Source organism: Hemibagrus wyckioides, linkage group LG01 (genome assembly GCF_019097595.1).
Source record: "Hemibagrus wyckioides isolate EC202008001 linkage group LG01, SWU_Hwy_1.0, whole genome shotgun sequence".
Classification (NCBI taxonomy): Eukaryota; Metazoa; Chordata; class Actinopteri; order Siluriformes; family Bagridae; genus Hemibagrus; species Hemibagrus wyckioides.
Genome location: NC_080710.1, coordinates 17,117,648 through 17,189,736, shown reverse-complemented (window position 1 = coordinate 17,189,736; position 72,089 = coordinate 17,117,648). Strand labels below are relative to the sequence as shown.

Below are 72,089 nucleotides of genomic sequence, written 5' to 3'. Positions count from 1 at the left end.
TGATGATGATTTTGCATCATTAGGGCTCTGTACACAGCCTGTATCAAACAAGCAGAAGAGGAAATTTGTTATTAATTTCCAGGGATCAAGCGTAGGTACTTAGGTGATTGACGTATGTCTGTGAAGTTATTTATATTGTATCACACAGAGAGGTTGTGCTTCCTGTTGGGTAGTAGCAGGTGGTCTGCTCTTTCACAAGCACACAAAACAAATCAATCCCACTCACTACTTAAACCATTCTATCCCACAAACCTCAACATTTCACAGGGTTCAAACACACATCTGTTCTAAAGCTGAACCCCGAGTTTCCTTTAACTCTCCCCCTCTCCCTTTAATCTTGCTCCTTCAGGCTCTCACACCTAGTCTAAATAAACCTCGCCTAACAAAGCCTGGACTCCCTTCCTGCCCTTCCCATCCACTCCCACTGTAAGGCCAGATGTAGTCTGACTTGTATTCCATGACAAATAAACATGAGCTGTCCCTATAGGATTCTCTCTCAACACACAGAGATATGTAAGGGCCTCCCATGTTCTAGTAGCCTGTACACTATTGTGTGCTTGTGCTCATTTGAATAGAAGAACTGTAATGTAAATGGTGAAGACACAAGGCCTTCAAACAAGGCTGTATAAGGTGATAAGGCATTCAGATAGGATCAGATTTAAAATACTAACGCTTGCCTACAAAGCCAAAAACAGACCAGCACCCACTCACATAAAAGCACTTATCAGACCCTGCACTGCACCACGATCCCTCTGATCCTCCAGCTCTGCTCAACTGGTCCCACCATCTCTCAGGGAAAGCCTGCATCGAGACACTTCTCTATTCTGGCATCTAGCTGATGAAATGAACTTCCCCTCTAGATGTCTGAACAGCTGAGTCACTAGTAGCCTTCAAATGATGACTAAAGACCTACTTCTTCCTAAAAGACTAAAATTACAACTTAAATTAAAATGAATAAATAAATAATTGTTTGTGTGCGTTTTTGCTGTAAGAGATTTACACTGATAGTATTTTTAATCTCTGGCTTAGTGAACCAGTAATGATGTATTCATCGATAGAGACTTCTGTGGCTCTGGAGAAGGGCATTGGCCAAATGCAATAAATATAAATGTAAAAGATAAAGTTGGATTTTTGCCATCCAGATCATTTTATTGGCTGCTAGCAATTTGCTTGAAGTGGATTATACAGCATCAGCAGCAGCAAGACAAAATAGGCATAATAAGTAGAGGCTGGGGCTAATTTCTTTCTAGCCCAGACTGTAAGATCTTGCAGCCTATAGATGATAGTCATGGCAGACTGAAATGTCTCTATATTTGGTATCCGTAAGAACAAATTTATTTAAGTTTAATTTCACTTACACATCCATAACAAGCAAATGCAAATAAGAATTAATGTTTTGGAAATACATTTGTCAATCAAAGTACATATTATCTGATGGGACAAAAGTCAGAATGAAGAATTTTTATAATTTGGTTTAAAGTAATTGAATCCAATTCAATGAGCTGGCTTAAACTAAGTGTGTGTGTCTGTGTGTTTGTGTTTCTATGCTCCTATCTATCAATAAACCCTAAACTATAACGTGCAACCTACCTCAACCACTGCTATTGCATTTTGCACAATACATATTTTCAGGCCACTATATATATATTATATTATACAGTATCTCACAAAAGTGAGTACACCCCTCACATTTTTGTAAATACTTTATTATATCTTTTCATGTGACAACACTGAAGAAATGACACTCTGCTACAATGTAAAGTAGTGAGTGTACAGCCTGTATAACAGTGTAAATTTGTTGTCCCCTTTAAATAACTCATCACACAGCCATTAATGTCTAAACTGTTGGCAACAAAAGTGAGTACACCCCTAAGTGGAAATGTCCAAATTGGGCCCAATTAGCCATTAGCCATTCCCTCCCTGGTGTCATGTGACTCGTTAGTGTTACAAGGTCTCAGGTGTGAATGGGGAGCAGGTGTGTTAAATTTGGTGTTATCGCTTTCATACCCTCTCATACTGGTCACTGGAAGTTCAACATGGCACCTCATGGCAAAGAACTCTCTGAGGATCTGAAAAAAAGAATTGTTGCTCTACATAAAGATGGCCTAGGCTATAAGAAGATTGCCAAGTCCCTGAAACTGAGCTGCAGCACAGTGGGCAAGACCATACAGCGGTTTTACAGGACAGGTTCCACTCAGAACAGGCCTTGCCAGGGTCCACCAAAGAAGTTGAGTGAACGTGCTCAGCATCATATCCTGAGGGCGTCTTTGGGAAATAGACGTATGAGTGCTGCCAGCATTGCTGCAGAGGTTGAAGGGGTGGGGGGTCATCCTGTCAGTACTCAGACCATACGCTGCACACTGCATCAAATTGGTCTGCATGGCTATCATCCCAAAAGGAAGCCTCTACTAAAGATGATGCACAAGAAAGCCCGCATACAGTTTTCTGAAGACAAGCAGACTAAGGACATGGATTACTGGAACCATGTCCTGTAGTCCAGTGAGACCAAGATAAACTTATTTGATTCAGATGGTGTCAAGCGTGTGTGGTGGCAACCAGGTGAGGAGTACAAAGACAAGTGTGTCTTGTCTACAGTCAAGCATGGTGGTGGGAGTGTCATGGTCTGGGCCTGCATGAGTGCTGCCAGCACTGGGGAGCTACAGTTCATTGAGGGAACCATGAATGCCAACATGTACTGTGACACACTGAAGCAGAGCATGATCCCCTCCCTTCGGAGACTGGGCCGCAGGGCAGTATTCCAACATGATAACGACCCCAAACACACCTCCAAGACAACCACTGCCTTGCTAAAGAAGCTGAGGGTAAAGGTGATGGACTGGCCAAGCATGTCTCCAGACCTAAACCCTATTGAGCATCTGTGGGGCATCCTCAAACGGAAGGTGAGGGAGCGCAAGGTCTCTAACATCCACCAGCTCTGTGATGTCATCATGGAGGAGTGGAAGAGGACTCCAGTGGCAACCTGTGAAGCTCTGGTGAACTCCATGCCCAAGAGGGTTAAGGCAGTGCTACACAAAATATTGACACTTTGGGCCCAATTCGGACCTTTCCACTTAGGGGTGTACTCACTTTTGTTGCCAACAGTTTAGACATTAATGGCTGTGTGTTGAGTTATTTTCAGGGGACAGCAAATTTACACTGTTATACAGGCTGTACACTCACTACTTTACATTGTAGCAGAGTGTCATTTCTTCAGTGTTCTCACATGAAAAGATATAATAAAATATTTACAAAAATGTGAGGGGTGTACTCAGTTTTGTGAGATACTGTATATACATATATATTGTCTTTTTGTACTTACTGTTTTTGCACTGTGTTGTCTTTGCTCTGTTTGAACCTAGTTGCACACTTTGCACTTTATGTGGCTAGGACAAACTTCTGTCCTAGCTCTGTGTTGTTTTCGTGTTTAAACTACATGTTGTATGTTTATGTAGCACCAGGGTCTGGAGAAACGTGGTTTCATTTCACTATGTACTGCGTCAGCTATATGTGGTTGGAATGACAATAAAAAGCTTCTTGACTCTTGAATTACTGTTAAATAGTAAAATATTTATTAATCCTCCTGTTCAATATCATGAGCAGTTGTCACTGCCACAACAATTCACTGTATGTACACATTGAAAAAGACTACACATACTGTATGATGCATAAATGATTGGACAGAAACATACATATAGATTAGTATAATCACCATAGAACTGTGATAGTAGAGAGAACCGAGAATAAAGATGGGAGGTAAAAGGAGGTATGACAGGAGGCAGACTGAAAAGGTAATAGGAGACAGCAGTGGAAATGAAGCACTCAGAGAAGACAGAGAACACTTGCCAGGACCTATATTCAGTTTCAGCACAGGCCTGAAAAGGTTCTTGTGGTAATTGGCCTACATTAGGCAGCTGGCCAGGATGCAGCGGCAATCAAATGAATAAATGTACTAATGAAATATGCAGTCATGTGCCTCCTGATGCACAGAGAACTGAAGCTTTTTAAAGAAAGTTATCTAAAGTATGCACACAACAAATGTGTCATGACAGATATGACACACACACACACAAATTATATATATATATATATATATATGTATATATATACATATATATATATATATATATATATATATATATATATATATATATATATATATATATATACACATAGAGATATAAATTAGTTTCTGGACAGTACTCATGTTTCTAAAGGGATCACTATGCAATGAATTCCAATGTTCTGTCTTAAGCACAATGTATGTCAACAAATTAGCATTTGTTCGATCTAATGCTAACTGAACAAGGTTGGGAACAAGATTGTTTTGCTTTTTTTGTTCTCAATTTCTATATTTTATGAGTGTTAATTTATGTTTTTTTATAACCTTTTAAAATGATGCATGTTAAGGAGACAAACCACCTGTGATTTTGGACAGAACGAAAGGGGAGAGTGCATAAAATCTTTCTGCTAAAAGTATCTTCTTGCTTTTGTGTTCTGCAGTTCATTTCGTTTCTCACTTTGTACCTTGCACCAGTAATAATCTTCAAATATTACAGTACTACTGGCCAAATGTTTTCACAGTTTCATAATGTTTCCTTTTTCGCATAAATTCACTTCATGTCATTATGACTGATGAAGCACTAGCTAATCTGTCTTTTCTTTCCTACAAAGACCCAACTCATTAGGATCATTTGTTTTTAATCAAGAAAATGCTCCAAGTTATTTGTAATTTCCCACACTGGCATTCCTCCAGCAAATTAAGTACTGACACTTTAAGAAACCCTATGTTTCTGAACTCAAGATCTATCCCAGGATTCACCACTCATTCCACATTTCCTCTGTTTCAAACATGACTTCTGTATGGAAAGCCATCAAAGGGAATGAGACCCTCGATCCTTTTACTTAAGATTTTGGCCTGAGTCCACTTTCTCCCTGCTGTGGATCCACAAACTCACTATGTTTGGTCGAACCTTAAGGTAAGTATGCAGGAAACATACTGGTTGGAAGTTCCTATAAGTCTGTGGAGGAGTCGTTGTGGTGTGTTTGGGAATCGGGAAAGGAAAACGATCACAGTGAAATAGTTAACAACTAGGAAAAGCAGAGGAAATACCAGTCCTTGAGGTATGTTCATTTCTCTGTGTAAAACATCATATGCTATTGTTCTGTCTGAACTGTATTAAACTGAAACATATGCCAGAGGGGCCCTTTTAGGCTACTCTCTTTTCTCTGTACTCTTCTTCCTTTCAAGCAAACTTAGCAAGTCTACTACAACCTGCAAAAATTAACCAATCTCAACAAATCTAACACATATTTGGTAAATGAAAAAGCTCCATATTAGATTTTTCATATGAAAGGATCATTGCTTATACTGTACATCATCTGTGTACATATTTACAAAACATTACAGAATATTTGATGTCTTTCAGACAAAGCAGATACAATCATAGCTACATCATTCAAAACCTAAAATCTATCTACCCAGACTGGGCCTATTATACACTCATACACAGAAAGTACCTTCATTCCGTATAGATTTTGGCAGTTCCATACCAGAAGCAACAGATGGCACTTCTGGGAGTTTTGCAGGTCAGTGGAGAGCATCTCTGGGAAGAAGGACAGGAAAGGTGTCTCTGGCATCACAGAGCTCCTCTCTCAGCACTGACATCAGCAACTGGTGTAAGTGTTATAGAACAATATGCCGTCATCAGGGCTGAAGGCTCACCCCATGTTGGATTGCCAGATTTAAATGGAATTATTTCTTGATATACTCCAGTAGGTTTAGATGTCTGTTTCAATTGTACAATTCACTTAGATCTAGAGCTTCATATGGATAAAATCCATATTAACCTGTCTTACTAGATCAGTCCTGCTGAATGGGTGATAATAACTGAGATTATTTAATTGTCCTAGCATTAAATCAAATCCTGTGAGTCAATTCCTCTCAGGAATGCAAGGTTTGGAATGAGTCAATTTGTTTTAGCATGCAGTTTAAGAATTTAAGAAGGATCTGTATGAGACATTAGATCGTTTCATATAACTTAAACAGATAATGTACTAGAACTTGCACTGACAGATAGAGAAATCCAGCAATCTCCTGTGCTGGATGATGAGTGTAATGCTTCTGTGTTGTGGAGAACATTTTTGTAGCACGATTGATCACAGTGATAAATGCCACTATTATGAAGACACCCAAATGTGCTTTTTAATCACATTTGCAGTTCATGAATGCTCCTTTTGTCACCTCTAGCATAGCTTCTCTGGAGCCAAATGAAAATTATATCAAGTATATTTTGAATTGATTACAAGAACATGAGAATCCACCACTAATAAAAAGTACCATATGCCATTGGTTTGTATCTGGAATGTACAGTGATTGTTGAGAAACCCAAAAAGTCCCTTTTAGTAGCTATATTGGCTAGGGTATTGATTTTTCGATCATCCAAGGCCAGGCCCCTATCTACTTGAAACAGGTCACCATGCTGAACTTTCAAGAAAAATGATTTGAAATGGCTGTTACAATAGGACAAAATGGAATATATAATTTCCATTCACTGCAAACAATAACACACACACACACACATACACAAAACTTTTTTCAGAGTGCTCGGGCTGCTACACATACTTGTACCTTCATAATGAAGTGGCAAAGGCTGTTTCTATGGTAACACCATCATCACCCCAGAGAATATGCTGAATCGTAAATGGTTTCATACTTGTAACATTTATGTGCTCTATATGTCAAAAAAGTGGATTCTACATTCTATTTGACCTGTTCTACAGTATATGGTCTAACACTGTAATTGCTTTAATAGAATTGTAATGAGGACATCAGACCCTGGACCCTGTCATCATTAAGGTTTCAAAAACGTCTGTGTGTGGATCCGCATCCTTAAGAGGATTTAATGACTTTACCAACATTTAGCATTTGGCTCATGGTTCCTGAATCGGGCTGCAAAAATACAAAACAAACATTTTGTGCTCTCAAGTGGCACAATAGGAAAGCACTTGCCTCTCTTGTTGGGAAATCATTCAAGGCCAGGAATCAATGGAGCAACATTAATCATGTGTTCTGGGTGAGTGGAATAGTATACTCTGTCTCCTCTGTCAATCACAGCAACCCTAGCCAATGGAGGGGGTGTGTGAGCTCCTGTATACAGATGAAGGTTGATAGCATATTCCTCTGGGTGTGTTTCACTGCCTTGAAATGTATAAAAAGATGCTTCAGCTACCTTGGAGGAAGCAAAGTGTTTGCCCTGATCTGTTGTGTGATGGGTAGAGAGTTAGCTGATGGTGATGAATTGGGACCACATTGAGCAAATGAACACATACAAAAACACCTATCTATGTAATATGTAAGGAATAAAACATGAAAAGGTGTGGTGTTGGAGTGGTGTGAAGTGACCCAATCAGTGTGGTAAGGCATCACTGCAGTGTGTACATGTTTAAAATAGATAGATATGACTTTAGATATTGATCTTGATGTTGCTTTTTTGACTCATATCTTTCTGTATCCATGCTGTTGGCTGCTGGCTTATTATTGTAATTGAAATCAGTTGGTATGTTTTTTGTTCATTAACAGAAGAAATGTCTTAACAGAGTTTAAATAGCATATATGTTTATATTTCCAATAATTGGGCCTCTTGGAAGTAATTTAGTTCACAGCACTATGTTGTGTAACAAGAGCAGCAATGTCTCTCTCCCTCAAGCAGCTTCAGTATTGTATTACATTAAACAAACATTTGGTATTTCGCAGAATTTATTTGGCTCTTCCTCCTCCTCAGGACTTCCCATAATGCACCACCTTTTTGCTCTCTTGCATTATATTTTTTATGTTGTTGTGTATGCAACATATGATGTAAAAATCCAAAATCCATAACTTAATAAGCACACCTAATAATCTCTCTCTCTCTCTGTCTCTCTCGCTCTCTCTCTCTCTCCTGAGATTCCAGTGCTCCTGACCCCTTTTGCCCTCTCAACCTGCCAATCCATCCTGATGCCCAAGTCTCATCACTTGAAGGCCACTCGCTGCCGCTGACGATGACCCAACATGGACATCATGGAGATACATGGGATTGCTGTGGGTAATATCACTTAGAAACCACAGAGATGGCTTTGGACTGCATTTGTCATGAACATCTATGTACTCAAGGCTCCATCATTGAACCATTAATAACTTCAACAAGATAGACTTCATGTTAAAATTAGAATGCATTTCCTAGTTACACAATTGCAATTTTTAACCATACAGTACAATTACGGAAGGGAAATGATTCATAATCACGCAATCCAGTGTCACACAGATGACAGCTTTTGAGTCTGGTTCCTTTCAAGGTTTCTTCCTAATATCAGTGCGGGGAGTTTTTCCTTGCCACTATCACCCCTATACATATACATGAATTTGTATCTTTTATATTGTTTTCATATTGTTTTTGTTTAAGTAAATGTGTCAAATAATAAAATCCATAATTATTATTAATTATGTATCTAATTGTTGACTAATTTTTGCAGCCAGTATCTCTGGACCAATCACTAATTAATGGATCATTATTTTGGTATTAGGACCCAGACAGGTGTGAATGAAGCAGGAAAGACATAAGCAAAAACCTTTCTATGGGTCTCATGGGACATCACAGAGTATCTCCTTTGAGGCAGTGCTTCATTCCAGGTACAATGGAAGTGCTCATGGGTCAGTGGTGCATGTAGGTCAAGTCTAAGCCTGGAGTGGCTCTGACAGTTATAAATCGCAGGCTGTTCCTGGAATTGGGTCCCTCTACTGGCATACCAAAGCTGGGTGTTGATTTAACACATGAATGCCCTTAAGTGTGTATGCCTTGTGCCCGTTAGCACTGTATGTGTGTGGGCTGAACAAAAGAAGTTCTTTTTTCATGGAAGGGAGAATTCTGAAATAACCTTGAAGTAATCCTTGTAAGTTAATATAATACCCAGCAGAAGAGATGTAGCCTTGAAAACCTTCATTTAAGTGACCTACTTTTTATATGAAGCAGCAGTGATTGTGTTTGGTGAAGTTTTCATATAGAATGATTTTACAAATAAAAACATTTAGAGTGGTTTAGTGTGTGTGTGTGTGTGTGTGTATGTGTGTGTGTGTGTGTGTGTGTACTGCATTTACATCTGCGTGGGTCATGTGTAGGCATAGCACACAGTCTGTACACTCACATAGTGCTCTGGGGTGGCAGAGGCTTTACACTGCCACTGTGCTGTACCAGCTTTCAAAGCATTACTGCACTTATTTGAAATTACCCTTTACAAAATTGAGTCAGCATGCATCAACACTTATGTCCTTTAATAGCAAATAGGACCAAAATGGAGCAAGCACCATTCTCCTTTATTGGTAGAGAAAGATAGTAAAAGCAGCTGAGAGGAGGAAACACTCTGAGACGGCAACTGGTGCACTTTCATAACACTTCTCAGCAAGCTATGACCGACCTTTGTTCTTAACGGAGAACCTGCATCATAAAAATACAGTTTTGAACCTGCTTAAATGTATCTGTGTAAATCACATACAAGGCACAGGCAAAAGGGGACAGGAAGTGGTGAGCAGAATAACTGCAATGTGTAATACTTAGCATGCTAAGTGCTTCAGATTTATAAGTGAGTAGATTAAAATTGTCACAGGATCAGAATTGTTTTAAATACTGTAGACTAAACACACACACACACACACACACACGCACACACACACACACATGCACATTTGTCTTACTGTCACTGGGCCTCATTTATCATTTATTTAAGTTGTGTGTAAATGAACTAAAATTGAACTGAACATTTCCACCAGTTTAACTAAAGAATCAGAAAGGCTTGTTTTCTCCTCCTCACATGTATATGTTGCTCACAAAGCATGTTCCTGACACAGCTGATTTGCATATAGTGACACCCACAAAACTTCAAGTGCAAATGCTTTGAGTGCACAGACACCTAGGAGCACAAAATGAACAGTCAGGGCAAAGCCTGAAACACAGAAATAGAATTTACTGTAACTGAAAATGATGGATTGGTATCCGAAAAGCAGAAGTGGGTTATTTTGACTCACTTTTATGGCAACAAAAACAAGCAATAATATATAATATTGATAATAATGAATGGATGCTAAATCTCCATTCAGCTGAGGCATTTGTTTACAGCTAATGGCTCTGTGCAGACAGACCGGCTCATCCTCCTTTTATAAGGTGGCATTTCATTTGTCATAATTAATGATTTGATGTATTTGTCTTAATTTATCTGTCTGCTTTGGCTTGCTCTTTAGTCTTTTTGTGGTTGTTGTTGTTGTTGTTCTTTATTTAATTGCAATAATATAAATCGACTGGTAAATTAGCATGAGGATGTGATTTTGATAGAGACTCCAGAGCACTTCTATAATTCGCTCTGTATAAGGGATCTGCTGAATGCAGTAAACGAAATAAAAATGAGCAATTAAACTTGACAGTATGTTCGTGCAGTATATGATTTACAGTCTAACAGTTTGAGGTTAGTTAGTTAATATTCTTCTGCATAAAATGACACACAATCCAGAGCAATAGCAGTATTCTTGTATGCTATTATTTCATAAATACTGCAATTCTTTTTATTCATGAAAATGCTTGTATGTGTAAGTGCTTGTAATGATCTATGCATAAATCTATTCATATCCAGCTGGATCCATCAGGCACATTGTTGGAGCAATTGGTGCTCAGACAAACACACAAACACACACACACACACGCACACACTCACACACACGCACACACACACACACGCACACATACAAAGGTGACTCTGTTAAGACATTAAAGAGCAATTGTAGAGTAGTTTAATGTTGTGCAATGGTATTGATTTTAAAGTGGTCTGGCTTTTATACTGCACACTCTCCACAAGCCTGACAGTCATAATGAGGAAGTCAAGGCAGGTACATCTGGCTTTATTGAAGCAAGTTGTTAGCATTCTCAGAGAATAATCTGTACTACATTGCATGCTACATCGAAGGCTGCAACACTCCAGGCTATTTCCACTCTTTATTTCTCCAATTACTTTCTCACTATCATTTAACACAACAGTCTTTCTGTGCTTATACTATCACAGTGCACACCTGCCCTTTTTAAAGAACTATTTGTTTTTTTACCAAAAGATGTAAATATTACATACAATACTATGAAAATGAGAAGTATAAATGGTTTTACTTTAATTGTTGTCCAAGAAGACTTTGTAATTGAAAAAGATTCTAGGTAATATAGTTGATTCTAGGTAATCTAGATAATCTGTTAATGATTCTAGGTGATCCGAACTGAAAAGGAATATTGCTTCCTTCCTGCTTCATGGATTACCTCATCTAGATAACAGAGATATATGCCTTTCCAAAACTGCTGAAGTGATTATATCCAAACTGTATATAACGTTAAAAACAACATCCTGGATTTTTGAAAAATCTAATAAATATATGCATTATAACCATGGCACAGCATTATATCATTGCCCTCTCACAGTCCCTGTGTGATCCTGAGCTTGGGTTACTGTCTGTGTGGAGGTTCTTTCTAGTTACTAGCTTCCTAGTACTTTCAATTAGCCCTAAGTGTAAATGAGTGCACAAATGTTTGTGTGCATGGTTCCCTGCAGTGGCCTAGTCTCCCATCCAGGGTGTAATCACAGGATGGGCTTCAGATCCACTACAGTACTGGAGCCACAATAACTAAGGATGAATGAACTACACATTTATATTGGGGAAAATGAAATCTATCTGAGACTTACACACCAGAATTAATGTTATAGAACATTGGTTTTAAATGTTTAGAGATAATAGAGTTTGCTAAATGAATAAATGTTAATGTATTCATTTCAATTTTGTTGGTAAAGGAGCAGAGCTCAGGCCCTAGTCACACAGAGCATATACTACTACAGTGCAATTTCAAGTGAAGTAGATGGTGAATGACTCAAAACAGGCTGAAGTGAAATGATCTGTGTTTGTCATTAGTGTTTCTAAGTATAATAAGGAGAATTAATGTAAAATACATAAAGCAATCAATTATCCAATGATGTCTGTGCACATAGCTGCATATGGCAAAGTCTATAAACAATTTGAAATGATGCACACAGGATTCATATTCATTCTTATAGAACAGGTTTGAGCTTGCTTTGAGTTTAACCCTGTGTTAATTAATACATTAACTAACAAACATGTACTAATATAAACTTAAGGTGGTTGTTATTCATGCATAAATACGTAAGACTCATGTCATAGCTGAGATTAACTTTTCATTAGTTTGTGGTTAATACATGCCTTAACTCATTGTTAGTTCATAGTTAAGTGATTATTAATTCAGGTATTAGAGCATGATAATTTCTGAACTGTTATTATAAAGTGTCTGTGTATTCTAAGCTATCATGAACCAAAACTTTTAAGAGAAGTTCTTTTGTGCAAAGTTAGTAACATTGCTTAATCAAATTTGTGTGAAAAGGCTGGAGGCAGGATGGAACTTCTTGTTAGGAGGGGATAAGACTCAATCTGGAGAATCCTTGCCCCAACTGTGAGCTCTAAGCCACTATTAGCCATTAGGCAGGGGACAAGCAGAGACCTCCCTGCTAGGTAAACACACACTGAATCCCTCTGCAGGAGCTGGCAAGGATGAAGTACAAATGCCTGCAATTCGACAGAAGCAGTTTGAAATAAGCTTTTGGAGCTTAAGTGCCATTGCTATATTTCTGTTTCAGTATACAAGGGCACTTTACTGCCATGTAGTTTATTCAGAGAAGCTGCAAGTGCCGAGTTGATTGCGTGTAAGGCGGTGCAGATGCATGAGTTATATATTTCTTACGTTCTCATATCTTTAATACATCTGGCTGAGAACCGAGAGCACAATGACAGCAGACCTGAGTGCGCAGAATATTATTAGTGCCTGTAGTCATTAAAAGAGGCTCCTGAGTGGTGCAACAGAAAAGCAGGGAGTCGAATAGAATTATGTATAAAAGTTTACATATAATATAACTTGATACTTTATCAAACATTGAACAGTTCATTGAGTCTCAGATGTGCCATTCATACATGTAAGTGTCCGGGTCTGATGTGGCTAGTGTGTAGGCTGGATCTGGATGGAGAGACGCAGAGTGGGATGATGATCACTGGGGTGAGGTAAGAACTGACTGGAGTTGGACACATTCAGACTATCTGAAAAGTCAGTCCTTCTGGGAACAGAATGTGGTGGGTGTGAAGCGTCCCGTTTTTTGAAAGTGAGTCATGTAAAGGGGCATCTGACAAACTGAGCCAACTCTCAGTCATATTCATAAACATAAACACACACAGAGGGAACATGACAGTTATACTGGCAAAAAAAAATCTGTATCACTACAATACAGCATTAATGGGAGTATCTTAAAAGTGGGTCAAACAAATAAACAATAAGGAATATAGAGTGTTATCAGGATCAGAAGTGGGGAACAGTGGGCAGGATTTTTGAAGCAGTGTATCAGAAATAACTCAAGGTGTTTAATAATTTGATATTTTAAGAATTACTGGTGATGGTGATTATTGGTCACACAGAATTTTAGTAACTGTTATAAAGGTTGTTTACAATATTTGTTCCCTTTAGGGGAACCCTTAAAGATTCCACATGGAACCTACAGACACAGTTTATGTTTCAAAAAGATGAACCTTATGAAAGAGGTGCACTATTTCTAAGAGGGTTTCAAATATATCTTTAGGAATCAAAGAACTTATTATATTAACCATTAAAAATTATTATTATTATTAACCGGTATGTATCAAAAGCTTGCTCTTTCTTCACTTTGCACTAGTGTTTGGATTCAACAGAACTAATAATACATGTTTCTTTACACACCATTAAACCAAGTCAGAACCATAAAATGAAACTGACTCTGGATGCTTGTTTTTTAAACATAAGCACTCTCACTTACTGCAAATTTGACTAACTTTAATGGTGTGGAGAGAAACATTAGCAGTGTAATAAGGAGCAACAACTGTATTGTCTCTTTGTTTCGTTTTTCTTGTGATGTTTTAAAAGCTCTTATACTTTTTCCCTATACTTGTAAGAATTTTATTCTCTTAGGTGTGAGTCTTTACTCTTGTAATCTGGTTTAGGAGAATATTCCAGCTTTAATTGCATCTATATTTCACGCAAAAATTCCACATTTTTGGAAATAATTGGCAATAAATGTAAACCTAAATAATTATCATGAAATTTGTTTGCTGTGTACATTAGTCTCTATTTTAGCACTACATATATATATATAAAAACATTTATAAACATATATATATATATATATATATATATATATATATATATATATATATATATATATATATATATATAAACAACGTTTTCTGTTCTTTCTGTTATTTTTTTTACTGTACATTTGCAACTATTTCATTATTACAATAATAACTAATGACAGTTTTAATTAGTAACTCTTTTTCTGTTATTCATAATTGTAGTCAGAATCAGACAGTCACCTAAAAGGGTGAATTATCTGGTAAATTGCTGGAAAATAATAGTAATTATGTGGTGTGTGTTTTTTTTCCTTTGTAAGGTTAATTACAATAATAGTTTATCATTTATCTATGATTATTTTCCAAACAGCAAAATACTGTAAATTAATGTTGTTGTAGTTGCACCTCTACTGCCACTTGTTTAACTGACTATATGGTTCTTTATAGAAAGAAAGACAAACAGAAGGAAGGAAGGAAGGAAGGAAGGAAGGAAGGAAGGAAGGAAGATAAAAATATTCACAGTACCTTGTATGAACAACACAACTTGACACCTCTAGCAGCTTGATAGCTAATAACCTTCCTAATGTCTAGTTGTGGGATTTTCTGCTGAAACCTCTATTTAGAACAAGGTGGATGGTCCCTTTTGCTTCTTGTAACACTTGTTGTATTATGAAATACAAAGGAAAGGTGACCTAAAATTGAGTCACCTTGACCTTATTATATACAATGACATCCAATGACTTTTAGTTTATTTACTAATTAGCAATGACTTAGTGTACAATCTGTATTATGTACTGTAGTCCCTTTTGTAGTCCATCTTCTTTGGTTGAATAAATAAAAAGCATATTACTCAGCAATTTCTATGAATTACTCAAGGCAAGGTTAAAGTAAAGTACAGACCATACTGATCTTTTCTATATATTAAACCATCTCATTTTGTACAAAAGGTTTAACTTTGCTCATGACATGCTCATACTTGTGTTTGTGGCACTGATGCTATAATCATCAGCAAATTGATTTAGCTTTCAACAGCCCATGAACCTGTGATTGGATAATGAAAAGGAAACTTACAACATAGTCTGTTTGTTCTCCACCCTGTCATCAAATCCTACTTAATCCTTCAACTTGGCCATGTTAATGTAAGAGTGGTTGTTGAAATTGCATATAACTCATATCCCCTACCACCACTACCTCCTACTTTGCCTGCTGTTCAAATGCATGGTCCAGTTCTGACATTTCTTCTGGATCTTTGTTTTGGCTGTCGCTCATATGTCCATGTAATATACCGACTGTAAATGTGATATACCTCTGCAATTAACTATCATGCAGTGACTGAGAAGTATCACTGACTTACCAAGCCTTATGTTTACATGATTGCGTTTCTGGATTTTGCCCAAGAATTATTGCATGCTGATTGCTTGCCTTAATTTCTGTTCCTGTTTATGAGTTGTACAATGCTATAAAACAGTTTGGCCATTTCTGGTCATATTGCTCAAAAGTAAACATCTGTTTTGATGGCATCAGAGGCTTTCCATAACAATCATTTATTTGAATTTTTTTGAGGTCACTTAAGAGCTAACTTGCCTGATCCTTAAGCATAAACAAGCATATCAGAAAGCTGTTCTTAACACTTCATTATACTTCAGTACATAGGTCAGAGACACACACACAATCATAGAGAAATAGACCCAAGTGAACTACTGAAATGTGCACAGGCTACAGTTGAGATGGCTAGATACAAGTGTATCATCTAATATAATGCGGTATTACGTGCAGGTATCAGTTATCATAATGTACTTTTCATCTCACTTGAATATCAGTGTAACAATCTTGGCAGTACACTGCTTAGAGAACACAGGCAACCCAGGCAAGACTGAATATGATTCATTTTACATTTTTATTTGTCACTGTGCCCTTGGCACCACAGTGATAATGTAAAAAATTCTTTCAAAACAAATAATTTAGCAGTTTTATTTCATCCTGATTATCACCTGGAAACCATTGTTTGTTTGTTGACATACATGCAGAGATAATAATTTAATAAATACGTTATATTAGGTTTGGGGTTAAAGCCCACCTGATGAAGACCCACACTAAACCCCCTCCTGATACAGTATTACAAACTACTAGCACTTAATCCGTCCACAGACGATTATCTTTCTACCTGTAATGATGTCATCGTGACTCATATAATCATGAGCATTGAGTAATACGATGGCTTAGTAATATAAGCCATATTAGTAATATGGCTTTGCACTTGTGGTGATCCTAATGACCATGATGATTCAAACTGACATAACCAGAAGAGGTCTAGAAAAGGCCACGTGAGTGAGGGAAAATTGCTCAAATTGACAAATTTACTTGCACTTTTCTGGTAGAAGGCTGACTTTTACTTTATTTTTTCTGTTAATTGCACTGCATCTGACAATCTGTTCAGAGGATGTTTGTCCATTTAAGGTGGCAGATATTTTAGATGGGTACTGCAGATTTTTTATCTGTAAATATAAAACACTCTCTGATGAATTATTGATCATGAATTGATTGTGTAAACATGTGTGTCAGCTGTTTCACTAAAACCTTCTTCAAGAATCACTTGCCCAGTCTCTTTATTCTGTCTAATTAGGCCTTATAAAAGATTTTAATCCTTAATTACTGTGTGTGTGTGTGTGTGTGTGTGTGTGTAAGATAGAATTCACACTAAAAACAAGCCATGTGAGATGTTAAAGATGTTAATTAAAACCTGTAGCCTTCTACAGCCAATGTCTTGTAATAAAAGATCAAAGTCAGCTAGTAGTGAAAAAAAGAAATTTTCCTATATGTATAATTTATTTTCAGTGGCTTAATACTGATGGTGCTCAAAATTTTGTTTATTTTTATAACAGTGTTCTGTGATCAGAACATGTCAAAATCCAGAAAACCGCATCTAAAAACTGCATAGTCTAATAATGGATGCGAAAAGTCTGTCTGTGTGTGTGATATTGGGCTTGATGGCCACAATCAGACAGTCTGTTGTATGTTCTAGGACGGCATGAGAGTGTGACTGTTGCTGTGTTTCCGCTTTACAGCAGGGGGGTTATGGATTTGACATGCAAAGTGATGGCACAAAGAGTGAGTCTGCTCAGTCTGTCATATCACAAGAGGATTTGACATTTCTCTCTTCCCCACCAATAGCGCTTCCTGTCAATAAATGACAGCTCCTCCTGGCCAGGGGGTCTCACCTCCTTACTCATACCCAGCATGGTGTAGTGCTCTCAGCACACCCTCAAACAGGCAGGGGGCTTTATCTGGATGAGGAACATGATCACATATCACTGTGAGCGTCTAGAACTTTGTGATCGCTGCTTTTTTATTGCTCTTCAAGCTTCTTCTTGCGTCGTCTTGCGTTGCATGTTGACACCAACTACCTGCTCCCGCTGACATACAGTATGCACAGGGACACATAAGTACACATTTAATCTACAGGTTACTATCAGTTTTCAGTTCATAAATCAGTTACCAGTTCATAAATAATATTTATAAATAATATTTATATAATAATAATGATAATAATAATAATAATAATAATAATAATAATAATAATAATAATAATAATAATAATTAGTATTATTATTATTATTATTATTATTATTATTATTATTATTATTATTATTATTATTATTATTATTATTATTATTATTATATTCATAAATAATATGTTAGGTTAATAACAGAATAAGCCACTTTGATCCTGTTCAAAAATGGAAGTGAAGCTCACAAGTCACATTTTCTTACATTATTATCCACTATTCCTATTTTCCACTGCATATGCCCTTAGAGCACAGATGGCTTGTTTCTTCCTCAGAGTGAATTCTAATTATTAAGCTTATTATTAATATATGTATATGTATTTAGAATAATTATGCATGGTTGCTTTTTTATTTCTCCAAGCCAGTGTTACTGTCAACTAGCCTTTCACATTAACCTGTTAACATTAACAACTGCTAGAATACTATTTTTATAGGTTAAGATATATTTTTTTAAATTCTCTAAAATATGAGGTAATAATAATATATTTTTTCCTATTAATGACTTTATCTTCCACAGGAGGATATGAAAGCAGAACCATTTCTACTGTACTATATTTTTAACATTTCAGTAGGTCATCTACAAGTCAGAGCGATTGTCAGTAACGGTTATTTCCTTTGACTACAAGTCCTAGATTAGTTCAGGCTAACTGGAGCAGTGAGGTAGTCCTGGTTTCCTGAAAAGTCATATGAACTTGGTTTGACCTGTGGGCCCTCAGCTTTCAACACTGGCAACATGGCTTCAGGCTCTATCAAAATTACATGCTGGTAGACTGGAGTCTGCCTATTGCATTCCTCTCTGTTCAAAGAAGTCCAACTGCTTTCTTGTCTACATTTGTATGGGTCATTTCATCTCGGTATTTGCATCAGTGATGATGGTGTTATGGTGTTAAACATGGTGGTTTTAAGAGAAAGAATAAGAGTAATGACACCATATTTTAACCTGCTTACTTACGGCTTTCTTCGAATTTTATAACTGGTCTTTTAGGAAACTAAATGTACTATTCAGAGCCATGCTTTCACTGAGGCTGTGTTTGAAGGGGGAACAGATGCACTTATAGTATTAGAAGAAATATTCTGAGAGGAAGGTTTGGGGGCACTGGAAAGAGCCTCAAGGCTTCAAGCCTCCAACAAGGATTACACTGCTAAGAAGGAAATTGTTCAAGGGGGGAAGAGAAGGAGGAGGAAACAAGAGAGGAAAAGCACCCATGGTGGCACAGATGGCTGCTGAAATGAGTGTGAGTGCTCTAGTTTAGGATGCCATTATCTTCACATGTCTGCAGCAAAATGCCAGGACTCAGACCAGAGCACCTGCCCTGCACATATCACCCCCCCCCCACACACACACACACCCAAAAGGTGGTCATGTACTGGAGGCTTCAGATCTGTACTGAAAAGAAATCAATTTCCAAGCATACATTGTTCACATTTAACATTAAAGCACATTTGTCCCAGTTGTATCAATGACTCATTTTTCACAGGCGCAAGATCAAAAAAGTGAATAGCACTGACAGTTGGTGGATATAGTTAGAACCATGTTTCCTGAAGGATTTTAACACACCATGAAGAGAAAGCCAGAGTGAAAACTTAACCATTTCTGTTCAGAAATGCTTGCAAAGCCAAGTTCATTTTTTTTATTTTTTTTGCTAAAATTATCAGTTTATTAATTAATATGTTCTTCTTTTTAAAAAATCTCCTTATGACTGATACAGCTAACGAGTTTGGCCCTAGGTCTGTTAGGGTGTTTGGTGAATTAACAAAGGTAATAGACACTGTCTGTGGGTCAAGATGGCTATCAATGATTCAAGTGACCCTCTGGGGGTAATAATGGTTATGATGTTATTGGGCTCATGTTGAGCGTGTTCATGTAGTGTGTACAGTACACCCTTTGGGCCCTTTGCAAATTGAAACCCCATCAACAGCATTAATGGTGTTTGTGTGTACCCTGCTGGGAAAGTGGAAGTTCATTCATCTGCTTCATTTAACCTGATCCTGAATCGGCCTTTGTTTAGCTTTGTTTAGCAATTTGCAATTAAGACTAAAATACAGTTACTATTGTGTGTATTTAGTGAAATTGTATATTTATTTAGTATTGGTCACATTTTATGTAGTGTAGTTGGAGTATTGTAGATATTGTAGTTGTGATATTCAGTACTTTGGGTGATTTTGGTTATCACTTCCCTCTAGTGGACAGATTTCTTTTCTATTTCTTTTTCTTTCCTTTTTTCCTTTTTTTTGTTCCCCTCCGTCTCCTGAGCACTAGCAAGGCAACCTACAGAATATCAGTAATCAATACAAATGAATTAATTAAAGAAATAAATGTATGCGCATTTTTTAAGGCTGTAGGAATAAACATGGGAAGTGTTAAAGAGTATAATGCTGTGCCTTTACTGCTCTGATGTGGCTGTGAATGATCTTTGCTCCAGGGTTTTATGGACACACAGGGAGTCTTTAGATTTACAACTATACAGTAGATAAGATGGGTGTGTGTGTGTGTGTGTATTTTTTCCAGATGACATTGGAGGAGTTGTTTTAAAGGGATCTGGCCAGCGCGTGTAGTGTGTGCGACATGGGGAAATATAACAAATATTGAAAGTCATTATAGAGATTATTTAATAATTGTACATTATTAGAAAGGTTAATAATTGCATGTTGAAGATCACAATAGGAATGTAATAAGATCATCATCATTATTATCATTGTTGTTGTCTCCCGTATGGTACATAGCGTCTGAGGTTGGTGTTTAGTAGCAGCAGTGTTGTTATAAGCCTCTCGTGTGTGTGCGCGCGCGTGTGTGTGTGTTGGGGGGGGGTATCCTGTATCGCGCATGCGCAAAAGAGCAAAAGAAAACGGTTGAAAACTCGCAGTAAAGCCTGTGTCCTCGATGCTCCTCAGCACACAACATCATCATCATATCGGGCGTGCTGGAGGCGAGCGGCCAGTTGACACGCGCGCGCGCGCACACATACACACACATACACGACGCAGGGACTGAGAGAGGCTAACGGCGTTCCTCCGGATTTCTCCTCCGCCTCGCAACAGAGCCATACATCCTCCTCACCGATGTTTCCGACCGACTGAAACACGGGGATTTATTCCTTCCGGTTATGTTTGACTGTTGATAATAATAAAACAAAAAAAAAAGACAGCTAAAAAAAACTGTGTACATTATGTTTTTGTTAGCATTTCATGCTAGAAGACGGTTGACTAGCGTTTATCCGGGGCCGCTGGGTTTGCAGTTCGTGCTTTGGATTGTATGTGCTGTTTACGGAGAGGAGCAGCCCTTCAGTGTGGAGGTAAGGAAAGCACTGGCCTCACAAAAACACTCCAGACCCTGTCCTCTCATTACCTTTACATTGTTATTGTTATTGTTCTTGTATTCAGCAACGCAGCGGTAGACTTCTCCAAACTGAGGGGCAACTTGAATGGGTGAAGATAGCAGCTTTATTGGAAATGAATAAGGCTCTCATAACGCTTCATAACAGCATCCAAGTCACTGATTAAAGCTGAATCCACAAGCTGTCAGGAGGGAGGTGTGTGATATCTAGTATCAGAGATTAGCGGTTTGACAACACAGTAGCCTGTTGTCTAACACTACACCATATGCTGTGTCAACAACACACGATACTTTCTGCTCCTTTCTCAGCTTCCTAGAAAATGCATGCATTATCCTATTGCAAAAGCCAGTAGTGGAAAGACAGCCAAAGTAGATTTTTTTTTTTCTTTCCTGGACTTGATGCTGTCTGATAAATCTTTTGTTAAAGCAGATCAGTTTAGACTGTACTGATGGCATGAGTTGATGGTTAGCTGGAATGAATTAACTTGGATGTCCATTCAGTCATCTGAGGCTAGTAACCAGAGAGGAGTTATCTAGCCTTTGTGAAAAAAAAGTTGGATGGTAAGAGAGCAGTATCACCATCCCTACTAATCTTGTTTAATTCAGAAAGAAAGGGCTTTTGGTTTCATTTACATGACCCGTTCATCGGAGAGGATCAGACTGTGATAATGTTATAATCCTGCTCTCTATTTAAAATGCTAAACAGATCTGAGATGTCTGAATGATTTTAAGCAGAAAAAGAATACATGACCTCTGTATCTCGCTGTCTTGGGCAGAAGAAAATGAAATGTAAATGAAAAGGAAATGTCTGTCTTACTTTGCAATTACAAATGAAACCTGAACTTAATCTTCCCGATCCCGAGACTCTTTACAGTTCAGCTGGTTTTGGAAATTGCATTGGAAATCAGTAGTGCATGCAGGCATTCGTGCTGAAAGATCTATATATTTTAGGAACTGAGTGGGATGATCTCCCACCAAAATAGAGGGCTGAGGGCAAACTATTTTAAGGCAAAAACGCATGCACCACTTTTTCCAGTGGTTTGAACTTTTCAGTGCAGGGATGAAAATGACTTTTCAGGACCAGACGTGTGTAAAGTGGCAATCTCAGACAGCTGTGCTTTCGAAGCAATTTATCAGCCAAGACGCATCGGTGAATATTTGCTAACTTTTACAGATCAGTACTGAGTCTGCAGAGAGGGAGAGAGACACTCGCCAAAACATGTGTGGTTGAAAATGTAAAGCGTTGTAAATTGGTTTGGTGTGCATTCACTTGTATGCTTTGATGTGGTTCTTGGCTGATCTTTGTTGCTGTGTTTTATAGCCACACAGGGAGTCTTTTGAGATATGGAATGGCTTTTTGTCCAAATGACTTGTCTGAGCTCTGGGTTTTGACTCTCTTTCCTGCTATTGCTCATAGGGCTGCTCATAGGGCTTCATACATGGCTCGTACGGTTCCCCTTCTTGCGCAGTTGGATGCAACATAACCCCTGTGCTCTCTGTGCTCCCTCTCATCCTCCATGCCTCCTTGTCCTCCTTGTCCTTGTTCTTGCAATTTCAAACCTTTGTTCCTCTTGCTTACAACTAAAAAAAAAAAAAGCTGTTTCTTTACTCTAGTCCACTTCTGCTACGATGGCACTGAAACATTTCGTTTCATTTCATAATGAATGCCTCTTTATTTTCCTTTCTTCTTTTCAAACATCGCTCGTTCCCAGTAGATTTTTTTTTGTGTGTGTCATTATTAATTGCTCGTGATGGATATTAACAAGTGTGCCCAAAAGACAAGGAGTGTTCTGCAAGAACACACACTCAAAATGATTGGATAATATGAAGGTCCTACAGTATTAAGAGGAAACAATGCATGCAAAAGCTTTATTCCAGTTATCTCACCGGCACTCTCTGCAGCCAGCTTCTACGAACGAAAATACTAAATATGACCACAAAACTACAGCAAAGTCATTTCTGCACAGCACGGCTGACTGAACTCGTGAAATTAAAAGGGGGTGGGGGGTGAAGGGGGGGTCCCACTGTTACATTATTCAGTCTTTTTAAGTCATTTGAATACATTCAGTTTGCTGCAAATTTCATGACCATGTTATTCTGAATAAGAAATAATGCCGTCTATCTGGTTTAACAGCACTGCATGAGCTAAATATCATCGCTGTCTTCCAACAGATTCTGAGTTAAAATGTCACTTTGTTCAGGATGTGTGTGAGAGAGAGAGAGAGGGAGAGAGAGAAAGAAAGTGCCTTCTTTCCTTAGTGTTTGTTATCTTTTATTTTGTTGATGTTCTGATAAAACAATCAAAGAAGCAGGAGCTGGGATAAAGCGCTTTACTTGCACTGTAGGCAAGTTCCTTCCTTCACACTTTATCAGATGTGAAGGGGAAAAAAACAACTTGCCTTTCTACATCTTTCCCGGGCTGAAGCAGTGGTTTTGCATGAATGAGTCAAAGCGTGCTTATTCTCCGCTGTGCATCAGGTGCAAAAGCCTGGTGGGAGTCACTCAGGGTTTGAGATGTATACACACACGCATACACACACACACACACAACCTCAGCCTCTTGCACTAAAGTAAACCTGAGCGTTAAACTTTATCCACATAATATTCACACGAATACATAAGCATACAGAAAAGCTTGAGGTATAGTTGATTCCTCTTTATCTTTTGTTTGATCGTTCTTTCTATCTTTCTTTCTTCCTTTCTGTCTTTCTTTTAGAAATCCACAACTGTTTTCTTGCCTGCTGGGTTCCCACTACAGTACGAGGACAAAAACTCGGCACAGTGCACTGTGTGATGCTGATTGACGGGTCAGGCTGCTCAAGATCTCTCTGAATTATTGAAAGGCACTAGTGTGACACCAGATGCTGACGTGGCATGAGCTCAGTCACAGAGGGCAACACAACATCTATCTCTCCTTTTAAAGGGTCATGAATGAACAGAGAGGTTTATTTGTTTTGTTCCCTGACCCGTCTGTATGTTTATATGATGTGGCAGGAACTAATGTTTCAGTGTTTATGGCTGGGAAATAAACTGCTTAAAGAGTGGCTTCAGAACAAGGCGGTCTCCCCAGGGCTGTTCTCTTTCTTCTGTCTCTTACGCAGACCTACTACTGAGAACCCTCGTCAGTCATATGCCAGTTCGTTTATGCTTTTCCAGAGCTGTGCAGAGCGCTGCTAGAGCCCCGTCAGCCTGGGTGTTCCAGTTTAATTGCATTGTGTGACCAAATCAAACCCTGTGCCTTTTATGCCTAAAGAAGGGGTTTTGGTTGTTAAGCAATAAACATAGCTTGAACTTGGCATTTAGCCACTTTGCAAGGGGTGTGTGTGTGTACATTCTGTTTCTACAGTGTGTCATCATGTGCTTATAGAGAGAAAGAGCAAGGAGAGAGGGAGAGAGTGGAAAGAAAGGCAGGGAGTTGTGTTCTGTGCTCAGTGCAGCATGTTGTGCTCACACATGGTCTTTTTGACGTCAGCTTGGCTTTACTGGGAGAACAGATTTGTGTGAGCCCCTGGGGTGCCTATGATATGTCAGTGTGTTTACCTATCACACAGCCTCGAAAAAGGTAAACACAGTGGAAGGTTAAGGTAAAAACCTACTAGCTATGTTTTTATGCAACCTGATAATCCCTTAAAGATTAAACTGATGGCTCGATCAGGATGTACGCCTGTAACTGGAATAGAGAAAAATGATTGCTGTAATTCCTCTCTCGATCAAACAAGTTTTTAATAATCCATTAACTAAAAGAATAATAGCCGTGTAAACCTTTGTCTTTGTCTGTTTAATTTCATTATCTATATCAAATACTTGCTTAGGGCATACACCAATCAGGCATAACATTATGAGCAGTAAGAGGTGAAATGAATAACACTGATTATCTCCTCATCATGGCACCTGTTAGTGGGTGGGATATATTAGGCAGCAAGTGAACATTTTGTCCTCAAAGTTGATGTGTTAGAAGCAGGAAAAATGGGCAAGTGTAACCAAAGCAATGGTTCAGGAATGATTGATGAACACAACAACTTTTTTGTTTGAGGTCTTGGCTTGACCTCCAAATTCCCCAGATCTCAATGCAATTGAGCATCTGTAGGATGTGCTGGACAAACAAGTCCGATCCATGGAGACTCCACCTCGCAACTTACAGGACTTAAAGGATCTGCTGCTAACATCTTGGTGCCAGATACCACAGCACACCTTCAGGGATCTAGTGGAGTCCATGCCTCAATGGGTCAGGGCTGTTTTGGCAGCGAAAGGGTGATCAAAACAATATTAGGCAGGTGGTCATAATGTTATGTCTGATCAGTGTATGTGTGTTTGAGTCACACTTTAATGTGGTTGGACTGCATTATACAGTGCTTTTTGTTGTTGTTTTCATCAGCCAGCGCATTCCTTGTTCCTGAAATGCAAGCAAGCCTAAAACTTTACTGCGGTCACAAACGCTCCTCGCTGTCCGTTCAATATTCACACTTGGTTGACGTATCGCTGAGACAGAAATCATTTAAAACTCGTTAACAACACAAGCAGCGTGATTAAAAAGCTGAACATGCTGACCAGACGCATGCACTTCTTGTTGTTATGGTAACACTGACACAAAATCTCACTCTACGCACGTGCACAACTTTGGATGAGATCTGCACAAACGAGGCGTTAGGATACAGAAGGTATAAACAAGTTCATTAGGAATCTGCAGTACCAAAGAATTCGTTTGGTTTTGCGAAAATCTTTGCGTAGAAGCCTGGACTATGAAAGATTCTTTGTGTCCAGCTTTTTGTTTTATGTTCTGTACCTCTTTACCACCCTGCTCTCTCTCTCTCTCTCTCTCTCTCTCTCTCTCTGTGTTAGCTCAGTGGACAGCTGCTGAGAGACTGAGAGACACTGAAATATTGTTTGCTGCAATTTAAACTTGAATGCTGTTGGAAGCTCCAGTGGCGATGACCAGAGGCACATGTGGACATGAGACACACTACACTCATGACAAGTAGTTTTCATTGCATGACGCTGAAAGCTTGGGGAAATGTCACCCTGTGCTTCAGATGTGCCACGCTTTACATGTGGTGTTTAAAAAGCCTTTGATAGATAAACGTGTCTGATTTTTAACTCGCATATGCTCAGTCAACCATAAACATTTCACTTCTAATGAGGAAAGATCCTGAGACTGGATTTGAGATTTCACTCATTTTGTAGATGTGTAACATGAGACTAGTGCTAGTCACTACAAGGGCCGTGGCATTTCTTGACATTTGCCCAAAAGTACAGTGTGGCCGAGCACGTGGGAGGGTGGTTGTCATAGGGACTCTGTGTGCACTATGTGGCGCGTGTCCTGCTGAATTATTTAGCGTGTGTGAGGACAGAGGGACGTGAGAGAGGTTTAATGGGTGCACACACATGTACACGCTGAGATCACAGATCCCGTGTGCCTGTTATTACAGTCTTTTAAAAGCCGTAAAGGCCTGCTGAATGCTGAGCACTGAATAAAGTGTGTGTTTCGGGCACTCGTGTCCTCTGGTACACTCGCAGGCATTTACTGAGTCAGTTGCCCCGACTGCAGGTATGCTTAGTCACTCCTTAACACTTCATTCGCAGACATCACACTGATTGTGAATTAGAACTGAAACAGGAACGCTTAGGAGCTGAAACAAACGTTCAGCATGCTAATCTCAGGGCTCCATTTACACTTTGTTTTAACATGTGTTCTTGGTTATAGTAGTACAAATGAACACTGTGTGTGTGTGTGTGTGTGTGTACATCACAAATAAGCCATCTCCTGATTCTTCAAGTATTTAAATATGTAAAATGACATTTCATAAATTAAAAGCCTTGATTTTACATGTTAAATTAGTCTGTTATTGTTTTCTTCTAGTCTGTGTGATAATTCAACATTTGCTACCTCACTCAGCCTGGATAATACAGAGGCAGTGCTGTGTGGAACCTGAGGCTAATGTTAGTTACCTGCTGTTGAGATCATACACTCGGTGATGGGTCGATATGGGGAAATGGAAATCTAGCCAAAAGTTTCTGTAAAGCAGCAAATAGTCCTGCCTGAAAACCTGCGTCTGCCAACAGACAAGCTGCGTCATTAAACTCGAACACATTTTGAGCGCATTACTAGTTCTTACATTTTATATTTACTCCTGTGGAATAAACATGAATCCACATTTTTATTTATTTATTTCTTAATTTTCTTTTTTTTTTCATGTTTTCTGTGATATCGCCGCACGATACGTTTTCAATCACTTATTAGGTAGTAAAAGAAAGCCTGAAAAGCATGAAATTTCATTTGAGGAGACTATTCATTCATCCATGTTTTGTACCGCTTATCCTACACAGGGTCTCAGGGAGTCTGGAGTCTGTCCCAGGGGCCTTGGGGCACAAAGCTTGGCACATACCCTACATAAGGCACAATTGCGCACACACTACAGACAGTTTCAAGGTGCCAGTTGGCCTGCATCGCATGTCTTTGGACTGGGGGAGGAAACTGGAGTACCCAGAGGAGAACATGCAAACTCTACGCACACAGGGTGGAGACGGGACTCGAACCCCCAACCCCCGGGGTGCGAGGCAAACATGCTAGCCACTGAGCCCCCCTTGAGGATTAGGGTTGCTAAATAAGTCTGCATGTTTTTCTTTCCCAGCTTTGCAGAAATGTTACTGTTTTGGTACCATGACAGATGTGATGTGATGCTCTGGATAAATTAGATCAAACTGCCAAGCAAACAGAATACAGATGAAAAGAGTATAAATTAGTACAAGGAGAAACTTTGGCCTTGGAGATCAGAGCTCCTATATACATAGCTCTCATGACTGTCTTTAATTTTAATTTCATTTCCCCACTACACCTCCCTTTTCTGTTCCTTGCATCAGTTAAAATGTTCAATTATACAGCATATTATATAGCATCTTTTAATCTCATTTGGAGTACTCAAGAAATATGGGAGGTGACGGCCACCAGCAAAAACGCTTCCTGTTTCCACTGACAACAGTTGTCTGGTGTTGCCATGGCCACATCACCACTCCGACGGTGTCTCGTAGCTAATGAAGCGCTCTCGCAGCATTAAAGGTTCTGCTTTGATGTTTCCGCTGAGCTAATTACTTCTCTTTTGGCCTGTTAGTGAACTGATCTGAACTGGATCATATCTGCAAGTTCGCACAGGTTCACTGAGCAGGAAGTTCAGTTACCCGGTCCACACATGTCTACATCACGAGACGTACACGGCACCGTTTGACCTTAATGAACTGCGATTTTAGCCTTTATGAGGTGGTTTTAGTTCAAATCAATTTTACACAGGCTCTTTGTACTTCCGTCCACCGTGCACAACAATTTAAGGTAGATTTAAAAAGGTATGGTTAAACACTGTGTGCAGCCAAAGCATGAATCCTATCGAATTACAGTAGCACTGAATGATCGACAGCTGAGCATGAAACAGTATTGACCTGTTCAGTGCAACTTAACATCCTTACACAGGCAGATCAAAGAAAGCCATACATCACATAGTGAATGAGTGTACAAGCGAGATGGGGCTGTAGTGGATAGGAGTGACCCTGGGGTCTGTCAAAGAGCCAAATCATCTATCAGTCTACCCCCTCCCCCCTAATCCATCTTTCTCTCTCTTTCTCTCTCTCTCTCTCTCTCTCTCTCTCTCTCTCTCTCTCGGTCTCTCTCTCTCTCTCTCTCTCTCTCTCTCTATGTCTCTGTCACATTCTCTTGCTCTCTTATCCAGCATGCCTTTTCTCACTGCATCACTCAGAGTAATTCTGCCCTGGTCACCACTGGGTGTTCCTGTATTTAATTTACTGCCAGTTGCCATGTTTCACCAGCAGGGCCAGACTAATGCAATATCTGCACAACACAGCTACAGATAGTGTACACAAACACCCATTAGACTGCAAGTCAGATGTTTGTGTGTATAAAATGCATCCATGCATTGCTTCACTGAGCATGAGGCTCAGAATGAGCTTCGTGCGTTTAGCTCTTCATGATTCTTTAATGTTTATAAAAGGGATTGGCAAAAGCACTGGCTCTGTTACTTGTTGAATATGGGCTTCAAGTGCCCAGTTTAATCATCAAATATCACAGACTGGAACTGTGAGTAGGAATGAATACGTGGCACTGTTCTTTGATTCAACTGGTCCATATCACTTTACTTCCTATTTGTATATATTTAAATGCCACTTAACGTTTTTTTTTGTCACACTCCCCACCAGCTTTGCATTGATGATGGTCTCTCTGCCTGTCAGCATCAATCACAAATTATCATTTCTTTAGGATTCTTCCTTTCCTTTTCCCCTTCAAAACTAATTTATGTCAGTGTCATTTTCTCCTCGTTATTCCTAATGTAAGGGATGGAGTCCTGCCTTGGTTCTGGCTCCAAGACTTCACTGTATGTTCTGTAAATATTGGTACATGCGACACTACTCCCTGAATGGATATGTTCGCATTACATGCAAGTTTCCACGAAGAAATCTATGCCAGGAGCCGTGTAGGACAGCCTGACATGCTCATAGATAAACCAAGCCAACATCTTCACTACCTTCACTACACACCTTCTCCATCCCGGAGCCGTGCATGACGTCCTGACATGCTCGTAACTGGTTTTCACACTGGGCATGTTTGCTGCGGTCCAGTTCCAAGCATGATTGTTCCTGGTGCCCTCTTGTAGCGCTGGTTTCTATTGAACCCTGGTGCATTTGCATTCATCTTACATCATAACAAGCATGCATGGAGAACACAACATGATTCACCATATTTTTTTTTTTTATTATTTTAGGTTTATTTATGCGCATCAGGGTACCTCACTTTTTCAGTGTCCCCACAGCGTTCTCCTGCCACTCATGGTACACGTGTGTTGTTGAAACTAATGATGTCATCATCGCTTACAACACACTTTCAGGTTACTTTACTTTCTGAACAAGTGCAGAGCCGAGTACAAGTTGAGTTCACATTCGTGGAATTGTGGCTCGGTTCCAGTGCATTCAAACCCGCACCTCCTACAGATCTCTCTCAATTTTGGTACTGTGGTGTTCTTCACATTACCAAACTTCCATGTGACCCATGCTCTGCTTCTGACTAAACTGCCAGTGTGGAAGCCCCCACAGAGTTGCTGTCAAAGAAGTATAAACCAGGCCTACGTCTTCACTACCACACACATACTCCATCCTACCTACAAGAGAAGATTAGCTCCTTTTGTCTTGTAAAAACGTGAATCTAATCTCTTAGTTTGATCATTTAAGACTCCAAACAAAAGTAGTGTTGTGCTGCTAGTGTATTTTACAAAACAAAAATTGTAGGCTGCTCTTAGACATGAGATGAGGACTGTGAGGTCAGCTCGCCCAGGGAGCAGGGCTTATTCATACCCACAGGGTGAAAATGCATGTTTGTGCCAGTTTATCAGACGCAAACACACATCTATCTGGCACACATGAGGCCAGGTAGTACACTACAAATGCGACACCAGATAAAAGAGTTACATAAATGTAGTGCGTGCAAAGCAGCTTTCCACATGTCAAGTTTAAAGGGAGCGTTTAATAAAGTGCCGCCAGTTATAATGCTTCAGTGAGCTTTTAACTTTTATCTTCTATTTAGCGCTCCATCACTTTGCATTCAAACACAAGCAGACGGGAAGCAAAGATGGGAAAGAAGCAACGCAGCCTGTTATAAAGTCGTTTCCAGTTTAACAGGCTGGTTTGCTTTGCTGTTGGTTTAAACTGGGAAAATCATCAAACTACACAGTCTAGCAGCACTATTAAATTACATGTAGTGTCTTTCTCTGGATGGCCTGCTCTCACCCGGGTTTACACCAGGGATCTGGTGAGCAGCACCACACACACATTATATAGGATCATGGGCAGTGAGGACAGCACAAGGGTCACTGTAATGGGGCTTGTAAGGCGGCAATAGCAGTTCTCAGTCTGCCTCTCTGCAGTTAAATCAGTGTAAACTCTTGTCTTTTAAAACTGTCCATATAAAACGACATCTCATGTCCTTTGCAATTCTTACTAGCTAGGTCAATATACAAATAGTACAGCAATGCAGAAAAACACCTGTTTAAGCCATTTTTATTTTAGAAAGTGTCCCAGAAACACCCAAACCAAACAGAAATGCAAAGCCTCCAGAAGAATAATTAAGCAACCAAATGTCTAGACACTGGTAGATTGCATCAGTGTGAGCAAGAGAGGATTACAGACTGAGGGAAAGAAGTATGCCTTTATCCTCAACTCAAACAGTCTTTAGTGGCTTTGTACAATCTTTCTGCTTCCACGTGACGGAGTGAATAATGCCTCACACTGCCATACACCCAGCCTCTGAAGGTGAACCCGGTTTGATTGTAGAGCAAAAGACAAGACGTGCCTTTGATTCCCACTGACAAATATGAATAATTCAGCCTGGTATGAGTATCTTGTCCTACAGGCAGAGTGGCAGTAGATTGATAAGAGTTTATGATTCACTCAGGAGCATGTTGGCAGTCTAGACCAGTGCTTTTCTCTTGTAATGAAGACTAAGCAGAGTGCGAGTTAGTATCATTTCTCTGCTCCAAGGCATCTGCCATCCGCTGTGTGCAGCGAAGAAAAGGCCAAGCACACACTCACAACCCCAAGAACTATGAATAAAGGGAGACAAAGTGAAAGGCTGAAGAAGGATGAGGATATATAATGAGGCTTTCCGGTGCAGGTGAAATGATGATGTGAAATAATGTATGAATACTTTCTAAGGTAGGGGCTAAAGTTCATCGTGCATCGTCATCGTGTTTGTGTCCAGCTGGGAAACTGCATTGCCTTTGCATCTAAGTAGCTTGATGTGACTTGGTGTGAAGGTGATGCACAATGCCAGATGGCCTGCTGCATGTTAGTTTGTGTGTGTGTGTGTCATTACTGTTTTATTAATAGGATAGATAACCACAAGGGCAGGAAGAAGTGGGAAAAAATGCAGTTATGTGTAATTGTAACACACAAACACTTTTTTTGATATTGCTATGGTTCTAGTGAGTAGAAGAACTTCAGTGATAATGGTGGATGTTAGTAACTCTGTAAGAAGGCAGGAAGTCTGTTTGACACCGCACACCCTGTATCTATAGTGGAAAATATATAGTGAACTGTTGATGACTCTAAATCCTATAGATCCATTTGTATACATGCCAGGAGTAAGACCCACTTCTAATTAATCACAATAAGTCTTTATTGATCATGGTCCTGATTCAAGAGCCTGATACTAGGACACATGGGCATGTCTTCTACTTCATCTTCTTTCTTCATCCTCTTCTAGCTCGGCTAGTTAGCAATAAGATATGATAGGATATTAAGCACAGCAGTGTTGATGGAGGACTGTTATTATACTTGGGCAGAGTGTAAAAGTGAGCAGGTAAGAGAGCTGGAAAACACTACAGGACTAAAGCATAGGGCTGATTCCCACTCTTACCACTATCTTTGGGTAGTCAAATAGCATTCTGGGTAATATGGGAAACCATTAACCAAAAAGAAACTAGAGCAAGGTTCTAGTGAAAGGCGTTTAAACCAAAAAAATCTGTATTTCTGCACAGAATAAATCTTAGACACTACAGAATATCACGTATTAATTATAAATATGTATTTGCAGGTTGTTCAGGGTGAATTTTTCATTCAGTGCTCCCAGCATTTCTGGTTTGGTCCTAATTATTGATGTCTTCAAGTCATGCCTTGGTTTTTACTTCTCTCTTTTATGCTGTGATGGCTGAAGGGGTGTTCTTGCTATGTATAGAGCCACTCTATCCTGGCTGTGAAATGACACCATGAGGATTTGGTCTTTTGGTCATTAGGTCTGCTAGTCACAGAGATAATTGCATCACTTAAGCATGTGCAACAAGACACATTCTCAGCATTAATCACCTGTTCTAGCGTTTAGGTTTACAGACCACAAAGTACTTGCTCTCACAGCTAACCGCGAATGACTTGTAGTTGACCCTTGTCATGTGTCTCTTGTGTCCTCCAGGCATGGCTGCAGCGATACGGCTACCTCCCCCCCACAGACCCTAGAATGTCAGTCCTGCGCTCAGCTCAGAGTATGCAGTCTGCTATCGCTGCCATGCAGCGGCTCTACGGCCTCAACGTCACCGGTGCACTCGACAAGAACACCATAGAGTGAGTACAGTAACCCTGACTTACACCAGAACCACACCATCCAGCTCAGTGCCAGTCTCCACCCACTCTCCTCTCCCACTCCTCATGCTGCTCCAGATTACGGTGCTGATGCCGAGGATGTTGAATGCCAGGCATGACATAAGTCACATGATTTCATCTGAAAAAACATGCCTTCAGATTTGACATGGCTCTCATAGTCTTTCAAAGCTGTTAGCTGGATATTATTATAAATCTGACCAGGCCCAAAGTCTTCCTTCATCTCTATCTGTGTACGAGCTCCTCTGCCTCCTTTAGTTGGCTTGCTGCCATGAGGCCTAAATTGTTCACCTAATATATTTTGTTCCTGCAGCACTCATGATGTGCTGAATCTAATCAGCGCTCTGCACAATGTGATGTTTCAACAGCTAACACCTTTTGCGCCTCTAATATCTTAATTGTTGTGTGTCCTTTTGTTTCCTTTTGCTTCTATGTAATGACGTAGCGCTAACACGATAAGGTGAGGCACCAGTTCTTCTCTTGTGTGATAATTGCTTGTTGTTAGGGTGTGTGTGTGTCTGTGTGTGTGTACATATACTACGACCATTCATTCGTAATTTTGAAAATTTCACATCTGTATATGAACTGACAGGTGTGCAACCATTTAAGCAAATAGTCCTGCTAATAGATTTTTTTTTTCTTCTACCTCTCCATCTGTCTCCCTAACACATTACTGTACATACTGTTCAGCTTAGGAAACTCTCAAGGACAAAATCTGAATGAGAGCGAGGTCTTACTCAACATGCATACACACTCCTACGTACACCTACACACAGTATACTGTTTATAATCATGATCACAGTATTGGAGAAAATACTAATATCTCAGAAGATCTCGATGTTTATATGAGCATTCTGACTGGCTAGAATCGTTTTATTGTGCTCTGAGTATCCTGACAGAATTCCGGGTATGTTCTTCATGTATGAACTGATAGATTGTCAGAAGGCAGGCCAGTCTTTACCCATGACACTTTTTGTGCATTTATCAAACACACGCAGACACACACTAGTTGATGATGTGCTTCTTGGACCTAGGTTATGCCTTAAATACAGTGAATCGTCTTTCAGTGATATCTCAGGTGCAGAGTAATCCTTCACACACAGACACACAGAGAGAGAGAGAGAGAGAGAGTGAGAGAGCGAGAGCATATACTGTACCGGAAAGCTTTCTCTCTGTCATTTTCTCTGTCAGAGGTGTGACTTGGATGTGTAGTACTCTTCTTGCTTTAGCGCTAGCTGAAGCAATGAAAAATGTTGTTTTCTGAATGATTCTTTCATATTCCTTCAGAAACCTTGGGATTGTTATACACCGTACACTATGTGGGGAATATGAAATATGCTCTCCTTCGTGTTTGTGTTTTGTTTTTTTTGTTTTTTTTAATTTGATTGTGTTTCTGTTGATGCCTTGGGTGCAGACATCACGATGTCCTGATAGCGGTGCTTGGAGAGTAACCCAGGTCTCGTTCTCTCTTTATCGCTCTGTGTCTGTGCTGTAGCTGGATGAAAAAGCCTCGCTGTGGTGTACCAGACCAGCTCGGCGGTGCCTCCAGATTCAGCGTACGGAAACGACGCTACGCACTCACGGGACAGAAGTGGCAACACAAGCATATCACATACAGGTAATGTGACGAGTACAGACCTCTTTGCTATAAATACACTCCTGTTGTATATTGGTTTAAGTACGTGTAACCCCTTAAAACGCCTTTAGAATTTGCCATTTTGAAAGCTATATGTAAAGGCAGGACATTTCTGAAGATGTCTTGCCCTCAGGTCTCTCTAAACTAACCAGCAGCAGTATTGTACTAATGAAACAATCACCCTCCTTTTGGCCTCTCGGTCTCTGACCGCCAGCCCTTCTTCACTTTCAATCAGCTATTATTTAAATCCAGTCCAGTCAGGATATATCTATACTTTAATCTTCTCAGCTCACTTGCTCTTTTCTGTAAATGTTATAGGGTTATATATAATATTTTATTTCTTGGCCTGCATTTTAATCCCCACATATCTGAATCCTGTCCTAATCAGATTTTTCCATAAGCTTTGATTTCAGTTTGTATTAGGAATCATTCAGGCATAACCACACTCGGAGTACAATATGCTAGCCATGTCTAAAGAAAGTGGATTAAACCACCATTACTGAGGAAAAAAGCTGGTTAACTTGATGCCAGTGGTAAAGTATGGAGGAGGAGGAGGAGGAGGAGGAGAGAGCAGAGACATTCCCCATGGGTCAGCCATGCAAGAGCACACAGTGTGTGTTTTGTGTTTATATGTGTGTAGGTGTGCATGTATGACATGTAGCTCTGTTTTCTTCCTCTTTTGCCCTGCACGTCTTAAAATGACCCCTGAACACACACAACACACATAGTAAGCATTTTCTCTACTTTTCCATCTAAGATGTATAAAATATGAATGTTTGCATCTCATGGCATTCCCTAACCGCAATCCATACTGGTGAAATTAGACACTCAAGCCTTTAAGAATTTGTAGTTTTTCTGTTTTTACATAGTCTACTAGGAGCAATATATTCAGAGAAATAACACAAATGTTTATATCTTTAACGTAAATGCTGATATCGAACCTATTACAGCTCTCGGATGCTTGTTCATAAAGATCTAAAATTTGAAGGCTTTACCTTCAACCTCTTCATTTCTGTGTAAGGTAAAATCAACTCACACTGAAAGTCAACAGTGTCCTAAAGAATTTGTGATAATATGATGAAACTGAATTAAAAGTCACACCAGTGTGCTGGTAAAGTCTGTAAAAATTCACTACTAAAATGGGAGTGTGTTGTTCTGTATGTTACCATGCGTGGTCAGATGTTATACGGATGTGATGTTAATAAACCGTACATAAAATGTCAACTCTGTGTGTGTGTGTGTGTGTGTTTTGAACAGTGTCAGATCCCAGCTACAGGATCCTACTAATTAATTCACTCTTCACACTGTGTGTAGTCTCTGCACCACTGCAGGGTTTTTTTCCTCTGTATTTTTGAACTCCATCGTCCGCCCATGGAAAACAGCTTTCAGGCATTTCGTTGTAACAAGCCTACAACATCTTCTACATGGAATAATTTCAATGACTCTGAGGTTCTGGGAGAACCATTTTATTACTAATGACACAAATTTAGTGCCGCTGATGTGGCGTGAAAGAATGTTCGGGCAGTTTGAAACCAGAAGAAATGTTTGGCTTGGTTTTCTCCTTTTAATTGACAGCTAGTCTGGGATTAAGCATTTACTATTTTTAGGGTAAATTAAACCCATTCATTTTATTACAGCTTTAAACCAAGTGTGGGCTTTTTTGTTGTTTTTAAAAAGGAAAAAAAAGCCATGATTACTGAGTCATTAACTCATGTTCCTGAGTTGCTATGAATCTCCCTGACAGTACTGGAATAGTATTTCACGGTCAGATCTGCGTTAGGGTGACTGGTCAGAAATGTTTGGAAATTTTTATGTGTACGTCGTATCCCAGATCTGATGTGTTAAATGACGGCAAACTTTAAGCACAAAATCTGACCAGTACAAATTACAGCCAGTCATGGGATTTGGTGCAAAATTGGTAGTAATAGGCAAATATATTCAAGTGGCAGAAATGCAAAGCGGGGTTAGTGTTATGATATCTTCTACAGTGAAAATATTTGACAGCAGTGTGTATCCCCTGCACTCAGCTTAGTGCATGTCTCTCAGTGGCAGTGCTTGAATAATATGCTTGTCATGAATGGACTGAGAGAAATTCAGAATTCCTTTGAGATGAGATACAGAGACATGAGAGAATGATGGAGTATGTGGAAATTATGTGGTGAAATATTGATTCAAGTCACTATCTCAGAGCGCACATGACCAGTAGGTGGTCTTAAAATAGCCATGTCAGTCAGTAGGTGAGAGGGGGCTGTGTTTTGAACTGTGAGCTGTGTAGTACTGCTGATAATGACAACTGTCCCAGAAGGCTGGCATGTATCAGGACTCTGGTTTCTTAAGATACACAGCCTTTTCTGCTCCTCCTGCAGATTTACAAATGTATAAATGGATTATTTGTGCTTTTAAAGATTTTTGGGGATTTGAAAATGTCCCAGGATGACGATGACGATGACGATGACGATGATGATGATGATGATGATGATGATGATGATGATGATGATGATGATTCTTAATTAGAAAAGAATAATCAGTTGAACTTCTTTACAACCGCAGTACAAGTTTTCTGCTTTTCTACTCCTCTTACTCTTTCATATAGTTCAAAACATACCTGTATATACAAAACGAGTACATATGTTTTATCATTTTTTGAGATATTCAAAGATTCATGTTTTAATCTATATGTAGATTTGCTACATGTTGTTGACTTGATTAGCATCCTCTGGTAAATTAAAGCACCTCGTATCCCCAAGGTATTTATCAGTGTCATTTCTGACCCCTTTACTTCTCCTCTGTCCAGCATAAAGAACGTCACACCCAAGGTGGGCGCAGAGGAGACCCATGATGCCATCCGACGGGCATTTGATGTGTGGCAGAACGTGACACCGCTGCGCTTTGAGGCCGTTCCCTACAGCGAACTGGAGAGAAATAAGAAAGATGTGGATATTACAATCATATTTGCCTCTGGCTTCCATGGAGACAGCTCTCCCTTCGATGGGGAAGGGGGCTTTCTGGCACATGCTTACTTCCCTGGGCCAGGCATTGGAGGAGACACACATTTCGACTCAGACGAGCCCTGGACCCTAGGGAACCCTAACCATGATGGTGAGTATTACACCCCTTTCGTCTAGGCTGTGAAAGCATTATGGCACAAATAAGCTATATATCTATCCTGCATTTTAGCAATTTAGCGTAGATATATTATATTTTGTCAGACAGGGTGTTTAAAGCTGACCCATTTCACACAGACATAGTAATAGTCTAATAGAGCTAGTTTCTTCTGGAGCTCCTTCCAGATATAATAGAAGTTGTTTAGAAATGTAGGACAGCTGGGGTTGGTCAAGTACGCACTGTGCACGAGGGCTTCAGATAAAGAACGACTGCTGTGACCATTAACCCCTTATGCCTCTTTTTCACTGCGCCTCACAAATGACACACAAGAAGCCAGATGTAATTTATTTTCATTATAGAATGGTGGGCTCTCTTTCTGAGCCTGTGGATGTGTTAAACTAAACATGTTCATAGTTAGCCTGTAAAATTTCAGATATTGGGATATACAGTACATTAGCCTGCCTGGTGGGCGAGCAAATGAATTAATAATTTATCTAGCCCTACATCTGAGTATTAATATTATCTATTTTAAGTTTGAAAGAGTTGAATGGAATAAAAACAGCTTTGGTTTTGTGCCATGTTGAAGGCCAAGTTCACTCCATGGCCAAAAGTATATGAACACCAGACCATCACACTCATATGTGCTTGTCCCATTCCATAACCAAGGGCATTAATATGGAGTTGGTTTACACTTTACTGTTAAAATAACCTCCACTTTTCTGGGAAGGCTTTCCACTAAAATTTGATAGCGGCTGTGGGAATTTACCCATTAGTGATGTCGAGCACTGATGTTGGAGGAAGAGGTCTAGCACAAAGACAATGTCCAAATTAAGTCCTAAGTGGGGCTAGCAATTAAGTCCTCATGTTTCAGTATGTTTTCAGCATGTTTTGGTTTGGGAAAAGAAACAGTGGTATTTTAAGATGGACAGGTGAATAATGAGCTGTGAGTTTAAATGCTTTAAACCTATGACACTTGTGTAAATTAAAGATGTGTGAAAATGTGTCCACTGTGTTAAAAAAAAAGTGTTAAATGCAAATTTATCTTTTTATTAACATGGTAAAGAGAGTCACTCCTATGGTAGGCTCTGATATGGTAGTGAAGATTGAACCTGTGACTTGTGGGAAGAGCTCTATTATGACCAAGCGATAATAAGCTGGGGAGGTATTGTAAGGATGCTGGTGATTCACCCTCTCTCTCTCTCTCTCTCTCTCTTTCTCTCTCTCTCTCTCTCTCTCTCTCTCTCTCTCTCTCTCTGCCTCTCTGTCTCTCCATCATGCATTGATGTGGCTGATTTCGGAGCTTACTGCACAGTGAATACATAGAATTATGCAATCGCTTAAATTATACATCCAATGGAAGAGAGACAAGCGACTGATGCTGAATAAGAGCACATGCATGCATATTTCATCTAAGACCGTGACCGAGCATTAGTGTCTGTGACTGTGTGTGTGTGTCTGTCTGTGTGTGTGTATGTGTGTATGTGCACTGAGGTGTTTTTCTCGGTGTGGCATCCAGAGATGTCTGGAGGACAAGTGAGTGAGAAGAAAAACAGAATCTGGAGGGCTTGGTGTTCTGACTCATCAAGGCTTCATGTCCTCATTCGAATAACAAGACATATATATATATACCGAATTAGTGAAAATGAAAGAGGAAAAAAAGGAAAGGCAGTGGTTTTTTCCTCAATATGTGCAGCAATGTGTGCCATCAAGTTTCCTATCTGTTTGAACTCCTCAATGAACAACCTCACACAAATAGCACTGGATGCCTTCAGAAGAACTGTTGGAATTAACAGTTATTATAAAACAGCTGATCTGTATGCGTGTGTGTGTGTGTGTGTGTGTGTGTGTGTGTGAACACAAAAAGTAAACCAAAAACTCCAAAAAGTAAACCAACATTCTGTATAATTCAGCAATAGGTTAATTCACTTTTATCAAAAATAACTTGTTTAATTATCACTCTTTCATCATTTTGGATTTTGGCCCACTCTTCTGTACAACATTGCTTAGATTCATTGCTGTTTGAGAGCGACAGTATCTCAGTGGGCTTTAGGTCTGGACTTTGACTTGGCAATCCCTAAACCTTGATTTTTTTTTTTTTGCTTGGCATCATTGTCCTGTTACATGACCCAATATCAGCTCAGCTTAAGCTGCTGAACAGATGGCCTTACATTTGTCTCAATAATATTGTGGTATAAACTAGAGTTCATCTTTGTCTAAATGACTGTTTCCCAGGTCATGTGGCTGCAAATCATCATCTCTCAACCATGATGCTTGACAGTTGGTATAATGTGTTTTTTTTTTTCATGTGATAAACTCTGTTTGGTCATGATGCACAGTGCCACAGAACCAAAACCATCTTGATCTAATATGAAGCATTTTTTCCCCCCAAGCTACAGTTCCATGAAGACAGAATGCCAGACTTTAGTTCTTTTCCTATTGTGCGTTCATGAACATAAACATTTGATCACATGATGTGGCTAGCTCTTGGGTTTTTCTATATATTTCTGAGCATTAATCAGTCTGAAATTGGACTCAATTGGCTGGGATACTCTGTAAACAGTCATTACTGTAGAATGATGAGTTTCAGTTGTTTGGAGATAGCACTGTAACCCTTCCCAGACTGATGAGCAGCAACAATTACTCCTCTAAGGTCACGACTGATGTTGTACCTACTTGCCATGATGTAGAAGCACACCTGTGAGCTACAGAACACTAAACTGCCAAAAGTTCTGCATTTACAGAGAACGTCACAGTTCTCAGTTGTGCATTACATTCATAACCAATTACCCAGGTGCTAAATACTCTCTTAATAACTGTGGGGAGTAGGAAGGGTGTACTTACAGTGAAACCTTGACTTACGAGTGAATCAACTTACGAATTTTCCGAGATGCAAGCCGTCGCTCGGTCGATTTTTTGCTTTAAGATGCGAGCCAAGATCTGAGTTACGAGCGAGCGAGCTTACGCCACCCGCCACTTGGTAACCCAGTGAGCGGTCAGTTCACGTGGTTATCTCTCCAGGTCGTGCGTTGGCGCTGTGTAACGACGCTTGTCTCACTCATTTTCGAAACATTTTGAAAGGGAGAAAGAAACAAACCTCCTTGGACAGGTTTTTATTGAAACGCCCTGCAAGTGAAAGCAAGGAAAGTGTGGCGAAAGGCAAAAGTCAGTGAAGAAGATGATTAAGTGAAGTGAAGTGAAAAAAAATAATAAAATAAAATTTAAAAAAAAGTAGCAATTAAGTTTAGCGATAGTGTAGCATAGTGTGTAAGTTAAATTTAGCAATTAATTGTAGCATTAAGTGAAGTTAAGCGATAGAGCACGAAATGAAAAACTCCGCCAATCTCCTCCACCTTCGCTAGCATCTTCGTCTGATCTTCAAGGTAAATACACTTAATAAAACCAGTTTATTTCTTTACATTCTTTATTATGTATTATTATTTTTTTATACATTATTTGTTATTTATAATGTATATTTTAAAAACACGTAACAAAAAAAAATTGGTGTGGTTTTTGGGGGGGCTGGAACGGATTAATAGCATTTCAGTTCATTTTAATGGAGAAATTTGATTTGAGTTACAAACTCGGTCACAGAACCAATTAAACTCATAAGTCAAGGTATTACTGTATTTTCCAACCTACCTGGTTTCTGAAAGTTGAGAAAAAATGATTACATATTGTTGTGTTATTTATTTACCTGAAGTTATTTGTTTTTGGATCACACAGTTCACACAGTTATTTAAAATGTAGGAATGGTGCATTTCCTTTTTTCCTTGTCTGAACATATATTATGGAAAAATACATATATTGCAGTAATATTTGAACCTCATATAATTATTACAGTATTATTACAGCATTATTACGGTGTCATAAAGATTTAAATTGTCATTATAGACACTGAATTATTTTGCTGTTACAATGAAACATCAATACTAAATATAACCAAAATAAAATAAACTAAAAAATTGAAATGAACCACAGTTTAAACTGAACTAAGCTAAGATATTGCATATCTGCTGCATTTAAGAAGTCTTTACATATAGAGGACTTGTGATGTCCTGCATCTCTCACTTCACCATCACAGGATTTGTTGGAATTCCTTTTCTGCTGACCTGTGAACTCCTCTCTGTGGTGTAGCCAGTTGCTGAAGTTGGACTTAAACAGCTTTCTGGCAAAGCCAAGACAAGTGTGTTTCTGAGTGTGTGTCTCTCTGTACACTCCTAGAGTGCTGAGGGCCTCTGAGCTCCCTGAGTAGCTCTGGCTAAGTATTAGACAAGCCCATTTCTTAAGGAACTATGCCAGACAGGGACAGCATAGTCCAGCATGTAGCCTGTGTGGATGTATTATATCAGTTTGTTTCCAGGCACTTTGTTTTGCTGAAGACCAGTAAGTACCCCACTCTATTTTTATTGGTTGTCAGGCTCAACCAGTCTCATTCATTTGTGCCACAAGACTTTCTGTGATTGGTTGCTAGAGGCCTGATTGAGTGCGACAGGAAGACTGTATCTGTGATCAAATCAAGCGGAATACCATAATATCAGCGTATCAGAAATAATGTCCATAGAAAAATGCACTTTGAAAAAGGCCCTCTGTAGTATGAATGCTGCACATCAGAGTGTGTTTGTCTGCTCAGCAGCAGTTACCAGTGCTACTGATGTAGAAGTGAGATTTCAAAAAGATCAGACAAGTCACAGCTCTATTTTTGCCTCTGGTCTCTCTATTTAAATTCTCCATCTCTCACCTCTTCTGGCCATTTTTCATATGTTTCATCCATTCCTCCTGCTCTCCAAATATCTCAGAGCGTATCACTCCCTTCTGCTGTTCCACATTTTCTATATGAATCACCTACTCTTCACACTCTGTCTTGGTCTAAGAGCCAGCGCTGTTACTCTCTCCCTGCCTCCCACTGTCCATTTCTGTCTCCTTCCTGGTCTCTCTGTCTCTCTCTTACCTTTCTTGTGCCATGTACTTCTTTTGCAGACACGTACACAAACATTGTCACACGCATTGTCAAATCAAATCTCTGGTTGGCCTGTTGCTAGGGAGGTGCCAACCCTCTGTGAGTGTGTTTAGCTGTGAGCGAGGGATTACAGCCTTCCTCCCCCTCCTTCTTCTCTTGCTGAGCTACATGGACTTGTGCCAGTGGACTTCTTCACCAGTGTCTAGGCCCTACCTCACCTAACGCTTTCTGTTCTCATCTGCTTCTCATCCACTTGCTTCCCCTTGTTTGCTTTCACACACCGCACGTACACACATACAAGTACACCCAGGACTAACATACATTAGGTGCAATTTTGGCCAGGAGGTATGTGCAGCAAAACTGCTAGAGATGACCTGTGCTGAATATAGGGCAGGAAAGTAATGTATAAATCATACTGTTATCCTGTGAGGATGAGGAGTGACTCATAGCTAACAAAATATTTTTCCAGGGCGATGAGCGCTTGACACATTGCTTTTATCCTGTGCTTCTTCTCCCACTTTCTTTCCCATTCCTCTGTCACCATTTCTCTCTTCACACACTCCCAATTGTCTGAGCGCTATAATGTCTGCGTTGTCAAAAACCTCTGTTTGTGTGTGTGTGTGGCATGTTATTATATCTAGCTGGGGCTATTTTATATAGGTTTGGTGTGTGTGTGTTTGTGCTTGTGTTTACACACAGCTACTTCTCTCTGAGTCACTGATGCAGAGAGAGACGGGTTTAAAGACGCAATACCCAAGAATAGGTCACTAATGCTGAACATGACCAGATTTTGTTCAAAATAACAGTAATATTTTTATGTAGCTGATATAAAATGTGTAAATAATTTAGTCTGTTAAATCCTTGATGGAGCCTGAAAAGCAATGGGAGCCATGTTTTTCAACCAAATATGTCAACATTGCTAAGCCAGCTACAGACTAGTCTAATGATGTAGCATAAAAACATCAACTTGATTGGACCAGCAGTTTCAGACAGAGGCTCATGTGCTAAATTTCGGTAGGCTGTCTGTGCTATAGGTTGTGCTATGCTATAGTGTCACTGTCTTTGTTTAGGGTAAAGCAGTTGAGATATAAGAAATCCTGTAAATATGCGTACCATTTCAGAAGGGTTAAAGTGTATGGAAAGAAATTTTGAAAGATGGACACATCAGCGTGCAAAACAGTAGTACTGATGGGCTTTTACTCCTATTTATAGTTATATCATCACTGAAGAGCTTGGACAGGAATCCATTCATCCCTTACATCACTCACCTTCTTGCTTGGTATAAATCTGGACTGAATATGCAAAGAAGTGGCTAATGGTTAAAGCCATTATCATTGAATTGGTCGTGAATTTACTCCTGCACCTGGTACAGCCTACATTTTTAAGCCCTGTGTTAAGGAAAATTTATGACCAGTTAGCACAACTGTCTTAAAAGTACACCAAGAAAATTACGACTGACTGAGCATAATGCCAGGTGTAAGGCCTGTTGGTGCAAATGGCCCCTAGGCTCTCTTTGGCTTAGATTTCTATCTGACTAGCAGACAAATGTCTAACTTTAATAATGCTTGTAGTGCAGCGGGACAGGAAGAGAGCAAATTCCATGAATACAGCAGACCTATAAAATATTCTAGTTGTAAATAGCCCTGCAGATACCCTGGCAGCATGGCACCACACTAGCAGATAAGAGAGTCTTGCAGTCTACATGCTCTGCACTGACATATAAGGATATGAATTTAAGAGAGTTTCATGCTCTTAAAGATGTTTGCGATAGCTCGAGACTTACACAGAAAAAAAGAGGTACATGTGTCTATACTCATGCAGGAAATAAAAAGCTGAGGGAATGTTTTTTTCTGTTTTAAATGCGCATGGGGTTTAAGAAAACAGTGCATAAGTAGATGCATAAAGAAATAATTCCTTTACCTGAGAACATCACTATATAAAAGCCTAGTGAAAACAGTCATTTAAGCTGATCAGTGCAAACTCTGGTACTTTAAGGATGCTGCAGGTTTTGTTGTGTTCAGTGAGTTTGAGTTAAACCCTGGTCATCATCTCCTCACTGCAGTTCATTTGTGCAGGTGAGAACACAGCATTCGCAATTAGGTACGCATTAAAACAAGTTGTAAGTGAACCCTAGACCGCAGCGAGAAAGTGATTCAACCCCGACGATCGATCCGACGGCAGGAAGTGAACCCGACATACCATGCATTTTGGGTTGCAGCATTGTTTTGTGGATCAGGGCTGCTTATAAGTGATCCGTTGGGTTCTTTTAGATTTGTTTAATTGTGTGTCGAAAGAAAACGAACCGAACCAAATAGCGAAACCTCTTTCATTCAGATTCAGATTAAACAGAGTAAAGTAATCTTAAAGGACTCAAACAATAGTTCAGCAAATGTCACCACTTTATTTCAACATATTGAACTTTCTCTCAGTGATCAGGTATGTTTATACTGTCTGCACATGGTTCAGTGGTTTTGTCTCTCCCGTGCTCCAGTGTGCTGCTGCTCCAGGCTGGATTAATGGTGCAGCCTCGGCTCTGTGAAGGAGCCGACAGTGTCCTTGTGCTGTGGACTCAGTCTCCTTGCTCGGTGGATGATTGGCAGAATGTGTGTGCCTGATAAGGCATAGCTCTTCTTCAACTGCAAAAGGATAAAAGTCTTATTTATTCATTGGCCACATGGGTCCGATGGCTATCAGCATGCTGTCTGCACGAGGCAAACAGACAGAGATGGAGAACATGGATTTGATCTCTGTTACAACTTTGTGAGGCAAAAGTGTTGTGGTATATTGAGGAAATTATTATTAGCTACATTTTCGCTTGTTTTCTATCAGTTTGATAAGTTTATCTGGAGTATTAAACAGACTGCTGCTTGCTATCTTGGATAAACCTGCAAGCCAGTTTACTAAGAGCTCTGTCCCACTCTGTTAGTAAGAGAGGCTGTTTTTCTGTGGTTTTGTTTTTGGGATGTGAATGCTGTGTCAGACACAGCTAGATGTCCAGAGCTAGTGTTTTGAGCTGTATTTGCTCAGTATCCTTTGCTGTATAAGGAGAGAGCTCCCTGCTGTCACCCACTAGGCAAGCCCTCAAAATAGCTGCTCACCCACTGATTCGAGCATTAACTTTCCATGTGAGGAGCAATAGCCTCTTCCGCCTGCCCAGTGCTTCTCGCCAAGCCGACTGGACACGGACCGCCGTCCTTAATCTCCCCTGACCTTCAGCAGTCTCAACTCACATCAAAGAGAGACATAGACCACAGGATAACGCAGCCTGGTGGAGTATTTAAGCCTCAGTCGAGTGTATAAACAGTGCAAAATCAACAATAGATGCTTGAGGGAATGAAAAGAAGGAAATTCAGTGCAAAAGTCAAGAACATTAGAAACAAGAAATGAGAGAGTGTGTGTGCAGACAGAGAGTGCAGACAGAGAGGGAGAAATGGAATGATGGAGAGATAGAGAGGCAGCTGGACCCTCCACAATACCCCGTCTGTCTGGCTATTTCTTCACACCCATGAACGAGCCTGAGAACCTGATCTGTCCTGGAATTAGCAAACCATAATGAAAGAATGCCAGGAATGTGAGCACTCAGCTTTCTTTCTTCCTTTCTTCCTTTCTTTCTTTATTTCTTTCTTCATTTTTTTCTGCTATCCATAGAAAATAAAAACCCTCCTTGTTCTGAGCTCGGTCCGCTGAAGGAAAAAAAAACAAACTACAACAATAATTGTTGTACAGAAAGTTCATAATCCACTATTGTGCAGGAGCTCTGCCTTGCCCCATATTTTAGATAAAGTGCTATATTGCTTCTTCTCATGGGAGATCATAGACTTGTGCCTGCTGCAGGGATAAATAAACAGTATCATAAGATTTTTGCGACTATAAAAAGCAATGTTTTGTAGAGCATGGCCATGTGACCATGTGACGTCGCATTCGGAAGTCAGGGGATTCAGACCAGACAACCGCAAACACAGTGAACTCTTGAGCCAGCGTTTCACTTGAGAAATGTGTATGTTCATGAAAAAACACACATTATCATACTCACCCTTACATACAGCATCACACACATGTCTTACTGTCATTGTGAGGATATTCCATTGGCATAATTGATGACACGCTTAACCCAAATCTAACACTAACCCAAACTTTAATAACCAAAGGGAAACAGGTTGGGAAAATAAAAGCAAAATATTCTCACTTGATCAAAACTAACTGATATTCTTATCTGTGAATGTAATTCCTATATAATTCCTAATAGATATTTGAATAATTCCGGATCATTCTTATTTTATAGTATGATCATTATGCCTTACTGATACATACATTACACACAGACATTTACATAAGGGCACATTTAGGAAGGGCAACCTGAGCTTATGCTACATCTGTAACATCTGTAATTCGTATTAGTTCTATCTCAGATTTATGTTAATGAAGGTTGAAAGAAAGGGCTAATGGGCAGGTTTTCATCTAGTCCTACAAAGTTCTCTTTTCTTCTGCTCCAGAGAAATGAGAACAACACACAAGGCAGACTGCTCCAAGGCTCTGGTGAGAGAGAGAGATCTTGTAAGGCCACCAGTATTGTTTCCTTGACATACTGTTCCCCTGGAGGACTGCATATTTAGTAAGTGCCCTGCAGGCATGGGCCAACGTCGTCATCCAGAACAAAATGCTGCAGCAGAGGTCCCAGTGGAGAGCCTTGTGTACATTACAGGAGCTGAGACAGCATCCAAAGCCTGAGGGTCAGGAGAGGCCTGCGTTCAAGATGAGGCAATTGTTTAAGGTCACTGGGATGAAAGCTGCTGTCTTGTTCCCAAACCCTTTCTCTTTTGTTACAATCACTATGGGGTTTTCCATCCATCATTATTCTTTTGGAAATTCTGGAACTGTGTGAAAAATGTCTAAGTACCAGGCAAAAAGTCTTTACATTTGGCTCAAGTGGAAAGGCTGTTCTACTGACGTGAAAAAGAGTGATGGAAACAGATTTTTCAAATAAATGATAACATATGGGGCATATGTCACGTGTCAGTTCTACACCTAGATGTATCTAAAAATAAGCATGGCCACAGCAAGCATTCCTGCACCATTTAGACAGGAGAAGAAACGAAAGCTTTGCTCGGATGTATTAGTTAACAGCGTTAACCTGAGCAGGATAATGTATTTAAATGAAGATGAGCGAATGAAGGAGTGAACCGCAGACATTCAGACCTTGCCATTAAGCTGCTGTTTTCTTTTCGTGCACTGGCACGACACCGAATATTGGATATTGTACTCTTTTCTCTATAATCATTTTTATCTTCAGAGCGGATTCATTGACATCTTCTTTTGCAGACATTTGGGGAAAATAGTTTTTATATTGTTAAATAGTTTCAATGGAGACCCAGATACAGACTTGCCTTGTCCAGCATGCCGAGAGGAGTTACTTGGATTAAATGCATGAGAATACATCTCTGTATGTCTCACTTGTAATAAAATGGCTATCGCTAATGAGGTCTAGTGTATAGTGATGGACAGAGTCTCATAAATATAAGCCTTGTGCAAAAGAGAACTGCTGCATTTCCTTCAGGGTTAGGTGGCTCTTTCAAGACAACTGGGACAGTCCTGCAGATCTGCAGGTTAACCCAGCTGTGTTGCCTAAGGGCTGTGTGTCAGAGAGAGAGAGTAAAGAAAAAGAGAGAGAGAGATACTTAATATTATGCTAGCTTGTATTTGCTTCATGAGGAGCAGCTTGACATGAATACTTATAGTACGTAGTATTGTCCTGTATGGAGAAACATATAGTAACCTACTACCTAATTATATAACACAGCTTGAAAAAAAAATCATTCATACACTATATTGCCAAAAGTATTCGCTCACCCATCCAAATAATCAGAATCAGGTGTTCCAATCACTTCCATGGCCATAGGTGTATAAAATCAAGTACCTAGGCATGCAGACTGTTTTTACAAACATTTGTGAAAGAATGGGTCGCTCTCAGGAGCTCAGTGAATTCCAGCGTGGAACTGTGATAGGATGCCACCTGTGCAACAAATCCAGTCGTGAAATTTCCTCGCTCCTAAATATTCCACAGTCAACTGTCAGCTGTATTATAAGAACGTGGAAGTGTTTGGGAACAACAGCAAATCAGCCACGAAGTGGTAGGCCACGTAAACTGACGGAGCGGAGTCAGCGGATGCTGAGGCGCATAGTGCGAAGAGGTCGCCAACTTTCTGCAGAGTCAATCACTACAGACCTCCAAACTTCATGTGGCCTTCAGATTAGCTCAAGAACAGTGCACAGTGAGCTTCATGGAATGGGTTTCCATGGCCGAGCAGCTGCATCCAAGCCATACATCACCAAGTGCAAAGCAAAGCGTCGGATGCAGTGGTGTAAAGCACGCCGCCACTGGACTCTAGAGCAGTGGAGACGCGTTCTCTGGAGTGACGAATCGCACTTCTCCATCTGGCAATCTGATGGACGAGTCTGGGTTTGGCGGTTGCCAGGAGAACGGTACTTGTCTGACTGCATTGTGCCAAGTGTAAAGTTTGGTGGAGGGGGGATTATGGTGTGGGGTTGTTTTTCAGGAGCTGGGCTTGGCCCCTTAGTTCCAGTGAAAGGAACTCTGAATGCTTCAGCATACCAAGACATTTTGGACAATTCCATGCTCCCAACTTTGTGGGAACAGTTTGGAGCTGGGCCCTTCCTCTTCCAACATGACTGTGCACCAGTGCACAAAGCAAGGTCCATAAAGACATGGATGACAGAGTCTGGTGTGGATGAACTTGACTGGCCTGCACAGAGTCCTGACCTCAACCCGATAGAACACCTTTGGGATGAATTAGAGCGGAGACTGAGAGCCAGGCCTTCTCGTCCAACATCAGTGTGTGACCTCACAAATGCGCTTCTGGAAGAATGGTCAAAAATTCCCATAAACACACTCCTAAACCTTGTGGACAGCCTTCCCAGAAGAGTTGAAGCTGTTATAGCTGCAAAGGGTGGACCGACGTCATATTGAACCCTATGGATTAGGAATGGGATGTCACTTAAGTTCATATGCGAGTCAAGGCAGGTGAGCGAATACTTTTGGCAATATAGTGCATGTCCTTCCTATCTTCCTATCTGCTGCAAATGGCTATTAGTATGAATAGGGTAGAAGTCAGGAGCTTAGAATGTGCTGCTGTGACAAAGTGAAGCTGTTTAAGGGCAAGCTGTTCAGGATGCAGTGTGTTGAGCAGCACCATCACTACAAGTAGCAAAGCTATTAGTTTAACTCCATTTCCCTGTAGGAAGTGTTGGTAGCATTTATCAGTTCTAGTGACTATACCATATGGCCAAAAGGTGGTGGACATCTGACCATCACACGCATAAGTGGTTCTTTCCCCAAACTGCTGCCATGAAATTCAGTGCATACAACTTTTATAAATTGTCTATTAGAATTCTAACAGCAAAGAGGAGACTATAATCTGGTATAATTGGCTGGTTATTCATTTTGTCTTTGATAATTTAAGAGATACAGTTCCAAAGATACAAATTGTTTGTTGAGTTGCTTGGATTATTATTCATAATTAACATCAACAGTGGTGTAGCCTCATAATTTGAAGATTTTGCAATAAAAGCATGAACTAGCATTCATTAAAAGAGAGCTCCAGTTTTTATATCGTAGCCTGTAGGCTTTTGTAAAGTAGCTACATCTCAAAGTATCCTGTCGAACACTGCAGAGACCATGGAATTTAATATCCTCTTTCTTAGATAAGGTGACACCGAAAACCATGACCCTCAGCCTCCATTTTATTCGAACAGAGACCAGCAAAATATAATCTTATACCCGTTTTACCCACATTGTTTGATTAACAACCTGCACATGCAGTTCATTCTGCTGTTCTGGATAAAACATGAATGTTGCAGACTTTTAGAGGTTGCTGCAGTTAGAAGCACTGCTGACCAGGCATAAGGCAGACGTTAAGCTCTGTGCTTATGTGCTTCTTTAAGCTGTTGTCACCCTGGTTGTTTATCTCCATTCATCTAACTTGTATATTTTATGTGGGAAGGACTATGTTCTTAAGTGTTTGCTAATTAAACAAAATGGCTCTATCCATGGCCTATGTTTATACCAATCTGTGAGACAAAGGAAAAAAGGAGAAGAAAACCACTGCAGGCTACCTCATTTCAACTCAATAACCCTCATCACCAAGGATGTTCTCTCTCTCTCTCCCTCTCTCTCTCTCTCTCCCCCCCCCTCTCTCTCTGGATGTGGATATGGATGTGGGTGTGTGTGCATGTCATTCCTCACAAGTTGTGTCAGGGGAAAAGACCAGAGTAGACATCTCAAACACCTCCTTTGCATAGCAATATGCCCCAATTCCTCTCCTGCCACGAGTGATTCTTATATCATTATACTATCTCTCCTACTCCATGCTGACTCTCCCACTCTTATTTCACATTTGCACGTATCCTTGAAAAATTGGCACGATTTAGTTACATTTTTCAGAAGACATTGTAATAAAAATGTACTGTTCTTCTCTTTAATGCTTTTTGATGTCTCAGCTCAGTGGAGTTATTTAGAACAAACCCAAAGTGACTTCATTATGATTATCTACAGCAGTGTTTAGCCCTGACGCGGGTTCACACTGTCACTCTCAGGGCTGCAACACAACAAATCACCACTGAATGCTCAACACATCACCTGAACAATCTCCCGACCAAGTCTTCTGAGCTGAGGAAGTCCGATTAAAGCAAATAAGAGCGTGAAAACATAGTCTGTGATTTCTTCTTTCTATCTTTGTCTTACTCTGTTATTGACACTGTCAAGTAATAACAGAGAGAATGAGACAGAGAGTTCAGTGAGTGAGGGAAAGATGAAGGCAAAACATATAAAAGAGGCAAGGCAGAGACTGAAGGAAAATGAGAGAGACTTGACTGATCAGTGCTCTGTAGTTGGTGATGTGGCTGTGTACATCTGTGTCTGCACTTTGCAGCCTTTGGTTAGTGTCACATGATGCTAGTTGAAGACAGAGGCTTGGCTCACAGCCACCATGGCTTCTTTTGCCTCCATGGCTTCTTTTGCCTCCATGGTTTCTTTTGCCTCCATGGTTTAGTACAGTGTAAAATCACAGTATAATTACAGAGCTATATGGGCACAGTGTTCTGTGCTGTGGGAAAGTACCGCATTTTGATGTGTGGATGTTTTTAGGGACAGTGCCTGATACAATAATGGGTCCCATCAGTAGCTGTCGTCTGATTTTATTTTATTTTATTATATAATTTTTTTTTTTTAATTCTGAAGTAGAATGTGAGGCAAAGTACAATCACATGCACATGTAGTGCACAGGGCTCTCATTCTCATTGGTCAGGCCAAAAGTTTACTCTCTCTCTCTCTCTCTCTCTCTCTCTCTCTCTGTTTTTCTGTGTATAGGAAATGACCTGTTCCTGGTGGCAGTGCATGAGCTGGGTCATGCGTTAGGTCTGGAGCACTCCAATGACCCCACAGCCATCATGGCCCCCTTCTACCAGTACATGGACACAGAAAACTTCAAACTGCCTCATGATGACCTGCAGGGCATCCAGAAGATTTATGGTAAGAGTTACAGCCTCAAAGCTGATCATGGCTGAGCAACAACTTGGCCAATGTAGTTCTGGAAAAGGTTCCGAAAAGTGCATTTGTTTAGAAACCCTTTCTTTTTATCAGATCAACACACTGGAGTATTGATAATATCTTATGGATGTAGTGTCATAAGTAAGGTAGCTACAGTTATCAAAGGACCAGCACAGCAGAGTCCATGAAATTCAGTATCCTATTAAACTGTTTTTACCCAACTGGTTTTATTAACAACTTTTTACCTTATTGTGGTTATAGCATGTATAGTCATCTGAAGATTTACATTATGTTAAGAGCAGCAGGCAATTGGGAAGTGGGAAATTTTTTTAATACGTGCTCATTGAGAAATGGAGAACATATATTGCGGATATATTCACCAGTATTCTGATCCTTAAAATTGGAATGAATGATAGTTTTTTCCAGTATGTGCTGGTAATGTTCATGCGTTCAAGCTTTAGAATGATTGAAGTGCCACAAAATAATTTAGGACTTTTTGGCCAAAACAGCGACAAAAAAGACAAAGACTGATTTCCGCATTCATTAAATAGACAGTCAGAGGTAATTTGGTCAGGGCAGAGCTTCACAAGGTTAGCGTTTCCTCTCACCCCCTGCCCCCTTTCCCTGATTTCCTTTCTCCTCTACACTCTGCCCATCCTATACAATTGCAAGGGCAGATGAGACCTGGGCTTCTTGGGCACATGTTCACATCCTTAGTACACTCCCACCCCCTCTTTCTACTCTCTGCTCTTCCTCTTCCATTTCCTTTCCAGCCTTTCTTCTGTGGAGAAGTCCATACACACAGGATGAGGTCTGACGCAGAAGATCAGGGTGTAAGATAATCGTCATAAACAGACTATGAAGTGTGCACATAGACAGATACACAAAAAAAACTGCATTTAAACCAGAGCCATTTCTCTAATATTCTATAGTTTATATCCAGAGTTTACAGCAAGAAGAAGCAGATTAGATACTGTATATCTTACACAGAGTTTAACTTTTTGTAGATGACAAGAGAAATGATTTACTGAATATCAGTGGGTGTGAGGATGCTGGGACTCGGGATGCACTATTTTCCTCCACTGCACAACATCCCTGGTTTATGGTTATGTTGCAACATGAAATAAAATTCTCTGATTTTCGGCGAGCTTGATTAGCATAATAACAGCCTGTTGACTTTCATAAAATGTTTATCATAATTCACTATATAAACGTTGGTGTGTCTGTTGTTCCCAAGCAGTCTCTTCATCACAGTAAATGTATCAAATAGATTATACACTTGACCATCAAACTAATATGTGGGTCTTATACATACTGTTGCCACAAAACTGTAAGCAGTTGTTATAGAGTGTCTCTGTTTGCTATAGCATTTACATTTACTTTTCTGGCATTTGGCAGATGCCCTTATCCAGAACAACTTACATTTTATCTCATTTTATACAATTGAGCAATTGAGAGTTAAGGGCCTTGCCCAATGGCCTAGCAGTGGCAGCTTAGTGGACCTGGGATTTAAACTCACAACCTTCTGATCATAGGTCCGACATCTTAACCACTACATCATATACTACAGCCGCATTAAGAATCCCCTTAACTAGAACTAATGTGCCAAAACCTGTTTCAGCATGATATATGGTGTGCCGAGGTTGGAGTGAAAGATCTTGAGTGAATCCCACTGAACACCGTTGGGATGAACTGGAACACCAACTGCACCTGAGGGTTCCTTACCTGTTCCTCTATTCTCTATTCCTCCTTTTCTATCTGGATGAGCAAATCCATAGAGTCATGCTCCAAAGTCTAGTGGAAAGCCTTCCCAGAAGAGTGGAGAATATTATAACAGCAAAGTGGGACTAAAGCTGGAGTGGTATGTTCAAGAAGCACATATGTGGTGCTTATGACATAGGTCATGTGTCCACAAACTATTTTGGGCATACAGAGTATTAGCTGTTTTGACTTTACATTTACAGAACACTTTACAAACATAACACAGGAGGCAGAAGGAAATGCTACTGATAGCCGCAATATAGCTGTTTAGCTCTTTAGGCAAATTCAGAAACTCTTACTGTCTTTTCTACTAAACAACCCTTAAGCCAGTTTTAGTTCCATGGCCATAGTTACTACCTTTTTCTGCTTAGTCCTTTTAAGTGGCTGCTTTTTCTTATAGGTTTCTGTCTCTTTCTGTCTGCTTTCTTATGTTATGTAATGGTAGCTGGGGCTTTCTCTTGTAACCCACACTCTATTTTAGGCGATTATTTCAGTCAATGAATGAAATCTCCCTCTCCCCCCTGCTGATCAGACTATGCTGGGATAACCGGAGGTGTAACTGTCTCTTTAATCGTCTAAGCTTGCCTCCTGGGAAACATTGCAGGATCATGATTGTACTCACCCATCACTTCCTTAATAAACATTTGACCACTAATGGCCTTTTTGGACTGTGACACACAACCTCAGTGCAGTTTTCCTCAAGTCACAAAGATTTTAGTTTAATTGGGATTATTAAGTAACAAATTATAGCTAATTTTGACTCGCTCACATGCTTTTCTTTGTTTTAGTGTAATAGTTCAAACTAAAAGCACAGTTATGGACTAAGGGCCCTGGACTGTATTTGATGCTGTAGTTATGATAGCATGTCATAATGTGTTTTCATATATCTTGAAGGAAGCTAATGAAACATCATGTAAAATTTTCACTTTTCTGAAAAATAAAAGGTTAAGACATAAAGATTAAAAAGTAAGACATTTGTAATGTTTCTAAATCTAATCATTCTTCTTTGTAGGACCTCCAGACAAGATTCCTCAGCCTACAAAACCTTTACCGACAGCCCCACCTCCACGCTCTCACCCCCCCTCAGACCCACGCAAACATGACCGTCAGACACGACCACCACGTTTACCCACGGGGGACAAACCCACTCATCCCAACGCCAAGCCCAACATCTGCGACGGCGACTTCAACACACTCGCCATCCTGCGCCGGGAGATGTTTGTGTTTAAGGTAGTTCAATACACATAACTTGGATTTCATACGGGGCTAAATTCTGGCCAAGTACTACAGCGTATAATAAAGAGCCTGTCTTATGAGATTCAACTGTTTGGCCATTTATCGTTCTCATTACTGTATAAGGCAGCAGTTCCACTCTGGGTCTTCCTGTATGAAGGCCCTTTTCTTTCCCTAGATTATAAACACCGCTAGCTCTAACTGAATGGTACACACTGTCATACTCCACAGTATACACAGTCATACTCCTGTTGAAAACAGCACAGATCAGGCAATGTTACCGCACCATGTGTAAGAGCAGTGTGCTTCACATGTGTTCCACGTGTTCGTTTTCTCTCCTGGTGAGTTGAACTTCAATGATCCGTGAAAGGAGTGTCTTTTTCCTGATCCAATGAATCTACCACTTTCTTTAGGCCCCTTATAGCAGCAAGCTTATGAGGGCTTTCAGCTCTGGCTGTCATTAATTAAACCTACCTTCAATCAGTAGAACTCTGTTCATCAAAAAATATGTATGCTGAAGTCTCTGCATTGTCTTTGTCCTCCTAACAAACTGCTGAGGAGAGTGTGAGCCCTGGAGCCATTCTGAAGTTTCCTGATCTGTGAGTCAGTTCACAACACCCTAGCAACCCATAAACCCCCCCTTAAAGCCACACAAAGATATCCTGTTTTCTCCTCACTAAATCATTTGTCTGTATTTTTACAAGGGTTATAAATAGTCGGAAATCATGTCATGTTAAGGCAGAAGCAAGTGAGGAGTGAAACCATGCTGATAAACAGTTTATTTTCACTTAAAAATTGTAGGTTTTCCTTGTTTGTTTTTCCCAAAACTTGTAATTGGAGCAGTGTCTCAATCTCTTATTAATATGTGGATGATGTATCACTGAAACACTGGACACTTTGTATTCATCTATGGGGGAAATAAGGAGCAAAAGGGTTAGACCTGATATTTCAGATTTTCTAAATTGACAGTTGTTGCTGTGGAAGCTGTTCTGGTGTGTTTCAGTGAAGAATAAAACTGCAGGCAATGAAGCTGGCCTGCATATCAACACACATTTGTATCTCAAAACTTGAGACTTTTCCTGCCTGCAGCCCCTAGGCTGATGCATATCATGAAATTTCAAGATGCCTGGGAGAGAAAGCCAGGAATTGTAACTTCAACTTATGAAGAGGAAGATGGTCTTTTTCATTTTTGCAGCCCACAGATAAAACCACTTCAGCTAAGTTTTGTCAGACATGGACCACAATAAGAAATCAACTACAGGTTATATCTCATGGCTGATTGTACATTTTTTGCTTTGGTTTGTTCATGCAGCTAGTCAGAGCAGGTTTCTCACAGCATCTCAGTTCTGTCAAGCTGCAGTGTTCTTCAATTGTCTTCAATTGTATGTTGCTCAGGTTAATTTACTTACTGGATTAACATAAAGTGTAAGGTTTTTTTTTTTTTTAATCAAAGCAGTTGAAATGTAGGTATTTAATGCGTCCTTCTTTTTGTTCCTTAACTGAATGCATTATATAAGCTTCATTTTCTCCTGCTACTCAGTGCTTGTTCTGTATAGTCGTATATGGTTATATAATGGTGTATGGTACTGAACTGTGCCACATGATTGGTTATGTGTTCTGTACAAAATCCTCTGCTTAAACATGGTCTTTTTTTGAATGGAAGTGATGTTGCTTGTGTAAAGGGCCAGTGGTGGTGGTAATTGACTTAGCTCATTAAGCTGGACTTCAGCAGTACAAACCCAGCGAGCCAGAGCGTGAAGGATTATATTAGCCTCGTTTGGTGAGCAGCAGGAGAGACAGGGATCTGCTGTCGCTATCTCATCAAACTTAAGAATCAATCACCCCCCATCGCTGGAGTTTCAATAACACACACACGCACACACATACAAAGTGACAGTTAAAGTCCAAAGTGAAAGAGATAGAGTGAGGGAGAAAGAGAGAGGCACACTCCATCAGGGATTTGCAGTCATAGTTTCTACTCTATATGCTAAAAAAAAAAATTTCAAGTCTTCCTCCTCCCACAGAATGAAATTAATTGATTCACTGTGAACCAAAGATGTGGGACGTTAATTAAAGATGAGGGCCCTTCCTCTTGCGGCTCTCTTCAGAAGTGATGGAGAAGTGTTGAAAGCCTTGTAGCTCTCTGTTGACTCTGTTTGTTCCTCTGTGCTGAACTGTAAATGAGTTTTAACTGTGGCCTTTTTAAATATCTAAGTTTGTCACCACAAGCAGACAGTCTATATCCACGCTCTCTAATGGGTTGTGAAATTCAAACCCAATCGTTCTAATGAAGTGCTTTTTCTTTACAGGTTATAGATTTTGTGCTCTCTAATAAAACACGATTAAAGCAGGAGACTATCCATCGGTTCATGTATCGGTAAAGCCATGGCACATGGACAAATTCAAGCTTGTTCTTCATATCAGTTTCATATGCACATGCAATAAAACTTTAAAGGCACTTTTGGCAAATGCAGCATCCACATGGTGTTCAACTGCGCTCGAATCCATCCGTGTCAAAGCTCTCCCCATACTGTTTTCTCTTTTTAAATTCTTTGTCAGCAAGTTGCAGATATATGATCCTCATGATCAGCCAAGAGAGAGAGATCCTACAGGCATACATCTGGCTTATGTGATTACCATGCACAAAGTTACTTCTTCATGAGCTACACACCCACGCACTTAACCCCTGCTTCTTGCTTTAGGACTCGCAGACCTCATCTCCCAAATGCCTGATTTAGATGGACATCGAAAGCTGCTTCTTTTGTAGCTTTTGGGTGGTGCATGCTGGCTAAATAAAATCAGTGGCAATTGATTCACGAGCAGCTCTTCAATCACACACACCGTTTTATTTGCATGACTTTTATTCCCTCTTTGCAGTGGTGTTGTATTGTTATGTCTAGAATCAAACAGAACCTGTTTACATCGGCGTAGCCAATCTTTTTGGATGTTTCCAGTATTTTCTTCACACAGTTCCCTCCAGATAGTTCCCTCCTCTTGGCCCCTGTTTGGAAGTGTGTATTTGAAGTGTGTAAGTGTGACATTGTGCTGGCAGTATGTTGTTTGATGTAGCTCAGGCATGTGCTGAAGGATCGTCTCTTACGCACTCCAGTGCTGAGAGCCCACCTGTCTTTCTTTTTTTTTTTTATGCTGTGGGATAAGCGAGGCTTATCTCTGCACATGGGCTCTCTCTCCATCCTTGTTGGTACCACACACTGCCCGGGTCTTTCATGTCTCCTCTTCATCCCTTCAGGCTGTATCTTGCTATGGGAAGAGATTAAACTTGGCTAGCAGGGCACACTTCTGCAGGCTTGACATGGCTTCTCCAGGACTAACTACCCTTTGTGCTTGTTAGGGTGCCTCTGTTTTGCCCTGTTTTTTCCTGTATCCACTCTAGCACTCTAAGCCTCGCATGTACCATGTCAATTAAACAGCCAGTTTGATTACAGATTTGTGTTGAACTCTTTAGCTTTAGACACATATACATGTCATTTCAGTTACAGTTTCTCATCATTACTTGAAATAAAAACGCTTCAAAGCACAAACCCATAAGAGACACTACTCGTGGGCATTACACATCAACAAGAGACAAACAAAAAGAGACACAAGTGGCTTCTTGCTTGCTAGTATGAACATAGTTAGATTTAATCTGCAATCAGTATGCATGCGTCAAATTAATGTTTATGAACAGAGATAAACGGCACTGAAGCAAACCCTCAGAAGAGTGTCTGCCCCTTTGTTGTGTTTCAGTCACTTTCTGTCTCTTTGTGTGTGTCTGTCTCTGTATCTCATTCTCTCTCACTCTGTTTCCAAATCCTACCCTTGTGTGCTCACACATAAACTACAACCCAGTTTATTGTGGTGGACAGACTGGCACCGGTTCTCAGTTCCTCTGAATTTGTGGGACAGATTATAAAGCCACTGGCTGGGGAATCGCAGTCAGGGTGCTCTAAACAAAGGAATAATGAAATGATTTGTATTGTGTGTCCAGAAAAGGCTGCCTCTTTGTGAAAAGGTTAGTGTTGTTTCTGCGGGTGCCTGATTACTGAGTGCCAGTTGAATTTGTCCTCATCACGGCCTGGCTCAGTACTTCGAGGGAAGGAGGAAGGGAGGCACTACATTTTCTTTTTACAGACAGGAAAGAAAGAAAATGGTTCTGATTTCACAGTTTGATCTGTTTTCAATTACACCGGCGTGTCATACTAGAGAAAACGCTGAACAACTGAAATCAATCAGTGCTTTTGAGGCGCACTGGGGGCTAGGAGGGGTTTTCTCTCCAACAGCTGCACCAGAGGACACAGATCACTGGAGAGCATTGTGTACATTGTGCGTGCAAGTAAAAGAGTTAAGAGTTCAGTGATGGGTGTGGGGTTGCTGCTGCATGGAAAGATTCTCTCTCTCTCTCTCTCTCTCTCTCTCTTTTCTCTCTTTCTTTCAATCTCTCTCTCTCTCTCTCTCTCTCTCTCTCTCTCTCTCTGCTTCTTTCTCATTCCTCGACTTTTTCCTATAGTTTAAAGGCATTTAAATCAGTTTATACTTACAGATTTCAGATTTACTTCTTGGACTAAGGCTGGAAGTGAGCTGTACTGCTGTGTAGACTGTATTCCAGTGCTGTGGCTGCCCGAAGTGAGCCTGAGGGTGCGGCATATATCTGAGCCGTAATGGCTTCTCCAGCTTAGTGCCCTTCCTGTGAGTCTTGGCTCACACCTCATATCTTAAGGTTACTGAAATCCTTGATGACAAAGCACACCTTTAAAGCAGCTTTTCACTCAGTGGTGCAGGATCAAGTCAAAACATCTTTTTGTTCATTCGACCATTTTTTTTTTTTTTTTGGAAATTGAACAAAGGAAACCAGCATAAAGAGATGATAAAACTTGCTTTGGTGATTTAATAACAAACTTCCACACGTCTGTCTTTTTATGATTGTGCCATTTGCCTTGTGCCTTGTCTGTTTTCCAGAAATTCAAGTCAAGGAAACATAATTTCTGCATGCAAAGTGTTAAGTAATTCCCAAGTGAGCTAAGTATGTGTATTGGTTATTGGTAAGGACCAACCTGATAGCCTTCTGTTGGTTATGTTTAATACTAACAGCAGAGAAATGAACCTGCAGCTCAGCGCCAACTCCATTAAGATTTAATGTAATGTAATCTATACGGCGAAGCTGCATATACTTTGTGTTTGGCATCCACTTGGCTCAAGTTGCCAAAACAACAAGTTGTCCAACAAAGCATACCAATGAGCACTGACAGTGTCATCTCAAAGCTGTCACATCTCATAACCTGTCCAAAGAGGCATGGATGAATCCCAACTTCCAAAAAAAAAAAAACCAAACCATCAGTTCCTCTCATTTCATTGAGTCTAGGTCTCATATTTCGAGGTGTTTATCAGGAGTGATGGGTGTTAAGTGACAACCTCTCTGATATGTGTCACGTGGGCTCCCTGCTCATTTAAGAGAGCAGCTGTGCTCTAATGAGGTCAGACTAGATGAAACTCCAGTGGGAGGGGAGCACTGGGAGAACGTACACATCCCTGGCTCTGCACAGCAGTCTGGAGTGTTAATGAGATGGTCTGGGGTCTCAATAAAACAGCACTGTTGATGCACAGCTTCATGTATTCCCTAGTTCTGCAGAATCCCTTTAATGAGTGTCCGAAATCCTGATTGGCTGTGTTTCTGTTGCGCTGCGTTGACTTCATTTCTCTTGACAGCTTGTTTGACTGTGTTGTAATGTATCTCTTTTAGGATCATTGGTTTTGGAGGGTCAGAGACAACACAGTAATGCCAGGCTATCCCATGCTCATCAACGTGTTCTGGAGAGGTCTGCCAGCCAAGATAGACGCTGTCTATGAAAACAGCGAGGGCAAGTTCGTCTTTTTCAAAGGTAAGAACAGAAGCCAGACATCCAAAGAGCACGTAATTGTATGGTGTTTGGGCTTGGGTTGAAAGCAGTAATCAGGCTAGCAGTAGTGGAAAGAGTAGCGTTATGATGAGCTGTAACCTCATTTCCCTTGGAACAAGAGCTGCTGGAAGTACAATGCCTTACAGGAAAGGAATTAAAGCAAAGGGCCTTATCTGTAGAGCATTTGGATGACTGTAACTGAAGCAATTTGACCCTTAATCTATGACGGTAAAGGCCGTCGTATAGCGTGAGGGTACATGTAAACAATTTCATGCCACAGACTACTCTGCATATCTTTAATTTGGCTTGCTGAGACTGCAAGTGTTTAATCTTTTTCAAAATCACTGTGTTTGTCCTTGATCTGTTTTAAAAAACATTTCACAGGTGAATATTTTTGTGTATTTCCAAAAGGAAACACATCAGTCTGTTTTAGCAAATAACAGATGTGAGTATATAGAACTCTAAATAATAGAGAGAGAGATGTGATGTGATGTGATGATGGGGAGGAAGAAAGAGGAACTAAATCACAGGATCTTTCGGGAATATAAGTACAGATACCACACTCAGGAGTTTTTTTTACTTTAGGTACTTGAGAATTAACAAGTAAACCTGGTCACAGGCTTATAGAATCATTTGAGTTTGTTTTGTCATCTGTTGTAATATTCCCCAATTGAACGCTGTCTATAGCTAGCCACAGGCTAGCAGTGGCTCCCACATCACACACTGGTGGCGGGGGAGCAGATCCAGGCAGAATGATGATCTCATTTGGTTTGCAATTTGCCATTACTGCTGATGAGTTTCTCTTAATGAGCTCCTTTCATCTTGAGAGTAGAAGTCTCAGACATCCTGTCATCCAGTCTTTTTTTTTTTTTTTTTTTTTAAATGCACACAGCACACACACACATGATGCAAACACAAGTGCCCATGATCTAACATCTGTCCTCCATAACTATCCATACCTACTCCTTTGCTTGTGCTGTTTAGATGTTGAATTCAGGAAAAGATAATAACATCTGGTTGTTTCATGCATCTTGTGTCTGGAGTGTATCCTGATAAGATTTAACCTCAGGCATTAACTTCAGAAGTTTCTTCTTATTTGATGTTTTAAAGAAAACGCTTGTTTAGACTGTTGAATCCAGTAATTTGTAGGAAATTGCCGCAGCTTTGGTATCTGTCAGATGGGCATGGTATCATGGTATCATAACACACCGTGATGTAATGTTTTGGAAAGGGTTCTGGATGTCAGATGTGTCTTATATTTCTACTTGTATAACATCTGGCTAAAATATGTCTCAGATCTTCTCCTGAAGTGGTGTGAGCAGTCAGATTTATATCTCTTAGCTTTTGTACAGTGTTGTTCTTATGAGGATATTTTATATCCTGATATTCGTAATGCATAAATTAAGTGTAGATAGAGGAGGAATGGAGGAGTAGATGTTACTTTCAGCAACTTAGCTAATACTGAAGGTATTCTTGCTGCAATTTGGAAAATGTTATTCATTCCCATTTTTTGGTATAAGGAATGCATTGTTTGTGTACATTTTTCTTTGTGAAAGCAGTGGAAAAATGGATCAAATTGAATCAAAAGTATTGAATTAATTGCAAACAAGGAGATCAACTATTGAAAAGAGAACCCAAATTATGGTGTATTCCAAACTTCTGCCCTCAGTGGCAGTTTTTCAGCTAAAGGTCTCCCTGTGTTTGCTGTTCCTGACTTCACTTCACTTCTGCACCATCGTCCCACCATTTAGCATGACTGCATCCTGCCTTCTAGAGCATAGCTAAAGCTGGTCATTTAGAACAAACGAGTTCTTTGGTTTATTTGTTTTCCCTTGAAGGTCTGCACACATTAACATGTGTCTGTTAAAAAAAAAAATAAATAAATCTGATTTTGGAAAATTGGATAAATCTTAATCAATAGTATCATCTCAGTGAAAAAGAACATAAAGAAAACACACACACATATAGCTTGAGAGGCCCCCAACCCTCTGTCTGGCTTGCGTCTGGCTTCCAGGGCTTTTTGGCAAAGCAAAGCTGACCCTGCCAAGAGGAGCTTGAGAAAGCCCTCAGGTGAAATGATAGGCATTTCCTGTTTCATAGGAAATGGTATAGACCATGTCCTTCTACTCTCTATATGGCAGTTCTTTGTGTGACAAGGCAGCACTGATGTTTCTTCATGCTTTATAGGAAAATGCCCTTCCTTTCCAAAGAAATGTGTTCATAATTCTCACTCTTAGAGTAATAGAGAACTTTCCGCAGCAGCAAGCCCTTCAGACCCCCTGATATTTAAAAGTGCATGTTTTAATGAGTGTGAACTGGAGGGTGCTGTAAAACGAGCCGGGCGAGGCAAATTCTTTGTAATTAAAAGCAAACAGTCCAGCCTGAGGTGTGAAATTAAATGTCTGTTGAACAGAAAGAAATTTTTATCACAAAATAATGTAAATAAAAGAAATTTCATAACAGTGGCGATCGTGCCAGGCAGTGTGTCAGCAGTTTGCCAATGTTGTGCTTCACTGGTTTGCTGACCATAAAAGAAAGTGATTTACTATAATGACAGGACATACAAAATAAACCATTACACTCATCATTGATTTGAAAACATTATATGTGCACAAGGATGGAATTGCTCAGAGGGTCTGCATAACTGTGAATCAAGAAAGAGCTTGTAATTGACATCCAGTGTTTAATAGGAGTGTGCTGTGGTAAGTGCTGAATTGCAGCACTCTCATTTGGCTCCCCAGTACAGTACTCGCAGTCGTACATAATGATATTTAATTGTGGTTTTTACTTGTGTAGGAAAGCAGTTTTGGGTGTTCAAGGACACTATACTCCAGCCCGGCTACCCAAAGGACATCTCCATGTTTGGGAACGGCATGCCAGCTCAGAGTATTGAGACCGCCGTCTGGTGGGAGGACGTAGCCAAGACCTACTTCTTCAAAGGAGACAGGTCTGTGTGTTTGTGTTTCTTATATCTTAATCTACAAATCTGCAGTTTGATTGTGTGTATGTGTGTGTATGTGTGTGTATGTGTGTGTGTGTATGTGTGTGTGTGTGTGTATGTGTGTGTGTGTGTGTGTATGTGTGTGTGTGTGTGTGTGTGTGTGTGTGTGTGTGTGTGTGTGTGTGTGTGTGTGTATGTGTGTGTATGTGTGTGTATGTGTGTGTATGTGTGTGTGTGTGTGTGTGTGTGTGTGGTTTGAATTTGACCACATTTCTGTGCACTAATTGTTTCCACACAGATATTGGCGATACAATGAGGAAATGCGGACCATGGATCCTGGATACCCAAAGTCCATAGCGGTGTGGAAAGGTGTTCCAGATTCTCCTCAGGGTGCCTTTGTGGACAAATCTAATGGTACAGTCTGTTCCCTTCACTAATTGCTGCTTAAATATATTTAGCCAACAACCTACTATAGTGTCTCTTTTAGCTGTTCGCTGGTGTTCAGCACAGTGTCGAGCCTTGCCTTTGCTGTCCTGCTTTCATTCTTTCCAACTGCACAGCTTAAAGGAACCACAGGAGAGAAATTTTGTTCTCCTTTTTTACTTCTTCTGATTGGCTGTCGAGAATGGGCGTTCTAAGTCTCATTGGCCGAGCTTATTGCTAGAGGTGTACAGTTTGAGAGCCACATGCATGCCATCTGTCCTCATCTTCGCCTGCCAGATCTGCACAATAGCTCCAGCATTCATCAAAGCATGAAGGGTGAATCGATATTCCAGGGAAATCATTTGGTTGAGCACACTCTCAATGCAGTCGCTGGCTTTCATTCAACCACTGGCCCTGCATATCACCCGGATGCCTCAGGGAACAGAAAATTTACCCTAATTATCAACCATTATTGCCACCCACTAAAGGCTTTGATAGTGAGAGCAACTATTCTCACCAGCTATACTAGCATTATGAGCATTCAGTGTTCTGCAGTTGTTTTCTCTTATGCCCTTCAATCCCTGACTCACATTTCAGATTAAACACACTTCACAGTCCTGTCAAAATAGTTACTCTTCAAATCTGTAGCATCAGAGTTCTTGTGTAAAATATATACTTGAACAGCACTAATATTCAGGCATGTAAGGGAGAATAGAAATGCATAATGTTTTGAAAAAATCTGTCTTCTCTGTAGTCAAAGTAACACACAAGCTGCTCAAGTTCAAACCCCATTGTTTTCACAAACCTTTCACTGACAAGCCGGCTCCATGTCACTTTTTAAAGTTTCAACCTTCAAAAAAACTGGACAGTGTCTGGGAAGTTAAAAAAGAAACCAGAAAAGTTCTTAACACTCTTCCATGGTTGCTCCCTCCTGAGCTGTGCCTCAGTTAAACTGACCAGTTCGATATCCCAGGTTGAATATTTTAGGGACTCTGCTCTCTCCCACCTCTCCTCACAGCCACAGTGATTTCCACCTGCCTCACACACTCCACTGTCACCTCAATCAGCAGGACTCCGGTGGCTCCAGATTTTTTGGCTCCGCCACTGTTTTCCTCTCTTTTCCTAGAGAACTTAGATGAATAATGCATGTGGAGAAAAAGGACGAGTGCAGCCAGATTGTCCTGCTGAGGATGTCATAAGATTACATTTACTTTATACACCAGGGAACTGGAGAAGCACTCTTGTTTCTCCACGCACAACAGTGCGAGGAATATAGGCTAGTAGGCTAAAGTTATCCAGAGGACAAACTAAAATCTTATCACATTTGCATGGCTCAGAACAAAATGCAGACGGAATTGCTATTATTAGTAAGTCGTCCATCAAGGATATACTTGACATAATGTCTGTGAATGTTTTGCAGGTTTCACATACTTCTACAAAGATAAAGAGTACTGGAAGTTCAACAATCAGAGGCTACGGGTGGAGCCCGGCTACCCTCGCTCCATCCTCAAGGACTTCATGGGCTGCGATATGATGCCCATCGACCCTGAACACATCCCCACTGAGGACGTGGACATCGTCATCAAGCTGGACAACGAGGCCAGCACAGTGAAAGCCATCGCCATTGTCATCCCCTGCATCCTGGCACTGTGCCTGCTGGTGCTGCTCTACACCATCTTTCAGTTCAAGAGAAAGGGCACACCACGCCACATACTGTACTGCAAGCGCTCCATGCAGGAGTGGGTGTGAGACAGAGCCCTGCCCAGGCCAGCCCCTTTACTCCCATTCCCCCCTGGCAGATGCCGTGGTGGTACAGCCCACCTTAAACCTGCGTACGGCCCTGATATCCCTCTGTCTCGCTCCATTTCTTTGAGGAGCAGAGAGGGCCTTTGCCTAAATCTACCCCCCTCCAGGAGAGGAAGGGTGCATCATCCTTACTCCCATTCCCTTTCCCAACAGCTCAGCGCACCTGCTTTAAGACTAGGGAGGGTTTCAGATCAGACTCCCATGGTGCATTGCGACGTCCTGCGTCAAATCAGGTCTCAACTGTTTTAAGTGGGGAAAAAGCTGATTGCTATAGCCCTAGGTTTTACTCCCAACTGCACGCTTGATAGAGAGAAAAAAAAAGAATAGAAAAAAAATCATAACTTACTTGAATTCAACAGATTCATCTTAAGCGTTTACCTTTTCATTTTATTTTTTAGCCTTTCGTTTGGCTTTGATCCATAAACACTATTTTGAAGCAGATATATTTACGGTAATTCCCTTTAAGCACTCCTGCAAATGAGAGTCCAAACCAAATAAAGTTTTCTCTCCAAAAAGGATTTTTATATTATTATTATTATTATTATTATTATTTTGTTAATGCTTTCTTTTCTTTTTTCCTCCCTGCTCCTAAACTTTCAGTGATAAGAAGTAGGTAACTCTTGACTGTTCTGGCAGTCTGTCTCAAAAAACAGGGGCCAAAATATTCTGCAATATTTTTAACAGCCTTAATTGTAGATCATGTTTTTCTTGTTTGGTCTTTTTTGAGCTTTGCTTTGTCAGCAAGCCAGTGGGTGGTGTCTGTTGCGTTGCTACCTTTGTCCTTCATTTCGTTAACCAAGTTTGCCACTGCGCGGTTCTGCCAAGTCACTGGATCTGGAGCAAGCGGTAGTGTGCACTTAAAGTGAAATATGTCAGTGGGAGCAGAGGGAAAGATTCTAGTCACTACATCAACTAATGTATTACTGCTACTATCTGATGTGCTCTGTCAGTATATCAGTCAGATAGCGCTTCAGAGAATAACTTGTTTGTTCCTGTTTACCTGCCCTGCAACAGAGCCGGGAGTGCTGGTGCTCCTCTCTGAAAGGAACTCGCAGTCAGCAGAGAGTGTGTCAACTCTTCTGGACTGCCTTGTTTTTGGTGGGTGGTGTTGATATCCCAAAGCCTTGGCACACACTGCACATGGACAAGAGCATCTCAGGACACTGCTCGTGCATACGAGCATTCACGTCCGCGTTCGTCTCCTCTGCCTGACTACAGAGGATGACCGAAAAGAAATAAATCATACGGTCATGGTAGGTTAAAAAAATATATATCTGGATGGAACCAGAACTGTTAATACGCCTCGCGGCATGCAACTTGAACTCAGCCTATTGCATTGGAAGGACTTGTTCTGAAACTCCTAAATATACAGTACCTTGCTTGCAATTGTCTTTTTATTTTGTTTTCTTATATTCTTGGTACAGTAAAGAACAAAAAAAAAATATGAATGGTCTCAACCTCAAGGTACAAGTGGTACTCAAAAGAGCTGAGCAGTCATCAGGAATTCTTATTTTTGGCTGATTCTGGTCATAAGAGATATCTTGATTTGTTACTAATTCATTCTAACTGACAGAAACTGACAAACATGTTGTTGCTCTTTGGCAAGCATTGTTTGAATATGGGTCTGTATCATGCTGATGTTTTCTTTTATATTTGTTTAACAACAAATGAGACGACTATATGTAAGATTCCAAATGGGACGAGGGACCAGTCCTGACAGAAAAATAAATTGATTAGTATAACACAAATGGCTTTATGCTTTTTGCTCATACATATGCACTTTGTTTAAATGCCTAAAGCAAAATGCAAAGCATCTTCCTTTAACTGCCTTGCTATGATTTTTTTTTTTTTTGGCGCTCATTCATTCTTACCCAACTGTTGCCGTCGTTGTGCATGTGTGTATGCATGAAACTGTGTGTATGCAGCTCCATATTTTCCAAAGAGTTAGAGGAAACTGACATGTTTATTAGAAGAATAGATTCAGATAGCATTAGAATAATTAACAATAAACATGGACAGACTAGCTGCTTTGCACGTTTCAGTTGAACCTGATGAACTGAGGTTCAGTTTGGCTCTGCAGTTTAACATGTTGAAAGTGTGCTTAGAAGAGCTGTACAAAATTCATATGGACACTCAACCCCGGACCTTTTGGCACGTTAATGTTTTCGCCTCACACTAACCAGTGCTGTTAATAATCTTTCAGACATGGGAAAGCCCTATTCCTGGTTTGATAAGAATTGGTGCTAATTTGACCTACACTGGCAACGTAATCTTATGGTGCTATTCTCTTTTTTAATTCAGTATGGATTTACATTCGAGTGACTGTGACCTAAGCAGGAATAATCCACTTTATTTTAACACTAATCCATATTTGTACATTGGTGTATTGTCTGATGAATCACAGTTACCAGAAATCCTTAAAGAAACATTTGTTTTGAACCAGCTTTATTATCAGTTTGCACACTAATTCATGTGTATTGATGCAGATATACGCGGTGTTGTGTGGCTGCGGGTCGTTCATTTCCATGTGGGTTCAGTTTTGCAGACCATTCTGTTTCTGTTGCAATTCTTATGTCTTAACATTCTCAGTTCACTTTCACGATTTTATCTAAACCTGTATTATTATACATTCATACTCGCCACATACCAGTTACACACCATTAAGAGGAACAGCTACAAAGAAAAGCCTTTTCTTTTTTTCTTCTTATATATTTTTGTTTTCATTCTGGCATCACCCTGGCATGTTTTTTTTTTGTGCTGTATCATTTCATCATTCATTTCACTGATCAATAAACACAATTGAACATATTTTCAGAGTCATGATCTTTTGGATACGTATGCACATTGTGCGTTTTATTTCCACCTCCACATCATTTGTCATCCCCATATTTTTAGTTGTGGCTTATTTTGCATCACTCAGGCCTGGGAAACTGCTCTCAGTCCCAGATATCTCTCTTTAATGTTGCTTGCTAGTTGTCTATTGCACATAAATGTAAATCTCCAAGTCACCATCATTTATACTGCACTCTCTTTTGTGCCCCTTTGTCAGGTCCACTCGTACTTATGTATAAACATGCTTAGTGTTCATGTGCAGCAGATTCCATCCATAAAGAAGCAGAGGGGAGTGAAGTGGCAGAGGTTCACTGAAATGATTTTTAACTACAGGGGAAAATTAGCTCCATTAATCGCTGTATTGACTCCATGGCGCAGCTTGTTCTCATCACACACCCCACTGTGCCTTAGTTACCATCCTCGTGGTGCAGCTTACATCCACTCAACAGGCTCATTCATTACAATATACGTTTACAGATCGTATTCAGAAAGGCTTTAAACACACAAAATGTTAATGGAGGAGTGTTGAGAGCATACCCCCTCACTGGCTTGCACTATTTCCAGGTTCATTTATTTTAACGTGAATTAAACGGCATTTTTTTGCTCATGTCATGGATAAAGTTTGACCAACAACGAAAGGTAAAGTCTAGGGATCTTCTGTAAAGTATGTCCTATGAGCGAAGATAAGGGGGGAAAAATCATTAACTCTTGGTAAGAATGCTTGACAAAACCTTGGAATAAGATTGTACTGCTGTCCAGCAAATCTCCCTGACCTAGGTAATCATTCACATAAGATACAGTTAGATGCCTTGTTGTCTAATACATCACATAGAATAACCAATAACTAACCTGATTTTGATCATGTTTCTAGTTGTAATCTGAAACCCATTAGAACAAGTTGCCGAAGCAATAACAGAGATCTTCACATTTCTGGGATTTAGCAAACACCCTTATATCCAGAACAACTTGCATTTTATACAAGGGCTTGCTCAAGGCTGCAGCACTGGCGGCTTTGGTATTCAAAGTCACAACCTTCTGATCAGTAGCCCGACACCTTAACCACCAAGCTACCACATCCTCCCCTTTAAAAGTATCAAGTGATTTAACTATACTGTTTTTCTGAGTCAAAAGTAGAACATTACTAGTGACAGCATATGCAGAAGCAGGCACTTGTGTAAGAGTCTGTTTAAAATTCCTCCTACTTGTAAAAAATGGCCTCTAGTCTTTGGGTAAGTCCATTCAGGCTGCTGTCCCACTTATGCTACTGGAAATTTACCTCAACCCTCTGTTTCACATATCACCTTTCATCCTGCCTGTTCCTCTGAGTAATTAAACCATTTCTTCTTAATTAAAGCTGCCACAGAGAATGAGAAGCTGGGGAGCCAGGACAGACAAGCATGAGGGGAAAAGAGAGGAATAGCAACAAGACAGGGAATAAAACACCAGGGCCTTTTCACTGAGGCCTAAACAAAGCACAAAATAAACCCTGAATATAGAATTCAGAGATTCCATTATTATGCTATTGTCTTCAATATAGTTCACATTTTACACCTTCTCCTTCCAGGGTAAAATTAAGTTTCCTAAAGATATTCTAAACATGAGTTATGAAAACTTGTGATGTAGTTCATGCTAAACAGAATGCCAAGCTGGAGCTCCAGAATATATAACACACTGAGGAGGTCTTTATTCAGGCATGCAAACATAAATGTGCATGGATAATGAAAATGACATGGTTACTGACTCCTTTAACCTGCTCTGTAGAGTAGAGCATCTGATTTATAAATAATACACAACAGAAAAATACACTTGTCACATCATTCTTCAAGATCCTGATTGAGCTGAACCTAACACAAATGATGGTAAATCATTTGCCATCCTGTAATTCCTAATTGGGTATTACCGTTAATAAATCTGTTTTTTTTTCCCCCCATCTTTGATGATTAGTGTGATAAATGGAGAGCAACTACTCAAGCGCTTTCTTTTTGAGTCAGCAGTCAAAGTCAGCATTTCTATTTGGAGTTAGACTGCTGAATGTGTTCTGCTGTGTTAGTGCCATTTAAAACATTAACAATCATTATGCCTTGTCTTCTGTGTTGAATCTATGTAAATACATTCCTTCGCCTTAACAAAAACAGTGAGAATGCATGAATTTGCAGTATATTAGGTTCCTTTTTTTCTGTGTCTGTGTTTGAGTGCTCACTTCTCCAGCTCTGTGACTCAGACATGCCTGGGACCAGACTGTGGATTCCATCACGTCTTCATCAGATATCATGGCAGGCCGTCTGATCTGAGCTTCTGATTGAGCTGTCACTTGTATGGTCACCAAGCTAAATGAAAATAACCTCAGAGAGGTTCATGCCCAATTGGCCCAACATTGGTGTGACACTGAAAGCAGGATGTTTAAATAATAGGACCCTAGACTATAAGGCAGAAACATGCAACAGTCCAGAGAGAGAGAGAGACAGACAGACAGACAGACAGACAGAGTATACAATCTTTCAATCCTAGCTTGTGGCGTGGCTAGCCAGAAATCCATTTCAGAAGGATGAGGAAATATGCTAAATGTAAACAAATCACAACATATACAAGAAATAAATTGATACGCAGGATGTGTTCATGCATTTTGGGTGGATGCCAGATAGTAGTAGAAGTTTTATGCCTTGACAAGTTTAGGCAGAATTGT

At 40.1% G+C, this 72,089-nt stretch overlaps 1 protein-coding gene across 1 annotated transcript; it reads left to right on the top strand.

The window, feature by feature from the left end:
• The first annotated feature begins 20,609 nt into the window (after positions 1 to 20,609).
• LOC131354120 (matrix metalloproteinase-16-like) lies at positions 20,610 to 69,382 on the top strand. Its single transcript, XM_058391416.1, has 10 exons — positions 20,610 to 21,074; positions 33,072 to 33,220; positions 34,752 to 34,874; positions 37,687 to 37,991; positions 52,337 to 52,498; positions 55,290 to 55,507; positions 61,248 to 61,386; positions 64,201 to 64,351; positions 64,644 to 64,759; positions 66,189 to 69,382. Exons 1-10 carry the CDS (start codon positions 20,949 to 20,951, stop codon positions 66,515 to 66,517), a joined length of 1,818 nt encoding a protein of 605 aa, XP_058247399.1. The 5' UTR covers positions 20,610 to 20,948; the 3' UTR covers positions 66,518 to 69,382.
• Positions 69,383 to 72,089: the final 2,707 nt, after the last annotated feature.

Excerpts from the sequence above, each read along its gene's own strand:
- LOC131354120 (XM_058391416.1), top strand. The coding sequence starts at position 20,949 with ATGTTTTTGTTAGCATTTCATGCTAGAAGACGGTTGACTAGCGTTTAT. Across the intron at positions 55,508-61,247 it reads GGGAGATGTTTGTGTTTAAG|GATCATTGGTTTTGGAGGGT; the intron begins GTAGTTCAATAC and ends TATCTCTTTTAG. Across the intron at positions 64,760-66,188 it reads CTTTGTGGACAAATCTAATG|GTTTCACATACTTCTACAAA; the intron begins GTACAGTCTGTT and ends AATGTTTTGCAG.